This window comes from Gavia stellata, chromosome 17 (assembly GCF_030936135.1).
Source record: "Gavia stellata isolate bGavSte3 chromosome 17, bGavSte3.hap2, whole genome shotgun sequence".
Classification (NCBI taxonomy): Eukaryota; Metazoa; Chordata; class Aves; order Gaviiformes; family Gaviidae; genus Gavia; species Gavia stellata.
The window spans coordinates 20,993,139-21,065,227 of NC_082610.1; the positions used below are offsets into that span (position 1 = coordinate 20,993,139).

Here is a 72,089-nt window from a genome sequence, read left to right on the forward strand (position 1 = left end):
CCTTTCATTCTAAAAAGCACAACCAACCACACAAACATGGGGAGCCAAGGAATTCTGTTTCTGAACTGATTTTAAAGAGCATGGACTGGCAGCGCTAGGCAAAACGGACAAAAAGCAACCCGAAAAAAAACAGCCAAAAGCAGACACGAACACATACTTTGTAGAGTACCTTGGGTGCGTTTCACACGCAGTGGCCAGCAGTGTAACTGAATGAAGCCAATGCATCGTGAACAGCAGAGTAACGCTCTGAATGACTGTAAGCTTCACACAAGCTAATACCCGAGCATTCAAAGTACAGAGACAACAGCTAATGCTCAACAAATACACTGGAGGGGGGAAAAAGAAGCATTTGGAAAAACAGAAAAAAGACAGTAACAGGACATTCATGTTAATCTTGCAAAGAATCCACAGCAATTTTATCAAGTCCAAATCAAGATTCAACTTTTTCAAGTCCAAATCCCCCTGCTTGCACACTACAGCTGGAGTTAGAGAGGAGGTAGAAAAGGACATGCTTGATTAGCTCAGAGGAGGACTCATTTCAGACAATAACATCTAACAGTCACAAGCTTATTCTGTTTGCAGAAACATTGCTGCTTCTTGGCACAAGCAATTTGCCAGAATTCCCCAATGTCCAGGGAAATGTCCCTGTACATGTCACTGAATCACAGAATCACTACGGTTGGAAAAGACCTTTAAGATCATCAAGTCCAACCATCAACCCAACCCCACCATGTCCACTCAACCATGTCCCGCAGTGCCACGTCCACACGTTCCTTGAACACCTCCAGGGATGGTGACTCCACCACCTCCCTGGGCAGCCTCTGCCAGTGCTTCACCACTCTCTCAGTAAAGAAGTTTTTCCTAATATCCAGCCTGAACCTCCCCTGGCGCAACTTGAGGCCATTTCCTCTGGTCCTGTCACTTGTCACTTGGGAGAAGAGACCAACACCCACCTCACCACAACCCCCCTTTCAGGTAATTGCAGAGAGCGATGAGGTCTCCCCTCAGCCTCCTCTTCTCCAGACTGAACAACCCCAGCTCCCTCAGCCGCTCCTCATCAGACTTGTGCTCCAGACCCCTCACCAGCTCCGTCGCCCTTCTCTGGACACGCTCCAGCACCTCAATGTCCTTCTTGGAGTGAGGGGCCCAACACTGAACACAGCATTCAATGTGAAGCAGGAAAGGCTTGATTCTTACTTGGCTATTTCCAATCAAATCACTCCTCAAATAAATGTAAAATACCTTTCCATATCACTCCAAAGAGACGTGAGAAAGGTTAGATTTCTTACACAAGGCAGAGAGAAACACATTAAGTAATCATCTTTTCTGTCTCTCTGGGATCGACATGAATAGTATCTAATAGGATCGAACTGCCCAGGACGTGTTTTGCAGTGATTTTACTGTTCAGTAAATCTACGCAAGCTTCTACTTGAGCAGAGCGCTTAGGAGTGCTCCCTTTCCCATATGCTCACTGCAACGTTGTTTTTTTTAAAGAACACTCACAATTCCATAACACAGTTTTGTTTTTGTCTTACGAAGACTCCAAACCTTTGCCCCTAGCCTGTTAACTCACCACATCAGAGGTGCAAGTCAGCTACCAGCTACATATACTACCCAAATGTTCAAAATCTCATGCTAAACCTGTCCTCGACTATACGGCAGCTCAGTATGCACAGCCCATGCCGGGACACTCACAAATCTGCAGCCAACCTGCCATTTTTGTGGTGGTTGTAGCGTTTCCTTTTTAGCCTGTGTTACACGTAACACAAAAGTAGCTGACAAAGCCCGTCTCTGCTTCCTCCAGTTCTTCAACCCGCTGGAAGACGTGCTGCGGTCACCCCGGACCCACCCAGCTGCTGCATCTTTTCTCACCAGCATCTTGGGAAACAAAGAGACATAAAGGCTAGACAGGGTCCCTGACGGTCAAATCACTGTTAACGTCACGGTGCTTTGTGATCTGAATTGGACAGCAAGACAGGTTGTCCGGTTCTGATACGTGTGATGCAAACATTCATCTTCCCCTACTACTAAGGTTAGGGAAACATCATGATCTGCCAATTCACATATAAATGATGAAAAAAAAAAAAAAAAGTATTTTCTGCAGCTGGGGAAGGACGGAAGAGACCGGGGTTGTGCAACCCCTGCCTACCTGATCAACTTGGGGGGACGCATTTGATTATTTTCAAGGTGACTGTAACACCAAAAAACTGTGTGGCAGGATATAGCTATGGACCTGTCTACTCTGGAAACGACTAAAAGCTTTTGTCCCAAGTTGTCCGAGACAAGAAGGTTGTTCAATGAACAAGAATGATGCAGAGTTCCCGATGACCTAAGAGCTACTTGTACTATTTCTGCATCAAAGAAAAGCAGCTCAAAGTGGTGAAGCACTGGAAGAGGCTGCCCAGGGAGGTGGTGGAGTCACCATCCCTGGAGGTGTTCAAGGAATGTGTGGACGTGGCACTGTGGGACATGGTTGAGTGGGCATGGTGGGGTTGGGTTGATGGTTGGACTTGATGATCTTACAGGTCTTTTCCAACCTTAGTGATTCTGTGATTCTCATTAAGGGGGTGGCTGAACTATGAGTTAGTAGGAACATCTACGCCAGGAAAACAGCTTCTACCTCTAAGGGCAGGATTCTCTTGCAATTTCTTCAGCACCTGTTTCACGATCTGCTTTCATTGCTTGATGTGAGTTTAGCAAGCCATGAACTTACTCTTGAGCATACTGGTCAGTAAATACCAGCAACGGCTGGCAATGTTTACTTGCTGCATCAACCCCCTTTTCCTCAAACGCCCAGGTGAACTGTGTTTCTGCAAACCAGTCACCCCCCTCCAGAACCACCAAGACTGCCGGGGACCACTCCGTGAGAGCTTGTAAGCAGGAGCAGCGGGGAGACCCAAGAGCTGCAAGAAAAACTGGCTATGGAGCAAAGCCCAGAGCACGCCACAGTAATCACCTACCAGGCAGAAACCAGAACGCCTTGCAGATGCTCTGTTCCGCTCTTCGCATCTTTCCCCAATACAGCCACATACTTGTGGGACACATCACACAGTGAAAACATGAGCGAGTTCTTGAGGAAAGAGCTGTAGTACTGTTATTTGTCACCAACTCTTTGCTGCTAAACTTCCTACTACAAAGCAAGCCCTTAATGACACAGCTATCCTCCCTGTAACCCAACCTTTAATAACCCATTTTTATATGATACAGTACAACTAAAAATCACACAAGACAATCCACCATAGCTGACTCAGCACTCAAAAACGTCAGCATACTTACCAAAGCTTTTGTGTTCAGTCTCCTGTGAATTAAAAGCCCAAGTCCAACAGGAGAGACTGTGCAGTACATGCAGGCCTACCCATTTTTTAAAAATATATACACTCTGTACATGAGACACGGCTGGCCTTTAACAGAGACAGGACATTGTAAAAACAAAGTTACAAGTATTATGTTGAATTCTATGCTTAATTCTCTGCTAAGAATACAGAAGGGAAGCGAGATGAAGGCAGACTCCACCTGATTCGTGGCCTAACAAATTACTGAAATGCAGCTGGAAGGATTTCTTACAAAAAATTCTTCATCCCTGTGAGGGTCAGAGATGGCCAAACCATTACGATCAGCTCACATACAAATTCACCCATCTGGTTCCACTAACACCTTCACAACTGGGTAATAACGGTGGTCATGTAACTCAAGCTCTTGCTCTTCTGGGCAGAGAGGGCTGGACTCGACGTGAAAACACTGTGAAGCTAACAGTGGCTTCAACTAATCCAACAGCACAGGTTTTGTGATGTGACTTCTGTTTCTACATCCCTAGATACAAAAACTCTAAACTTAATCCACGGTTGAGTAAAAACAGCAATACCACAGAGCAAAGTGCTATACAGCCATATCCACTATGACATTTTTGACCTGTTTCAAAGAAATGGCTTACAAGTGAGCCCCATTTATACATACAAACAAGTCCGCTGTGCCCAGAAGTTTCCTAACATGCTTTTACTAAAAACCAAAGAGCCAAAGATTGCCCTGATGCTCTTCATTGTTCTAAAGCAAACTCTGAAGTATTAAGTGAACTACGTATGAGCAAAGAACTCCAACTGATGCAGAGTTTAAAACTAGGTTTACCATTTCCTATTTTATTGGCATGGATGTATTTCTAAACTTAAAAACCCTTCCGGCAAGTTATCTCAATTTCTTATGACAAAATTTCTCACAACACACAAATATTTACAACATATACATATTTTTTCAGTCTTTTACAACTGGTTCTTAAAAGACAAACAATTTATAGGTTACCACAGAACAAAAGCTGTGACTTAGTTGTTTTTAATTTCATAAAACTATCATAAGTTAAAGTGAATAGATTTTCTTTAAATTCCTTGTAGCATTTTACAAGTGCAACAGAAAAATATGAAGAACCAATTTAGGATAGCTGCAGTTCATTGGATAAATGCTGCCCGTTGTAATCACATTATTTCACAGCAAATTCTTGAAAAAATAAGCACCAATCATTCTTGCAAAGAACAATTTTATCTAAAAGTATTGAAAAGTGTTAAATACAAGGTGTTTAATTTACATAACAAGCAATAAATACACCATATCCAAACTTTTATTCTGCATACTGCTACCCTTGTACATATAATGTACTAAAAAGTCAGCAAATTGTCAACACCTTTTCATTTTTTTTTTTTCTCTTTTTTTAAAGAAATCAATTTGACTTCCAACCAACGGTTTGCTACTATAACAAAGGCCACAAACAGTACGTCTGGGACAGCATACAGTGTTAAAACTGACAAACTCCAAGGGGGAAAAAAACATCTAGCAAATAAATCGAAAAGCTGTAGATCATTGCTGGTGATATTAACATATACTAGAAAACCTTAATATGCTGCTACTATGATTTTTTTAAATTGTTTAGTCAAATACCGTAAGAGCAAACTAATGCTCTTACTGATCAAAAATAATTATGTAGCCACACTGTATTCTCATTGTCCTGCATGGAAAAATTTGATGCAATTTCATAACTTTGCTTGAGCCTTTATTTTACAACAGAGCATTACCTCTAACTCAGAATTGCACATAAGAAGGCTATTAAAAAGTACAATAAAAATCTGCACAAATCAGACTTAGGAAGAGTCAGTATGCTGTACACTTTCTACAATATTACGTTGATAGGTGAATAAACAATAAAGAAGTGCTGCCACTAAGTTTTTCAGAAAGTTCTTCAGTTGAGGAATATTCAAATGGAATTTTTGTTGGGGTTTTTTTGTTGTTGTTGTGTGGGTTTTTTTTTTTTTTTATTTTTTAAATTTTTTTTTAAAAATGACATCCAGGTCAGTTTAAGACCTATAAGCTTATGCATTGAGCCTTAAAGACTGATCTTCTCTCCTCCTGGAAGAAATATCAATATCTATTGAATCCTTGCCAACAATAAGCCTTAATCTCTTCGCTGGAGGAAGAGGAATAAAGTCATCAAACTCATCATCATAATCATCTTCCTCTTCATCGTCCTCTTCTGATGAAGATTCATCTGCTGTTTCCTCTTCGTAGTGACCATAATCATCTACTTCCATTCTTGACTCCAAAAGGGAGAGAGTTTCACTACAACACATACCATTTTCATGAAGGTCCTCAGGGTACGTCCCTCTGTTCTCTTCCTCTCGTTTTAGCTGTATTTTTAATTTTGTTGAACTATTGCCTGATCCTGAGTTAAACCCATTATTTAGCTTTGCTACATATAAATTATTATCTTTTTCATGGTCTTTACTTAATTTGATGCTTATTTTCGAAGAATTCATTCCATCACTTTCTTGGTCATTTGCCTTACTACTGCTATCATGGCGTCTACGAAGAGTCAGTTTAGGGATCCCAGAGCTATTTTCAAGGATAAGTTGTGCATCATACCTCGTGATTCGCCTTTTCTTTTTACTTTTTGCAGTTCTAAAGCTGTCTTTTGCTTTAAAATTGTCAGATGTTACAACAGAGCAGCCACCAGATCCAGGGATACAGTCTTTATAGCCAACAGGTGTGTCCACCACATTATTCCTCTCTCCCAGTTCTGAATGAGAGCTGATCAAATCTGGTACTTCATCTTTCACAGGTGTGTTGTGCGTAGTATCAGTTTCTTCTGTTTTTGCAGATGGTTTCACAAGTTTTCCTTGTCGAGATTTCTTTTTTGACATGCCTGCATCATTTTTCTGGCACCTAACCTCCCCTTTATGTGATGGTCCATGAGCCACGTCATTTTCGCTTATCACATGAGACTGCTGCTCTAAAACGTCTGATTGCGTTCCGGTCAAATTATTCTTATAGCTATCCAACATATTTGGTTCAAGCTTTATGTCAGAGGTCTCCTTCAAATTCAACCTTGTTCTCATTGACCTCCTTGTTATATATGTGCAGGGTGGTATATCACCATGCTCATGAGCACCTTTCACAGAATTCAGTTTATGTTCTCTTGCTGCATGCCTTGTTAAGCATCCACTAGAGACTGCAACTTTGACTGGTCCCTCCAATTCTTTATCCTTTTTAATGGGCAAGTTTTTATACAAAACTACTTTAGGCTCTTTGAGAACTAAATTTCCCATTTCGAGCTTTCTAGAAGCATTCTTTTGCTCTGGCCTTTTGCACTGATTTCTCAACTTTATCTTTGAAAGTAAAGGCTTTGCAGGCTTTTTCAGTCTCTTTGGTACCCTGGAATTATTTATATGAGTTAGTTTAGATGAGGTAGAATTTGATGATGCTGGAATTCTTGACATAGACTGTCTTGTTAATGTTCTATTTTTGCTGTTCTTTTTTACGCCAATTGAAGATTTTCTGTTAGCTGCAAAAGAAAAAAGTGGTTTTGTTATGATACTGCTTTATCCCGAGTTTCCCACTCCCAAATACTGCAGTTATTTCATTTATTTTAAACGCTTCATCAAAATCTGTGAAACAGGCTAGATAAGCTGTCTCGCTCCTTACTGCGTACTAACTTACAACTCAGACATGAAAGGAATTGTCAAACAAGTCAAAAGTACACCTAAATTCCAGGTACACTTCCCTCCCTGCCCCCAGTATACCAAGTTTGGTTTTTACTGAATTTCTTCTTTTACTGATTTTTAAAAAAATCCAACCCACATTATCCACAGTTTTTACCGAGTATTGTTCCAGCAAAATCTGAGGATCAGCATGCTCTAGTGTTAACTCCAGAATTTCTTCCTACAGGGGGAGGAAAAACCCCCGAACACCTTAACTACAGTAATGATTTCAGTTTCAGGTATCCAGTTGTCTGTCACCTACTGTGGTAGGCAAAGGAGTTTTGTCTGCCCAAGCAAAGCTGCAACTCTAAAGCTTTGTAATGAGAGATCATAAGGAGGTTTTGGAAAGTGTTTGGTGTTTTTTTTTTTTTTTTTTTTTTAAAAAAAGAGCAGCAGCAAACAGGAGCCAGATGGAACCATAATATTTTATGTGGCTCCAAACCTGTTTGCTAGTTAAGTCAAAGTCTACGTTATTTATATTTTGCCCATACTGAGGGTGGTGGGGGTGGGGAAAGGGGAAAGTAAATCAACTATACTCACTACTCCATGAAGATAAGTCTCTCAGGAGCACCACAAACAAAAATCCCTTCCAATTTCTTCTGAGATTACTAACTGTGCACTTTCACTTCAGAATAGCTACCTGAACTATCAGTCCTAGATGTGGAGAGGGAATAGCTGCCCAATTTAAAGGCTCTCTAAAGGAAATGACTATTTGTTTAATCATCTCTACTAAGAGTATTTATCTGAAAACTGTTTTCCTACAGAATGTAGATAACTCAAACTATGTAAGTTTTCTTTCCTAAACCATACTACTGCATGTGATAGTTTACAGTATTTTGAAATACATACATTATTGATAGAACATTAACTGACATATTTAGAAATATGACACTATTTGCTTTTGATATAAATAAAAGAAGACAAAACAAGAACATACCACCTATTGTTCTTGAAACACTTAAGGAAAACCCTGAATTTGCTATTTAAATTGCCTTCAGATTCCTGAATAAATTACAGTTCTAAAGACCAGTATCTGAGATGCATCTCAACACTACGAGAGGAATGCCATCACAGTGAAAGTTTTTCATGTTTTTATGAAACCTTTAATCCTGCACTCCAAGCTTTTCCCCTTACTTACTTGCATTAGCTTTTTCCTGAGTGGTATCTGCATCAGTGTTAGAGCTGACGGACTGGCTGTCTGAATTTTTGCTGCTGTCACCCAACTTTTTAAGCCTGTTCAATCGTTTATCTGTTTCTCTCAGTCCATATTTACTATTAATTACAGGAGTAGGTGCTGGCAATCCCACTCTTGATTTAAAAGCACCAGTTCCGCGTCTACAAAGAAAAAGAGGACACAATGTATTAATAACACAAAATAACATACTAACATGTTTCATATACAATAGTGTGAATCACAGGTACATCTGGATAAACAATACCAATAAACACTGAATTTATTAGCATTTTGTGGGCTGTTTTACTAAAATGATATAAGTGATAAATGATAAAATGATATTATTTACTAAAATGATGTAAGTATGTAGACGCGCAGAAAAAACTTCCATTTATTTCTTGCAAGAAGAAAAATTGCAAAAAGTAGGTTTCCCTTGCTTTATGTCTATTTTAGTATCATTTCATAGTTAAATTATACAGGTGAAAATGAAATATAGTAGATCAAAATACTACTTATATTAGCTTGGATAACAACTTGAAATTTTTCCTAATCATATCAGGCTAGTAAAAAAATGTCAGCTTCTGTTACAATGCTTGTTACTGCATCAACAGGAGTTAAGAAGTACAGAAAATGGAATAAAATTATCACAGTTCCGTGTTCCTTCATAACTGAAAGACTCCAGTAAGTATTTACCATGAAAATAAAATGGCTGTGCAAACCTAGACCTTTTTTTCTTTTTTCTTTTAAAGTAATCACATAAAAGGATGAAGATTAAGAATTACTGTACTTGCACTTCAACTACCACTACTAGGATTCCTTCAATACTCTCCAATAATCCAGTACGCTTGCATTTCGCAGAATTACTGAAGACAACTTCAGTTTGGATTCCAGTGTGTTGTACTGGAAGAAAATCTACAAAACTTAACCAGAAGTGCACTGAAAAGATCAGACAGGATCTCAAGCTTCACAAGGTTAATTATTATGCAGACACAATACTTGTTCTCAAATTAACTGCTATTTGTTTGACATGGAACATTCTTTCAGCATTATTTTGAATTTTGCAAATTACAGGCAGCTTAAGATACTAGACTGAATTTAGCACAAGCAACAGCCACGTCAGATCAGAAATAACAGTGCTATAAACAACCACAACTGTCTTCTGATGTGTCGTCTTTGGTGCCCAGTTGTCTCAATTAGCCAGCATGAACAGCAGGCTCACCTAAAAAGAGTATATGCACATATGTAAAGATACACAAATTTTCTTAGTGATGGTTTTTGGAGGCTTAGGGAAAAAAAAAAAAAAAAACCTGTACAGTGCCAACCTTCCCACAACTCCCAAAACATACCCCACAGATTCTTAGAAGTATAGCATTTTAACATTACAAATTAACATCCTTTACAGCATAGTCAAAATAGGGTCACTTAAAAGACGATTTTTTTTGTGGTGTACAAAGCGACAGTTGCCTCATCAGTGTTGGTAAGGACTCATTTTTCCTTGCTCAGCTCCCCTAAATCCAAAGCTCTCGTATTTGATTGCTGTAGCACAGCTTTGTGACTGAAAAGCAGACTCCTAAAGTTAGAATTACCCAAATGTTAGCTTTAAAATACAAAGATGACAAGTTAGTGAAAATGTTTGGACACGTAAAACTGGTTTGTCCTGAAAGAGGAAGTATATCCGTATTACATTAAAATCAACACTCGAAGGAACTTGAGCAAAAAGAGACATATCACCCCAAGTAACAAGGAAAGAACAATCATGGTGCCCATTTATTCAACACTAAACAGCTCCCAGGACTGAAGTACATTTTTACTAGCAGCTCTCCAGATAAAGTCTGAGACTGTACCCTTCACTTGGAATGATCTACCAACATCGTATGAGCTTGGAAGTCCGCACCAGGTGGTTTTCTCTTGAATTGCAAGAACTGTTAGTGACCAAACTAGCTAGTAAAAAAGAAGGGAGGATTATTAAACTATTTATATGTAGGTGCACTAAGCTATTTCTCAATATGCTTAATATTTTGTCCTTTATAGGTTTTTTCTCTTTACAGTTCGGTAAAACAGTAACAGAACAGTTGTTGAGTTCTGTGTAGTTCCTCTTGGAACTAGGTGAAGCTCTCACAAATGATGTTGAGTCTCCATGCTCACAGTAAGCAGAAGTTTCAACATGGCAAAAACCAACTATGAAATTCTTTCAACTGATTTTGTAAAGAAACTAGGTTGGGACAGCACAGGTGAAAAACAAATATAACAACAACTTTGCTGCTATTGTGCGATGGACAGGTGTAAGCAAAGATCTACTGTCCAAACCAGTAGATCTTTAAGAATACACAAACCCCCAAGTTCTAACAACATAGGGTGAAAACTGCTTTGCCCATTCCCAGCAGAAGAGAACTTCAGGTAAACGTAGAAAACATAAATGAAATTTGTTTTCTCTAGTGCAAAAAAGAGCAAAAGTTGGGGGTCAGTTGCTAATGGCCTTGTAGAAACTACAACTGGTTTTCTTTTCAACTCTGCTTTATTCAGTACAAATATTTTTAAGAATCTACACTTCTTTTGTGCTATCTCCAGAACAGAGAATCAAAAGAAAAACAGGGTGCAAGAGCTCTTGGGAAACATGACCATTCAGTAACAACATAAAAAAATCATTACAACAAATAGCTAGGAAGCAATTATAATGTGTCCAAAAATCTGAGTGCTCATAATCAAGGACTTTCAGTTTCACAAAATATATAATGAATATGCCCAATTCAGTTTGAAACTTATTTACACCATTGCATACCTTTCACAGGTGTAACATTCGCAGTATTCATTATTTTCTCCAAAAAACCCATCTCCATAGTAACAAGAGATTTCTTCTCCAGGTTCAATATCTCTTAGAGCTTTCACACATGCTGTATCTCTGCCCGTTGATACAAACTGGGGAAGGAGATGACAGGAAGGGAGGGGGGAAAAAAAAAAGTTAATGATTAAGGTTGAACAGTATCTGAATAAGAAAAAAAGTGAAACAGTTGGGGAGGAAAAGGTGCAGGGACAAAGGAAAAAAAAAAGTAGGGTGCTTTATTTATTTATGTTTTTGCTTACCTTACAGTTAGGTCTGCAATCTGAAAAAGGTCCAAAAGATAAAGTCAATTAACTGTTGATAAGACCTGAAACATGAATAGTTGTAGATATCTAAAGTAAGGATTCACTCTGACTTCAATAACTGTAGAATCTCAACTAAATACTGGGACTTATGTTAGTATTGCACAAAACTATACATCAAAAGACACCTATTTTGACACAGTTCGGTTTCTGAGCTCTTCCATATGCTATCACAAATGTTCAGTCTCCCTCCTCTTTAAGGTAATAGGATTTGTCTTAAATCCTATCTGCTTTTCCTTCAGCATACAAATGCAACAGAATCAGTTAAACTTCTGCGCAAAGGGTTAAAAAAGGCATAAGAAGTTCACCTAAGAAATACGTTACTGTTGACTAAGTTCACAAAGAATTCAAAGTAACCCACAATATGCTCCACTAATTTAGCTGCCAGTTCCAAAGTCTCTGTGAAGGAAGAAGGCATCACTTTCTAGAGCCTTCTGTGAGCTTCCCGGTTCACAGCCGATCAGCTCTGGTCTGGGAAAATCCCGACAGGATTTTGTCCTACAGTAATCCAGTATGCCAGATTCAGATTTTTTTCTCTAAGGTCCTGTGTTATTCAGCTCACATTAACAACACTTCTGAGTAGAACTGCTTACGTTCTTTACCATGCTTCCTACTCACCATGATTGATAAATGCAGCAGGACCAAGCCACAGTTGTGCACAGTTTTTCCGTGTGGAATACATGACACTGAAGTCATTTTCCCCATGTCTCAGCAGCATGTTTTCTTCCATTTCTGATAGTTCAGCAATACAGCCCACAAGTAATTCTATTTTATCATTTCGTTTCCTTTAGTGTGAAAAGATAAGCAGAAATAAGAATGCATATGCCAAAATTACAAAGTAATTTCACAAAAGGTAAAGTCAATAACAGGAAGTGTTTTGTAAACCATTTCTCAACCCCTATAAACCTCATGGTTTAGTTTAGTTAAAGACAGGATATTAGGCTAACTACACTTTTTATCAAACACGAAATGAATGTTTTTACGCTACTATGTAGAATCAATTACATCAATTCTGACAGACATCACCACCATCGTTTCTATGACTTCAGCTTCTACAGTTGTTAAAACCAAAAGCAGTGTTTGTCCACACTCCCTCCCCATCAGCACTTAAGACATTTTGACTTCCTCCAGCTGCTCTTGTTTGCATTTCCTATACTTTTCCCTTTAGCCAGGAAAACACAGCGTAGTGAAGATGCTTAGAACTCCAAGGCTTCTTAAAAAAGGCCCAGTATTAACTCAAAAAAAGGCCAGAATTCACGCAAGATGTTTTCCTCTCTCACAAGTAGTTCTTCAGCATAAAGCTGGTCCTTGAAATAGAGCATTGGGGGTATGGGGGCCACGACCAACATGTGCAGACAGCTAATCTGCCATCATAAACATAGCAGATCCTAGGCTGAGTATTGAGTGCCTCTGAAGAGGCGCAGTTTCCATTATCTTGCAAGGGCGTTGTTTCCACTGCTCTTTAGAGCGGCCATTCCAAACTTTGGCCAGGTTACTCTGACACAGATGAATATGGAGATACTAAACATACACGAAGGACACAAACTAGAAGCCAAGCCTTTTAAGTGCAAAATTCTCCTTTTATAGGGAGTGCCGAAAACTCTATCAGTTTTGAGTCTCAATACTTTTCCAGATATCGACAGAGTTAAGAAGCAGCCCTCCTGTCTTGCTCTCTCTCAGGTTACTCAAGATTTTGTGCATGAGAAGTTAATTCATCTTCAACACACCTAAATACAAAGTTTCCACCCCAAAGAATCAGCCAAGGGGAGAATTCAAACCGAAAAAAACCAACCCCAAAAATACCGATTATATCATGACTGCGGAACTTCCAGCTACAGTCATGAAGAGCTAGAAACTGGCCTCAACCTTCTTAAAGCTTACTCTCCCACACGTTGAGGCCGTAGCCCCACAATAACAGCACGCTTACTTGGTACACTGCCAGAGTAATGTCTAGCCACTCAATCCTAGCCCACACATAATAGCATATCATCATCTGAGATGTGCTGTTATGAGTATGTACTGCCGCAAAGCAAAACAAATAGAAATTATGGGGGAAGGAAGGGGAAAATTTATTTTAAAATCTGAATTAACCCAGGGATCTGCTGGTGCTGCCACGGACATGCTTATAATGAAATTCAGATGGGCCAAAATGAGATGGGGAAATACACTGGGGTTCCACTTTTGTGTTTCCAGGAGAGATTTATCTTGCACAATCAAAATATGCAAATAACACCCCTCAGTTTCACAAAGGTGAAAAACTCACTTCCCCCACAGTTATTTGTTGTGTAACAAATCCAGCATAATATGAGTCTTGACATGGTCGTGTTTCTCACAGGAGGCCAACAACTCAGGATTAGAGGAAAATCATTATCTGACTCAAAATAAGATAAAACACCTTGTATACTGAAAACTGTATGGCTACATCCAAATATACAGAGGAATGTCTTACAGATGCATATATTGTGTGTTAAGTACTTGGCAAAAACAGCCACCAAATTTCATTTGTAAGTAAAAATATAAAACTTTATTTCACTGGTTGCAGTTTTAGTTCTGAATCATACCTTTTAAATATCTTTTTTAGAATCTTTCAAAATAATGCACAGAAATAGAATGCAACAGTAAACTGTATTTCTTACCATTCTTTCGTTGCAACAATTTTGGCTCCATTTTGCTCAGAAGAATACCGATTACAAGGCAGTATCTCAAACCCACTGTCAGTTGCAAACATTCGTAAATAAATAAATACCTGCAATGAAAGAAAACAGTACTCTTCTGTTACAAGCAAAACAAAAGCAGTGAGGAACTTTATATAAAAATAATGAAAGTAAGTGAACCGCACAAAAAAACCACACAAAAAATGGATATTGCAATAGGATGTTGTTTGCTGAAATACACTTCTGAGTATAAATTCTAGCTATACACATTATGTTAATCTTATTTCTTCAGAGTGACTTGTGGGAATCCTCACATGGATAACATGACTATCCAAAGAGTTGAAAAAAATTAAAGATGCCTCAAATGGTACAATGAAAATGGATAATTTCTTCTTAAAGTCACTGAGTAGTTGCATTCAAGAATTCTTCTCAGATTTTTAAGAACCACTGAGACCTAACAATCTACAGGATCCAATCTTATTCTTTCCAGTTCTGAAAAAGATACTACTTCCATGACAAATCTAGGTACTGAATTCAGGGATTGCTGGATCAGTTCTTTTTAGCTAAAGTGTGGTTGTATTACTCAAAAAGCACTTTGGGAAAGCAAAATTTGCTGCCTACTTTCCTCTTCACTACCAGATTTGATGCACTTTAAAGTAGGCCAAATTCCTTTTGGTTGTATCTGAAAACAATGCACTCATTCCTGAAGGAGATTTTTTTTTAAAGTAAAAAAATATTACGATTTCCTTGCAACTTTGTGAGTCAACAACCTTTATGCTACACACAAAATGGACTGGCGTGCGGGAAGTGGAGGAAGAGGAATAACACTCCCACATAAAGCCCCTATACCCAAAACAATTGAGGTAATTTTGAGGTAGCGAGGATTCTCCCTTTTCCTTTACCTTTCTTTGTCACACAATTTGATTTGCAATAGCTGTAAGTAAAAAAAAAAAAACAAACAACAAAAAACAAACAACCAAAACAACACAAAAGAAACAAACAAGGGGGAGGGGGGAAACCCTTTCAAAGAATGAAAGAAGTCCTTGAAACTCTTGTCTCCCAGAAGTTAGTTGGTCTTCTCTCTTCTGCTTATGACTTAAGCCAACAGTAAAAGAGGCTAATACGTTTTCCTTTCTACATGTCTATTAAATAAAAGGCAATGGTAAGTTAACTTAAAAAAAAGGGGGGAGGGGAGCTAGCAGGGTTTTAAAAAACAAAGGAAGTTTCTGTTAAAAAGCAATCAAACAAACAACATATAACAGAGCAGTTGCTTACTTTCCTTTACTACTGCTACATTCCTAAGCAGTTTTTACATTTTCTTAGCCTTTCAACCATCTGAAAAAGCACATTAATTACAAATACACCTACATGTTCCTTGAACAACCTTTCCTGCATTTTGTTCTTGTTAAGAAAATAGTGCCGGGCCCAGTCACCTGACGTCAAGGACTTGAAGGCTTTTTCTAAGTGCTCATCTTTCTTAAAACGTTCAATCACCTCTTTTAGTTCTTCTTGCCTTCCTTTAATAGGTCGAAATCTGAAATAAAGAATAAAGCTATTCCAGTCCACTGTTATTAATTCTCAATTCTTCCTCACAGTTACTCGCAGCACAGAGTTCTTTTGCTAGCCATAAATATTTAACTCCTAGCATGAAGAAACTAACCATTATGTACTCAAAACACAGGCCCTCATTTCCTGAGGTAATGGTAGAGGTAAGGTAAAGCCAAGCATGTTACTTGGAACGTTAAAACTCTCCATTCTGCCAAGCAGCACAATTTATTTACAAAGCACATCTCTGATAAGATTAACCAACACAGAATAATATTTCACTGTTTTCAACACCTATCATATGGAACAAAGCAGCTAAAGAACTAGTATCATAAAAGTGTTACTGTCCTTACTTTTCTAATAAATTTACTATCATTCTAAGTGCACATGTGAAAAAATCCAGCAACTAAACTGGATGCTGCAAGTTTCCTAGTTAACACTAGTATCAAGGGATCTAGGCACAGTTCTGGCTTTTGTAGCTGGGTTGGGGTGTGCGTGTGTGATTTTGATTTTAAGTCCTCTAAAACCTCACATACTACACTAGATTTTTTTAAATAGGGAGCAAACAATTAGCGCAACTGAAAAGACTAAGAAATCTCAAAACAGAAAAAAAGGTGCAACTACCTTGAAGAGTGACTTCAAAAATACTTTCGCCCAACCCAAAGCCTTATTATATTGACAAATCCACTATATGGGTTTATGTAGATTACAAACTTAACATTTGCATTCAGATAGAACACACCTCTTAATGACTATACAAGAAGCATCTATAAACAGTAACACACAGCATAGATACTACATCTGTGGAAGACTGAAGTTCCACAAGTTAGTGCGATCGTAAGAATTTTTTCCCTAAAATATTGGCTACAGGAAACAGGTAGCTGAAAATCATGGATAGATAAAATACGAAAATAAACCCCTGTACACTAGCAGAGAATTCTGCCTTCTTACCAAAGCTTGAGATTTAAGAAAAACTATCCTTCATATCTTCAACAGGAGAAAACTGGTTACAGAAAAAACCTGTATGACTGCAAGAAGCAGGAGCTCCATTTTTGAGCTGCAAAACCATCAAGAGAAAGCAGAACTTAATTAGAAATTATGTCGAATCGCTATAAACTGCCTTTGACCGAGCACATACCCATATATGCTCAGCTTTGGGGTGGAGGCAGGGCGCGTGTACTTTTAAGTGTATGCCACGCCCCAGGGGATTCTTCACAAAGATAAAAATTTTCTAGGGTCATGAGAAACAGTTTTCTGCAGCTCCTTTTACAACTCACACCTTTTGCTTACACAGCATGTGACAAAAGTGTCAAACAAGCTAACGGCTTCTGATTAAATCCATAAGACTAAGTCCCGTTACTTGCTGCTGTGTTACCATGCTGATTTTATTTCCTCTTACTTACCAAATGAAGTCTGCATTTGATGACAAAAGTAAACAAGGGGAAATAAATTCTTGAAGTTGGTGGAAGGAAACCTCATCAACTTCCTCACTGATACCCTGTTTTTTAAATTACTGTTATCACTTGGCCTATCCTCATCTTAGAACGCTGAATGTTACAAGCAACTTCAGATGAGCAAGTAAGATTTGCTTCTTCTACGCAACTTGTATGCAGGAAACAAAATACCTTAAGTGTTACACATCCCAATTTTATTTCACCTTGTAAAATAGTGTTTAATCAGAAATAACTAATAATGAGGATTCGATCTCCTTCATTAGAAGTAAAATGCTGTATGTATGCTCCTGACACAATAAAGAAAGACCTAACAGCAGTATCCCTTCCAGCAGCACTGCAGGTTATCAGCATTCCATGCTACTGCTTTTACACATCATCTCTGCATTCTCCATCTAAAAAACTTCCTTGTAATATAATGACTAAGCAATCTTTTAGGTCTTTTTGAATATGGCAAAAATTATCAGCATAAACCTGTGAGCTTTCAGAGAAGAAGATACAGTAAGTCGTTCTGAGAAGACGTTAGGCAAGTTTTCTTGTGGCTGGGATAATATCTAACAAGATAGCACAAGTCAGACAAGAAACAGATGCCCACTTAGAATTGCAGTATGTACCGTGCCGAGAAGTTTCAAATCAAGTTCTTTTTTTAACTAATATACTTGTCCCATCTCCCCAAAAAGCTATGTGCCTAACAAGCTGCTAAGACCTCATAATGGAAGAAAACTCCCTTCAGACTACAGATGACATGTTCGTTATTATTTTTGTTCTGTAGCACAGCAAAGTCTCCCTCGACTCGCAGTCAGATACAAGAAGAATATCTCCCAGTTCTCCCAAAACCAGAAAGACTTCTCCCAGATTTGATAGTCATAACTGACAGAGCTTCCTCAGATGTTAAGGGAATTTGAAACGATAGAGCCTGAACTGAACCTGACTAGTTTCAGAATAGGACTTGCTCTCATTTTCAGTTTCAATCAGAAACAGTTTTCCCAACAAGGGCCCAACTGTACTTACATCATGAGAACTACAAAGCACACCAATATGACAAACATGACAGGTCAATATTTTGTTTACATCTTTATCTGCAAACATCACAGGAGGAAAAGCCACAGGATTTACAACTGAAATTAGTCTTCAGCTATGTCTGTTCTTGCTGGGCTAAATGAATGATTGCCCTCTCCCTTACATTTTATGTTGTATGTTGAAATGCACCATTTTTTTAGCTAAGTGACCTGCAGGAGACAGTGGAAAAACCATCACATTCAAAATTGCATTAGCACCTGAGACAGGCAATGCTTGTGCTGATAGACATAAACATACTTGTTTATCATCAAGAAGCAGCTTGGCCTAGGCTAGCTAAAGAAAGCAGTATTCCCAACTCAACCACCAGCGGGGAAATGAAAAACAAGCAAACAAAAAAGAAGAAAACCAAAACAGGGCAGATGCTAAGCTTGAAGAGTGGCTCTCAAGACCTACAGAAAAAGAATCAACACCCTACATTTTCTAGGAAATAGAAGCACATCTTATAGCTAGCTCCAAAGTGATGCTCATATTGCAGGTCTTTCACAACATACCATTTTCAGAGCCTGACTAGATGTCTACCTGACTAGCTACCTAAGGTAGCTCAGAATCTGGCCCCAACCCTTTAAAAGTCACCTGCATACCTCCATGGATCACACACTCAGCAGGCATTTCTACAGGTTCTTGTCTCGGGCATTCCACACTGCTGGTGGAATTCCTTTAAACCTCTAGCAGAAACTCATGTAACATCACTCCTGAGAAGCAAATTAGTTAGTGTACACCCAAGTCTTGAAAAGGCCAAAAAGAAGGCTGGAAACAGGAAGGGGGTGAAGAGATTGTAAAAACCCCAAAACATTAGAAAGTCAGATGACTGTTATACTGCATGCCAGGCACTTGAAACAGGAACTGGGTTTTTCAAAAAACACAACTCTGGGCACCCAAGGGTTCAAAAATTAATACCAAGGACCTCCTGCAGCACCTCTATCAAAATGTACTGATTTTTTTTTACATGGTGACAAGTCAGAGATAATGAGAAAAGATAAACAGGAATCTAAACAAGCAAGAAGTGTACATAGAAAGTGTACATAGAAAGATGCTGGAAACCAACATCATGACGTACAGCATTTCACTTTAAGGGTTCCCAAATCAATGAAACAGAATGACACTTTGCACCCTCACCCTGAGTTAGTGAGTTGTTCACAGCTCAACAGTATATGTAAACTGCACTGAGAGCGCATAAAGTTTATGAGCTAATCCAGAATACTACATCCCAGACTCCTCATGAAAGCTTCAGCACTTTCACAGGTGTATCTCCATATATACTTTAAAAGGTACCTTCTGATTTGAGACACTGAAGAAGCCAATATGCCAAGAAAGCCTAAAAGTCAAGTGTTCCTTAAGAATTTGAGGGTCTGCTGATAGATACTTCGCTTCTCCCAGGCCTATCATGAAATAGCAGTTTATTCATTAGTCCTTCCCAGCACAACCTACCAAAAAGCCAATCAGTTTTGAGAAGCAATCTGAAAAACTATCATTTTGGTATCACAGAGCTTCCTCATTTACACATGACATTAAAAAAAAAAAACAAACAAAACCTACACACCTGCTGGAAGAGTCTGCATGACTGTTTTTGAGCACCACCATGAAGAGATCCTGAAAAGACCCCACAGCTAAATGTGTGTGTATATATAGGTATATATAAATGTATATATGTATAAACTGAGCCAAAGAAACTGGCTTCTAAGTGTCAGCAAAATAGGAGACTAGTTCAAAGAAGAGAAATAGAGAGATAGAAAGAGCACAAGAAAACCAACAAACCAAACCAGCCTACCCAGTCTCTAAACAGAGAGTCAATTAAAATGAGAATTGTTTATCCAGACTTCTAGCTTGCTCCTATGAACAGTACCTTTATTAGATTCCAGCACAGAAACTGAACAAGACACTCTGGTGTTTGAATCTGCTCACAGGCACAGACTCCTTGAGCCACGCTACAAACAGCTTCAGGGGTCAGGTCTCACAGAACATGGAGTTTGCCACAAAACACGGAGTCTGTTGTTAAAAGTAAGCTAAGAATGAAAAACTCAGCTGTCACAGTATCTTTAAAGAAATAACAATAGCCCTTCTTCCTGAGAAGCTGCAGAATAGAAACTTTTCACACTTCCCTAGGAAATATTTATTTTTCCCTAGTCAACCAGATCCAAAAAAGCTATGGCTATTGCAATTTCAAAATCAGCTAGAAGATGATCTTATCCCAGTTAAGGGCAAACTGAGGTGCTCTCAATAAGGAAGAGGTAGGAAAATGGCTTGGGGAAGCAAAGCTCTTTCTCTCTCTCAAGTTTCTCTTACCTCGGGAATACTTAAAGAATCTTGAAACTCCAAGGTATAAAGCCAAAGGTCAGTGAGATGCTTGCCTATAAAGGAAGTTAAAGGAGAGTTTCTGGTAAGTTCAGAAGCACAGTACCTTGCTCAGTCTCAGTCACTGAGAGCAGTGAGTTTGAACAAAAAGGATAAACTGATCCTGCAAGAGATCCAGTATGGAACTCCGCATAGTGTACCAGTGCACAATAAAGAGTTATACTTCTAAACCTATTTCTTAACTTCTGACTAGGGAACATCAAGAAGAGTGAATTCATCAAAACATAGCACTCCATTAGCCTCTTAACAACAGGCACTTCCGTCTGGACGGTATTTTTTATTTAAGTGGCTATGGAAAGACAGCAAGTTACTGTTCATCTAATACCAGAGATTCAGCACAAAAGCTAAAACTGCAAGGCTGCTAAGCATTCAAGACAAAAGTTGAAAAATCATCTACTCATTATAAGAGGAAACAATTGATTTAGTTAACATACGTCTTGGCTTTCCCCCTGCCCAACCCTGAGTATCTTAATTAAAAGCTACTATATAAAAATCAACTCATTCTGTGTTTCATCTCCAGTATTGGTATCTGGGAAAAAACCCCACATTCTTTGAAGGCCAAAGTTCAAACCGGCATTTTTAATGAAGAAAGTAATCCACATAACTTAAGCTTCTTGAACTGAAACTATACACGCACTAGTGTGATCAAAACTCCAATACAGCCTAGACTAGAAGTAAAGAAATTTCTAACAGCCACATAATTTCACTCTCCTTAATATGGTCAGCAGATAAATGCTTTTTAAAAATAAATATGGGGGACAAAAAAACCCCAACACTTTCCTTCATTTCAATTCTGACACTCCACATGGTAAATTTAATTCAGCAGTTACCATGACTACTGGATGCAAGCCACTCCATCTTTTGGAGATATAACACTTCTTATTGAAGTTAAAGGTGCACTAGGAAAACTGCGTAAGAGTAAGGTGGTGGGTATTGGTTTGGGGGGGGTGGTGTTCGTTGTTTGGGGGACGGTTTCTTTCGTTGTGATTTTTTTTTTTAAATCCAAAACATTCAGCAGCAGCAAAACAGTTAGTTCCAGTGTAACCACTGCGTGTGATTACACACAGTGAAGGAATACAACCAGGAGCAAGCTAAAGGACTTTACTGAATTAGGTTATCAGCAGAAGTAAAAAAAAAATGGAGAAAGCAGATTTTACACAAAAGTCAAACAAAATAATTTTGTAAAGTACACAGACACTGAGGTCTGAAGAATGTAAAAGCTTCATTTTGAAACAGGGTGTCACTACATAAGAGTTGTGGACCTCTGATCCAGTATCTCCATAGTGCTACAACACTGAAGTTGCGCTATACGACCACATAACCTTATTTAGCAGAAGCCACATGACTTGTTCTACCTCCAAACCCCGTTCAAGATGAATACCGAGCCCTTTAATTATTACACTGAAATGAGCTAAGGAGCGCAGAAGAGATTCAGCACAGACCCACGAATGCAAGTCATACGGAACTGCTTTGCCTTTTTTGTCTTTCTTGCTCAATGGCGACTTTAAGGGAGAAACAGTGACATACCCTCTCAAATTCAGGAACGACTGACGGTTTACACCAAGGCCAGCTATTGCTCTTCGTGCAGTGTTGAGAGAAAGCAGCTTCCCATACATCACCCCCAAACACTTCATGTTTGCTATGAAAAACATGGAAATTCTTAAAGCTTGGTCCTTTAGTCTCATGTTATCAGACAAAACCACCCGCACCACACACCAGTTTGTAGCCCCACTGACAGCAGCAATACAGAGTTAGGAAATAGCCCTAAATTCTCCTAAAACAGACTACAATGTGTTTGACTTCCTAAACCACTTGCAAACTTAGAAAGACATTGGAACTGCTCTCAGTATTCCCTAGCATGATGCCAGTGCTTTAGGGAACTGGGAAACAACAGTGACTGGTAACATCAGTTACCAGGAGTCTGGCTTAAGATTTAAATACTAACACATTTGTATGCAAGATAGTAAAGAGTGGATTAGCCATTAAGGCATGCAAATTCAAGATTCAGCGCCCAGCCTAGGGAAGAGCATCTGAAAAGAAGAGATGGTTAAGATAAGCAAGAATCCACTTGGCTTTTTGAAAGTGTCAGTTCTAATCCCTACTGTTAGACAGCCTTCAACCCAGGAAGTAATAGCTTGCAAAATCAGTTTTGTTTTTACAGAAAGGACAGGCAAGTCTAAGTAAATCTTACAGCCAGGATAGCCTTTGTCACAAAAAAGGGGTCTGATATAAAAGGATTTGTACAAGCAGCAACAAAACCTCTTAAACCAGCTATACTTGACAATATTATACTTCCTAACATACAGGATTTTTTTTTTTATTAACTGCTAACCTGCTATTTTGTCAAGATGACAGCTACCAATTTGATGAAAGAATGACCACAGGGCCTGTAAAAGAGGGCCAGAAGCTCTGACAACAACCGGCTTTCTCTTGGAAATCCAAGAGGATGAAAAAAGTTACTTTTGGATAAAACCACTGAAGACATTTCCAGAGCTACGTTTTACGCTGTCCATCAAATCCCTGGTGACAAGAAGGTATTTCAGAGGAACACTGGGCAAACTTATTGGGGGATCTGATCGTAATCTTTTGAGAACTAGTCTTCAGCTCTTGCAGACATTACTGACTTGACAGCTTACAGAGCTAATAGCCCAATTCCCAAGACGGAGGGCATTCAGGAATTGCAGGACTTCATTTTTATGGCCCCCAGAAAAAAAAAAAGAAAAATAATGATCATGTTCTTGTCACCGCTCTACCATAAGATCATTAATTCAGTATAAAGAAGATGGAAAATAAAGACGTTCCAACAATAATCTAGATATTTTACTAGAATGTTACGAGTTTTTTTCCTCTAATGAATATACTTTAGGCAAAAGAAGCGATCTTTACAAACTCTTCAACTAAAGGAATGAAGTACAGAAAGTGCTTATATAGAAGACACACATACAAAAGCACAGACTTGGCTTCCAGAGGTAAGGTAAAGTACAACTTCAGTTAAGTGGTCATCAACTTACACTGGGCTGCTAAGTTGCAAAAACACAAACCTCTTACGTGTTTACAACAGCAAAGCAGAATGCTGGCACAGTCACTTCCACAGTATGTCTTCAAACAAATCAGAACAAGGGAACAGGAAATATTTGCTTGCCATCATAAACAGCTGTTTTATTTTAAGCGCACCTCAATACACAAACTATGTAACAGTGTGATGACTTCATCACACTGAAGCAGAAGATGCCAAAACATAGAAATGAAGATTTACAGCTTATGACAATCATGTATTTGGGTACTGGCACCTGGTATTTTGAAAACAGTCTAGTCTCTTCCTATTTGCTTTCCCCCTGCCTTCCCTCAAAGCCATACACCAACAATAAATCTCAGGAGCTCTGGAAAGACTAGAGCTTACTAGATGGAAGGAAGATGATTTAAGCATCACAGCTTCAATAACAAGCAGATACCATCACTGTATCAAAAAGAGAAACAAGAACTATGCTGATGCCTTTATTTTAATTCACTGCAACAGCAGAAGCTCTCTCAATAGGACATTTTCAAAGAGGCAATAAGATGTGTTTCTGGTAGAAGTTGTAAGCCTCACCTAAGTATTTCCCATAGGCCTCCAAGATTATTAACTATTGTCCTTGAAGACTGCCTGTAACTGTTCTCCAAGTCTGAGAAGGGAGAAATACATGATGATAGCCTTTGTGTAGTCTTTTGATTCAAATTAGTAATTAAAAAAGTATTTTCGGTGTTGAAAACACATCAGCAGAAAGGAACATTTACGAAAAGTAGCTTCTCCAACTATTAAACAATGAATACATTATTTCCTTAGCAAAAAAGCGTAAGAATTAACTACCTGTGCATAGACTACCATTCTTGCAACAAAACAAAAAAGTCTTTTGAGCATATCTATTTAGCTCATTTTAACTGCTGGAAATACAAAGACACTTCGAACTGAACTGTAAGAGCATTTACCTAGACACTGTTTTGGGCACCATGTGCTATCGTAACCAATAGCATGGAAGGAACAGGAAGAACTCAAGCATTCCTCTGAAAGATGGATGTTGCATCTCTCTGGATAAAGTCTTTACGGTTATTAGGACCACACTGTTACAATTTCATGTGCAACACGTGCTGTCAGGTTATACCAGCAACCGTTTGTGTCATGTGACAACACCAATCGATCTAGAAATCAGTTTTGAAGCAATCAGCTTTTTACATACATACAAAGATCTACTTAACTGATACCCTGGTTATGTGACCGTGCTGCACACAAACTGTTGCAATGCAGATCTTGTATGCAAATGAAAGCTTAATAGAGATCTATAGAACATACTTATAATCAATGGTATGTTTGTAAAACAGGAAGAAGCATGCAACAACTAAGCCCTAAGACCACGCTGAATTTAGACCAGAATTATTCAGGCAGGTGCATAACAGTGCAAAAGTATGTGCAATTCTGGCAAGCAAGTTCCCAGTGTGCACAGTCATTTATCTCACACATACAGACATGTCTGAGTAGCGTTCCTTCAGCAGGGGTCTGCAAGAACTCTTAAGATCAAGTGGCACCAACACTCAAGTGCTCAGGAACAGTATCTTTCTTGTGATGTTGTAACAGTAGGGAGGAGGAAAAAAGGAAAAAAGCACACCCAGGCACATGAAATAAACAGAAAAGTCCCCAAACACTAACTTCTGTCTTTGAAATATTTCAAATGACTAATGGTTTAAAACTTATGATTAGTTAACTGTTTAAGCTACAAAACAGTGTCTATTAACAACCTGTTCTACAGCACAAACACACGAGGGCTAACAGAAAGACCTATGATAGCGTTACAAATGCACGCTGCTACAGAGCTCTGAGTTCCAGTCTTACATGTAACACCATTTTAAAGGCCGAAGCTACTCACAAACTGCCATTTTTTCAGACTTCCGTAAACATGCAAGGAATTCCACAGTTTTGCTCTGATTACATCGACTAAGAAGATCAATTCTTTTCTAGAAAAATAAAGACAAGTTACCTAGTATTCATTTTGTGTGTCTGAAAACCTAAATAGGGATCAAGAACCAAACTAGTTGCTAGGTCATCGTTTTCACACAGTTCCTTGGCAGACATTCCAGAGGAAGGCACATAACGACTTTGACCCTCAAATCCTGAAGCACCGCTACCTGCAAATAAGAGAGCATAAATTAGGTATCATTTAAGGAATGTTATAAAGCCCAGCTATGCCCGGGGACAGTCAGCCACAGGTTGGAGACAAAAAAGATAGAACAATTAAGGAAGATGATAAACTATGTGAAGAAGCAGGAGCACAGTTGATTTTTCACTCTTGCTTTTGTTCATTTATGTAGCAGCCAAGGGAGAAAGTATTTTAGAATATATTTTACGGGTGTCTTTAATGGATTTTGGTTTCCTTCTCTCTTCCTCTCCCCAACTACAAGCATCTTTCCAGACTACACAGTTCAGTCATGCCTGCCTCTAAAATTTCTCACCTATAAACGTGATGAAGCCATGAAAATTTCATACCTGGTTTTCCCAAAATCTGAATAAAGGACTTACTCTGAATTTGTATTTAGCCCTTCATCCCAGACCAACAGCAAAAATAAAAATCCATGTTCCTTAAAACTGCTTCATAATGACTATTGATATATGTGACTTCATTCAAAACTGGGTTTACTTCTACATGTGCATTCACTAAAAGTTGGGCTAGTAATTCAAATTATGTGTTATCCACTTCCAACCATGCTAGTTCTCACTTAGTGTCAATCATGTATTTTATACTTATACCAGTTCAAAATTAATTTACATCCAGTTATTCTCACTTAACTTTTAAACTGCTCTGAAGAGATGTATATTCCCGAAGTGAGTTAACACATCCAACAAATACAAACATAATTAATACTTCTGATGATAACTACATGCTGAATGCAGACCTCCTTCATGAATCAAGACAAGACAGAAGCCTGACTTGCAAATTGATAGATGAATCACATACAGCACTAAGCCACATAAACATGTACATACATCTGCTTGATCTTCTCTCAACTCCGTTTTTGCCCGTCTTCGGATTCTCCTTTCCTGCATGCTGCAATTTGGTCTGCGCATGGTCATTAGACGACTTGCTTCCACTTCTCCTGCCATTCACCACCATGTTCTTGGATTCTCCCAGCCACTTCATTCCCACAGACAATCTGACTCAGTTGCATTTAGTCACTTTTCAAAAGGCTTGGAGAAGTGGATGAATAATTTCAGTTCCAGTTCCTACTGGAAGCAAAACATAAACATGATTAGAACTTAATGGGAAACTGTTTCCAAGACACAGGTTTTAACAACAAGGAAAAAAAAAGGGGGGTGGGGTGGGTGGGGGGGTGGGCATGGAGGAAAGGCAGTGATCTGCATTTGCATTAGGAAGAAAGAAAAGTAGTTCATTAGCACTAGTACAGGGAACTGTTGCAAATAGAGATATCCACAGGTGAAGTATTGTCCTGCAACTTACAACCACATCCGGAAGCAAAGACGGAATTCTAAAGCTGATAAATTGCTAAGGACAATTCAATTTTAAGAGCTGGACTATACACACATATACATCTATGTATTTATATAGGCATGGATAAATACACACATAGCTACCTGACTCCAGAAATGGAGTATTTTCAAATACACACCCTATTAACATTATACTTCCTAATAAATAAAATCTGTAACGTGTTCGGAACTCTACAGCAAAGAATGACAATGTACAAACATCCTCCAAAAACTAAAGACTAACACAGTTAAAAAAACAACGAAAAAAAATCCCAACCAGAAAACTGACAACATTTTTGGAATGGGGGTGAAGGAAAGATGTTAAATCTTTATTTAAAAACCAGAGTTAAAAAAACCCTCGATGACGTTCTAGAGGACCCAGGCTACTATTTTTACTGTTCCATGTAATGAAAAAACAGTCACAACACATCTGGCTCAATGGGCCAGTAGTAAGTGGGGCCATAAGTAGAGCTGAAACTTTACAGTACATAAATGGCCAGCAAAGAACATGCTAATTTTTGTCTGCAGTCTCAAAGCCTTTTGCATAAATAATTATAAGAAAGCTACTAACGCTTTTGTACACAGTTGTGTCTCATGCTGTATAACTTGCGGGAAAAAATCCAACACTGATTTACACAACTATTTTACAATTACCTTTATGCATTAGTAATCCATTTACTTGGTTTTAATTCATCCTCCTCCCTACTGCTTCCTCAAAGAAATAAAGTGTGCCTTTTCTTTTTACTGTTATTAAAAAAAAAGAGCATTAATGCTCTGCTCACAGCAGATAACAAGCATCGTGTAACAGGCATTTCAAGCCGGTGGAAGAAATTCGCAACAAACTAACTAACAGCTGTTTTGAAATAGTGTCTTTTGTAGAAATTCTGGTTTCAATCAGTTAAGAGTAGCAAAATACTGGATTTCTGTTAGACACCTATGGGATGCAGCTACCTAAAGCTACAGAAATATTTATGGCCAGATGATTAGTAACTAAGTTACATAAAAAGATTCAGAAGATTGAGGTATTAGAGAAAACCTGTACAGACAAGTGACTTAACAGATGTATCAGCTCAAACATCTTCCTAGACCTATCACCCAGAAACCTACAGATTCTAGAACCTTTTACAAATTGTCACAGAAGGACAGTAAGATTATCGACAAAGCGTAACAGAATCACACTGAGGAAAAGCTGGCTGAACTACTGCATCAATATGAAGAGAATGAATTGAGATAATTTCAGTGGACAAGGGATCTTCTTGCTGCCAGTGATAGAAGGGATTGGTTTTGACCTCAAGATTAAAAAAAAAAGGTTTAAATGTCTGTTTTACTGGACCAGCAAGCTTTAACAGAGCTGGAACCAAACAGTTTGACTACCAGAATGCAAAAGTCACTCCGTATACTGACAAAATTCTTTAGAAAGTTGCCACATACAGCCTTCAGAAAACAAACCAGACTTAAGATCTGCTAGGGAAGACCCTATTCATTGCATATAGCTATCTGTAGAACCAGACATTTTTACATAGTGCCTCCAAAAAAACGCTTGGAAATCTTGCAGCTAAACCTGTACTAGACAACACTAGGCTTTTTTTTTTTTAAACCTTCACAGAGCTTGCCTGATAACATACATTTAAAAAGGAAAAAAAAAAACCTCCAAAACTTTGTTGTTAAGCATCCGACCTGAACCTCTTTCAGAAGACAGCTACCCTGTGAAGATCTGCACTGACCCTCAAGTAAACACTTAATGACAAACTCCTTCTCAAACTTCCCTCTTTTTGCTTCTCAATCAATTCATTTTACAGCTCTATATAGCCTAATTACGCCATTCCCCATTTCTCTAACAGTGGTACTAAAGGGCATTAAAACAGAAACTACATTAAAGACTTCCACTAATTGGTCTCTCTGTAACCCAGGACTGAGCTATACTCTGTGGTGTGCTACAGTTCAAGAGCCATACAGGTAAATGAAGTCTACCAGGAAGTCCAACTGTAGATGAACACCGGTACGCAACAATCTGCAGGGAGAACATTTAATACGGAAGCGTTTCTGCCAGCCAACGGGTACGGTAGCTACACTTTCAGCTGGAAAAAGGCGTATTCTGCACAAAGAAGGAAACTGATCCTTTGTAAGTGCAGTTTGGGGAGGGTGAGTACTATCTGCGCTAAGACACTTCTGCCTAACAAGTACAGTAATGACAGGGAAAGTACAACAGCAAAGGTAAGAAGGAACGTGGCCACGGAAGACCACTCAAACCGTACTACGCATTAGGAAAAATGCTTGCTTTTGCTGCAAAATATATGAATATAGATAACAACAGAAGTCCTCCCCAAGCAAAATCAAAAGTCATTTAGTGAAGCCAAGCAAACATTCTTGTGAAAAATCATTATTTATTTGAGCCTAGCAGCCTAATGAGCAAGAAAACCTTTGTCTCCATTACTGCTGCCTTTGATTTTCTAATACCAGCCGAACGACAAACTTGAAGGAAGACTGCAAGTGTGCTTCTTCAGCCTCTACTCCTTCTCCCACTACACAAACGCTGCTCTCCAGAGACAGCATCGAAAGCCAGAACCAACAGACAGGATTCCTTTCCCAGGGAATATCTCAACTCCTAATGCCAACAGATAACCTGGAAGAGAGCAAGAGATGGCCCACTCATCACCACCATGTGATCTTTAACACATCTTCAGATGCAATTTGCTCTCAGTACTTCTTACATCAGACTCATGCTGACAAGTCCTTTAGGAAGGCAGGGAGAAGAGATGAACACCATCCTCCTATTCAAGAAAAAACTGGAATATACTTACACCTCCACATACTTCGAAATTCCCGCTAAAGGGCTCCGCCATCAAATAATGTAACACTGCACAAGCATCACTTACAACTTTGGGTTTATCTGTACTGTTAAGTTTACCAGCAGAATTACAGCTTCCAAGGGACCTTTTTTATTTCAATATAAATGCCCACATTGCTGGTTTAACCCTTTATTAATTATAATGTTACTCTCTGTAATTATACTGCCTTTTATAATTCCATTACGGTAGTTTTACAGGCACGTTTCCTCAAATGTCAAAATATAGTTCAATCGCATTCAGCGCCTCTCATTGAGGAATTTAGCATTTCATTGCAACAGTACTCTCAAAAATGAAAACTCAAATTTCATTTAGCTGGTTCTAAATTTATTAAACCTATTAACAGACTTTCTAACCATTATTTGCATTTCAGTAACATTTGGAAGCACCAATCAACAACTGAAGCACATACACGATTAATGCTGTCATCGCGTAATATACTCACAAAGCCAGATTCATCCTCAAGTGTTTACCAGACACCATTCAGATTTATATCATATATGAAAAGACTTAGTCCTTTTATACTGGAAAATGTAGTAAATCCCTGCAAATTCGCGTAAAGAAATTCCATGGCTGTTAAAATGGATCTCAAAAGCTGTCAGAGCCTCCCAGGTTTTGGGCTCTCATCTGTGAAATCTATCAATTAAGAAAAGTCTTGTTATGAGGGAGGAAAAAAAGCTGCACAAAACCAAATCAATAAAACCCTAAACCATACCAACACATACATCAGTAACCATAAGAAATTAAAGTATCATTTATTTTAGTCTTTCATAACACAGCTTTTGCATATAAATATTTATTACTTAAAGGACAGGGACAGCTCCTAAACAGAGGCAGTGGATTTCACAGAATCACTAAGGTTGGAAAAGACCTGTAAGATCATCACCCCAACCCCACCATGCCCACTCAACCATGTCCCGCAGTGTCACGTCCACACGTTCCTTGAACACCTCCAGGGATGGTGACTCCACCACTTCCCTGGGCAGCCTCTTCCAATGCTTGACCACCCTCTCAGTGAAGATGTTTTTCCTAATATCCAGCCTAAACCTCCCCTGGCACCCCACTCCACAACACAGGCAAAGACATTAGGACCAGGAGGTTTCCTAACAGGCAGGGTCATCCTCCCCCTGCCCATGGTCTCCAGTACACGGGCAGTCAAAGGACCGCCTTCTAAAATACAGTTCCTTGATTTTTATTTTTTTTTTAAAGAACTCAAACATCTAAACCAGTTTTGGTTGGGTTTTTGTTCTGTTTTGTTTTTAAATTAACTATAGCTACAAAAAGTCTTCCTCAACAAGACAGCAGCCGAAAGCAAATATAGGACACAAAACCGAAAGACCCAACGACGACAGCCTCAGGTCTTCTGGACAAATCAATAGTAGTAAGTGAAAAGATCTATGTTTCGTTACTGATAACTCTAAAAAAAAGCAATAGACCTTTGAATCTGGGAAGCAGAGCAAAACTATGCCGCCAGTTTTTCTATAGGATCACCAGGCTGTAGACAATTTCACTACAGCCACCCCACCAGGGTAACAAAAATCCCCACCCACTCCTAAAAAGTGTTCAAGTTTCTAAGAATACGAAAGACTCTGAGCAAAATCAAAGCTGAATGAAAACCTGCAGAGTTTTAAGGAGTTATTCAAAACTGCCTCAATTCTTATTTCAGTTAGTGTTTCTGACAGCTCAGACATGTCGCATTAAGCCAGAGAGGAAAGGGAGGCACAGAATGCTCCTGGCTCACAAAGGGCGTGAAACCAATGCACAGTGTCACTTTAAACAGAACCTCATGTTATATGTTACACTACAAATTATTACTGATGATATGAAAACACAGCAAAACCAGGCACTGAACAGAGGTCTTTGCAACCAGAGAAGGTGACAAAAAAAGAAGATATCTGGGAGTTTACTTTCCCATCATCTCTGCAGTCAAAGTTATATCTTAAAGAAAGGTCAGGTGGTCCCACAGGACTTCAAAGATTCTGGAGTCAAGGCTGCAATTCCTCAGCAGGATAACCAACAACCTAGGAGGGGCTAGTTCAGTCCCAACCCTGCAGATGCTTGGTTTAGCCACCTGATTTCACACCCACTTTTGACTTTCTTTGCCCCTGGGAGGAACTGGTCCGGTAAATTAAACCGCCAGGAAAAAAAAAAGGAAAAAAAACCTTGGGTTTTTTTGAGTGTTTCTTTTCAGCCTGCTAGTTCTGAGAATAAGCTCAGTGCAGAACTGGACATGGATTAATAGTGGCCCGTGGGTGGCTGTAAGTTGGCGTCAAAACTGACTCAGGTCAGTTCAAACTGCTGCAGAACTGCAGCCCTAGGATGCAGGTTTGTGAGAGCACACACAGATCCAAAACTGACCCAAGGCCAGGCTTCAATCCCCCACCGACAGCTCAGTCTGCACATTCCCACTTTCTCTTGTGCCAGTCCTTTTGCAGCCACGTGATTTTTGTGTGTCAATCTGGATACTATTCCAAGCACAACGCAGGCACAGAAGCAACAGCGTACCAGTACAAACGAGTGGCAGAGAAGGAATGCACATTCAGAAGTGCTTCGGCAGCTCCTCTCCCCCACCCCAGGCACCCTCTCAGGGCGAAGCTGAATAACCGACTGAGCTGCGCAATCCCCCCAACTCACTGCAGCAACTCCAGCATTCAACAGACTTTCAGAGAGGCAATCCAAAAATCCAAAAGCTCCCTGCTTCCAGGAGAGGGAGAACCTCCCTCATCCCCTTGCCAATTCACACAAACACTTCCACCAATTCTAGAGCTCAGTGGACCTCCCCATAACTCAATTTAATCTCCTTAACCCAACATGGGGGAGAGCAGGTAATTTTCCGCTGGTTTGATGTGCTGAGCAGGTTTAGCAAAGGATCCAGTGGGCACCAGAGCAGGAGAGGATGCCGCGCTGGAGGAGCAGCAGCAGGACCACTGAAGGTGGAAGGAAAAGCGTCAGCTGTTGTAACACTTTAGCTACGTGACTTACGCAGGTTCAGCTGGAGCTAGCAGTTCCGGGCAGCCCCGCCACGGCCGGCACAAGCAGCGCTACAGTCCAAAGAAGGCTTCAAACCAGCGTTAACACGAAAAGCAGCCCCGCTGCCCCCTCGCCCGCTTGTGCCCACTTCCATGCCACCCTCCCTCTGTGCCAGCCGAACAACCGCAGAGCCAGGCGGTGACGGCGGCGGGGGAGTCACCAGGGAAGGCTGAACCTTGCCGGCTTAAACCGCGGTACAAGAGGATGTTACGGGAGGGTGGGGGGACAAGGTCAGGGCAGTGGCCAAGAGCACTTAAGCTGGGTCTGCTCCCAAATGCTTGGCATTCTCAAACCACAGCTCCGGATTCACTGCTTAGCACAGAAGTATCTTACCTTACTCTTACTATGTTAATTTGGGCAACTCTGTTGCATTAAAGCCCAATGCTGTTCGAAGTGAAAAGAATACTGGGAATTGTAGTCCTGCAATAGGATAGTGCTAAGAGAGCAAAACAAGTATTCAAGAGCCCTTCTTCAGTCCTGCTACTGAGCATACAAGGATACATCATCCCACTTATTCATTTACTATGCAATGCAATAAGCAATTGCTGTAAGTAAGTCTTATTTTCCAGTTTGCAAACTCAAACTGGTATAAAGCAGTTTTCAATCAAGTCAGTCCCGATTTCCTCATACAGTGTCACTTGCAAAGAAGGTGGCTTAAAGAATTCAAGGCAAAAGTTCATTTTTAATGAAAACAGAAGAGGATGCATCCACAGCGATAGTGACCGGATTACGGAAACAGGATGTGACTCTGTGTGAACTTATTCTATAATACATTTTGACCTCACTGATTAAATCCTCCCACTGTATATTTAGGGTTACACTATTAAACACTCTGATCAGATTGCCCTCTCGTATGTGTCACCCTACGCTGAATTCAACCCACCAGAAAACTGCGCCAAGTTGTACGCTGAAGATTCTCATAGTGCCTGTGATAGAACTCAACACGACACCACGCGCTCTCTCTCTCTCACCCCCCGTCTTTGCTTTTTCAGAGAGTAACACGTTGAAGGTAATTTGACTTTGAAGTTTCGCATATAGATGCTGGACAAAGATGTGCTTCACCCCTTCGTTAAAAGCGTATAATTCCTAATGAAAAAAATCACAAAACAACCCAGGACGTCAGGCGTTTCGATCTAATTGCAGCAAGCTCTGAGCAGGGAACGGTCACTCAAAACAGACCTTAATACACCCCAAGCAGGACAAACACGGGTTAGAGCGCCTACAGAGGAAAGCCACGCCGCCGGCACCACCGGCCATTTAACACCAGAAGTGCAGGTAGCTACTACCAGCCTCCTCACGCCCCACACGCCTCCCGAGGCTGAAACCACTCGCACAAAAGCCAGCGACGAGGCAAGGGGGAAGCGGGCGGCGGAAGGGGAGCGGGGCCGGGCCGGGCCGGGCCGGGTGGCGGCCCCGCCCCCCAGCCCCGTGCTGCCCCCTAGGGCTCACCGCCCGCCGGCGCCGCCATCGCGCCCCGGCCCCGCCGCGGGCCCCCACCTCCCCCGGCCCCCAGGTGCGGCGGGGAGGCGGCACCGCCTGCAGCCGCCCCTCTCTGCCAGCGGCCCCGCGGGCCTCCCCCCACCCCCCCACCCCGCTCCAGCCGCCCCGCAGCGCGGGGTCCGCCTGCCAGCGGCGCTGAAAGCCGCCCTCACCCTGCCCGAGGCGGCGGGGGCCGCCGGCCGCCCCCTCAGGGGGGCAGCCCCCGGGCCGCGGGGCAGGACGGCGGGCACGGCTCCTCGCGCCGCCTCGCTCCCTCCCGCGCCCCGGTTCTGCGCCCCCCCCACGCCCCGAGCTGAGGGGCACAGCCCCAGGCGCCCTCGCCTCACCGCCCGCTGACAGGCCGCCCCTCCCGGGCGTGGGGGCACCCCGCTCAGGCGGCCCACGGGAGCGGCGACCCCCGTACAAAGGCGCGCAGACACTCACCTCCCGGCCGCCCTCCGCGCTGGGTCCCTCGCCGCCGCCGGCGCTGCCCCAGCCGCCACTGGGGGAAAAATGAATCATCAAAGGGAAGGGAGCAGGGGGAAAAAAGGAGAGGAAGGTGGGGGGGGAAGCGAAGACTGAGCGAGGGAGGGGCGGAGGGGGGAGGAAAACTCAGGAGGGGGGAAAAAAAGCGGCGATAGTGATAAAAAATAATTCCGAGTGGGGGGAGGAAAAAAAATGGCGGATTAAAATCCAAGATGGCGGCGCCGAGGGGCGAGCGGTGCAGGGGGGAGGCGGCGAGAGGAGCCGCCTAGAGATCCCTCCGCCGAGCCCCGCGAGAAAGAGTCCCCCGGGCTCCCTCGTAGAGACCCCGCGGGGCGGCGGCGAGGGCCGGCCGCCGTCGCCGCCGCTTCCTCCTCCTTTTCCTTCTTCTCTGCGGGGAGCCCTCTTTCCGCCGGCCTGCCAAGCCGGGCGGGCCGCTGCGCCGGCCACCGCGCTCCGAAGTTTCTTCTTTCTCCCGGCGAAGCCCGCGACCTCCTCGCCCCGTCCGGGGAGACGCCGCCTGCCCCTGCGCTCCCGGCGGCGGAGGGACACCGCGGACAGGCGCTGCCTTACGCCCGCCGCCGCGGAAGGATACACCACCCCAAAGAAACGCAGCCCGGCCACCGCCCCCCCCCAACCTGCGCCGCTCCCTGCCTCCTCCGCCCGCTGCCGCCTCACGCCGGTCGGCAGAGCAGCGGCAGCGCGCCGGTCCGCGCACCTCCGCGCCTCGCCCGCGGAGGAGGGACAGCGCGGGCCGCAGCTCCCATGACCGCTCAGCGCGGCGCTACGCCGCGGCGGAGGGATTTGGCGGTGAGAAAAGAACGCTCGGCAAAAAAGAACGCTCGGGCCACCCCGCGGCTCGGGCCGCCCGGCCGTGTGTGCCGGGAAGAAGTTCCGGCCGGTTCACGCGGTGGAGGGATCCCTCCGCCCGGAGCTGCCCTTTAAATGCGAGGGACTCCCCGCCGCGGGGGCGCGCGGCGGGCGGTTGTCGTTCTCCCTCAGGGGCTCGGCGGGGGTTTTAGGGGCCCCTTCCACCGCGGCCTCGGGAGCTGTGAGGCGACAGTGTACCCCGCCCCGCCTGAGGGAGCGGGACCGCAACTTCGGCGCCTCAGGGAGCTCCCGGGCTCCGGCACCTGCTCCCCCCCCCCCCCCGCCGCTGCCTGACAGAGGCATTTAAAAATGGCCCCCGCGGCCTGGAGGGGCTGGGACGGCACCTCCCGCCCCGGCCCGCCGGTTCTCCACCCCTCACAGCCACCCCTGCCACGCGTGTTCGTGGCCGGACGTGGGTGCGAGAGCCCCGGTAAAGGAGGGGTGCTGCGCAGGCCGCCCGCCTCGGTAGAGCCCCCTTGAAACAAAAGGTGCTGGTAGAGAGTGCGAGAGCGGGCAGAAACCGGCTGAATTAAACGCGTTTGGGGAAAATAAACCTGTTAATTCAGTAACTGCCGAACGTTTCGACGTTCGCAGGAGTTGGAATACCGGAAGGCAAACGTTTTTCTGCTCAAAAGTTCGGAAGTTTTACTGAGTACTTAATATTTCACGTTGCCCTTTATGTTTCTTGGCAGGCGATGCGCTGATGGCGGTACAGACTTTGCTCAAACGCAAGTTTTATTTTCGTGAGTTCACTAGAAGCTTTTAAATTATTTGCGTTCATTTGAAGGTAACCATAAACGTTCGTGGAAGAGGGAAAGATTTGCCATGTTACATCTCTCCTCTCCACAGCTACTCACCAGGAATACCAAATCTTCGGTTTTATTCACAGCAGAATGCTGAAGTTTTCTAATAAAAGATAAGTTTGCATGGAACTGGGTTTAATTTTGCTTTAATTCTACAAATGCAATGATACCTGGAAATGGCATGTATCCCAACAAACCAAATTGCTATCTAAATTGATTTTACTATAATCCAATAACAAGAAATTGCCTCCGAAGCTGAGATTTTTGCATGTCCCGTTGCTAAACCAGATTAACACAGACTTTTACAGTTACATTATAAACCTTTGAAAGATTTCCTTCAAACCAGAATGGACTGTTAATAGCATCGCAAGCAGCGACGCTGATAAGATCAGTAACAACATTTGTATATAGTTCTATAGATGCTCTGTGTATTTGTGGGAATGGCTACAGTCATCTCAGAAGTTCAGGTCTTGCTAGACTAGAAGCGGCTTCAGTCCTAACAGCAACAGGAATTTTCCATAGCTCCAACAACACGTGGTGAGTCCTTAATGAGGTTGAAGCACTGCACCCAAAAAACCCTATTTACATCCCCACCACAGACTCCAGCAGGTGATCTGGTGACAAAACCCTGGCTACGTCTGAAAGGATGTTATTTTTTTTTCAGAATACATTCCTCTAAAACGTATTTCCTCTACTATTCCGGTAACAATTATAAAAGTTAAAGAAAAAAATAAGCACTGTTTCCAGTTTGATTACAGTTGGGTTTCTTATTTCTTCTACATTATAGCATCTTTCATTCAATTAACCAAAATACTCTCTTTGCAAATAAGAAAGTTGGGTGGTCAAACCATGGTCAAATCCTGATAGGGTGCTTCAGGAATAAATTTAATACGTTAAATAATTTTGAGCGCCCGTGTTTTTTCTGGAAACCAGCAGATGCATGGTGACTATCTCCAACTAAATGTAATTTCAGAAATTTATTATATTTTGTGTTGTGAAAGACCCATAGATAGTTTCAACATCGGCTTCACTTCCTTAATTAATACTACCATATCAGGCTTAACCCTCACCAGAGCATGAAAGGTCTCAGCTAATAAACTTATTGTTTTCTAATTATTTGTCAAAGGATGGTGATGATGGCTTTATTTTTTAAAGGCGTAAACATTTCATTCAGTCACGTTACTCAATATAATCTGTGGCGATTTTGTGACTTCTGTTGGTGAATTTTTTTCTGATACCGTAAGACCAAAAGATTTCGAGCATGCGCCAGGCAATGGATGAGTTTATTTCAGTGTGTGCTGGCATGAATCAGTACTCTTTAATTCCCAAAGTAGTATTCCTAAATTGTTACAAAACTTTGCTTTTTGCTGGTTTTGTAGACGTTTCCGCTTTGGGAATAGTAGCTTTTACATTTTCAACATCCCATATATATTATGACAATACAGTCCTAATATCGCGAACATTTTTGGCCATCCAGTTTTCACTGAAAAATTGTAATTATTAAAATATTTATGTGATGAGTGGTTTTGTGAAAAACATATCTTCTAAGAAGCAAAGCTTGAACTTTAGACTTGAGTTACGTGTAGAAGCTGCTGCTGCACTGCAATCTCTGGGGCTTTGTATGGGTCCAGACCTCTGCCCACAGCTGCAGGGTCAGAATCCAGCCCTCAGCCCTAAGCCTCCCTATTCAAAACCACCCTGTAACAAAACCTTTCCAGCGATATGAAGCCAAATCCAGCTTAAGCGGAAAAGGATACCGCTCTAGCCGGGCAAATGGTGTTTTGTCCCTGTATGCCATTCTTACTTTATTTGCAAATCTGACTTAAATGCTGTGGCAATGGGTAATTTGGAGGACTACAAACACATAACCGCAGCTGAAAACTCCATCTCTCGCTTGACAGTTTTGCTCAGCCACGCAGGCATTTGGGGTTTTTTTGCTTACTTTTATTCTGCAGTACTTTTATGCAGACCCAGCGTAAGCATTTCTGAAACGGACATCTGGGAGTGTTTATGTGCCAATAACAAAGCCGAGTTGTCATATATGTTCTGGCTCTTTAGCAGGCCTGCCAGGCTATAAGGCACCTTCATGCCGTGAAAGTTTTAAAGCACCCCGTGTCTTGTGCTATAACTTACGTGTAACTTAAGTTGGCATGTTAAACTGGGAATCCTGTGCCCAAATCCCTACCGACAGTTGTGCCGATTTTAAGAGCCCAGCAATATCACCCCGTGAAGTAGAAGCAGGAGGAAACAGAAAGGAATACAAGGAAGGAGCCAAAGTAAAACGTCAGGTGTAATGAGCCTGATCTTTCATTTATGGTAATATTTTATCTCCTGTTTACAGCACGCGGATGCTCTATAGCCGTTGTTTTTACTATTGGGATGAAATGATGTTGTGCAAAGGGCTAACAGGTTTCACCTTGCAAACGACACTTTTCTGTCGGCATGAGCATACAGAGAATTTGTTTCCTTTGTATGCTGAGTGAGTAAATATCTTCCTGTGACATCTTTGAGAGGATCAATCCCTTCCATCTGTGCAGGAGCGTGGCCTTAAGCACTAGCTACAGTGCCTAACTAAACTTGCTGTGAGGCGTACTGTTGCAATCAATGTGTTATCACCTCTGGCTGATGTCACAAGTCAGTTTTCACTGACGATTACAAACCCAAAGTTGAACATCGCAAATGAATGTACGTAGGAATAAAATTAAAGACGGTTTCTATCAAAATCTTATTGATTTACCAAAAATGTACATATTCTTAGTAACAGATGGTCAATAATAGATGATAGATGGCCTCCTCTGTGTAAATTAATGGCTGTAATTCACTTGAGGGGATCTGCTGATGTCATAAGCTGCCAGAGTGCAGCTTGAGTGATTTATTAACAGCTGCAGAAATCCTAGAGAGAATTACATCCTTGTATTCACTTAGGGTCTGCAGATTGTTATTTATAAAATACGGAGGTTTGTATTTCTTCATTATTATAGGGATCTTTTCTGTGACTCTAATACAGGGGCATGGTGCAGAAATGATGAGTATAAAACCTCAGCTCCCTGCCTGCAGTGAAGGCAGATTTTCTCCACTAATGCCTATCAACAGCAAACCTTTCCTTTATTTTTAAAATAAGCTAATCGATATCTGCAGAAGTCCTGTTTTGGTGTGTCGTGTCCGTGTCCCGTCCCCCCCGTCCCGTCCCCCCCCCCCGCCATCAAATACAAATAATGTCAGTATCTTCTGATCCAGGAACCTCTGTCACACAATGGTGTAGTCACTGCCTCTGTGCACATTAGGCTATGTCCAAAACAAAAAGATAAAGAGGGCTGGGTGCTAAACAGGAATAAGTGCTAGCTCTAATAATAACTGGATTTTTCTGTTTAGGAGGAGGGCAACAGATACAGAAGGCTAGAAAAGGCACCTGGAAATCAAAATTATTTGTGTACAGGGAAGAGACTGTCCCATTTCCTAACACTATCCCTGTTCGGGGAGAAGACCCTTCCTTTCCTCCAAAAAATTCCTGCATGGTGAAAGGGAAAATTTTCTCACTATGGATCCCAGGTTTATCACACCCTTCTAGCACATGAGCATATGCAAGCAAATGAAATAATATTCATTTCCATTCCTTTTTCTCCCTCCCCCCAAAAATAGGAGGCGATTGAGATGATATTAAATGCTGTTTCTCAAACAAGGGATACATTTCCAAAAAGTAATGCAAGTCGTAGAGGGAGAGGAAAAGGGAGATGAGAATAAATGATGAAGGGTTGCATGGCAGGAAGGAACAGTCAGAATTCATTTGCAAATAACTCTGCATATTATTTTTGCTAAAGATGCAGAATTTCCCGACAGAACTCACGACGAGTGTTTAGACACCAGCTAGATTCCAGCAAAAACCCTTCCAGCCTTCTCTTTTCTCTGAGATTAGTTTTGTTTGTTGATAGTTACATTTTACCAGTCCTTGGGAGAGTGCTGCAGTTATTGTCCTCAGCAAGGAATACTGCTCTACTCCTGCTTTCCTTCACCAACGTCTGTCTGTCTGCATGACCTGTCTCTACATAAGAGGTACGAATAGAAGGCAGGCGATATTTGTACAGAAAACAAAGGTTAGAATTGGAAGAAAAACAGGCTCCAGAAATTGTTCACTGCCTTGAGGCAAAGCCCTTTGAAGTCATTATGAGTTTATTAATTTCAGTAAGCCTGTTATTGCTCCTACAGTGTCATGGACAAAGCCCCATCACGTCAAGATCCCACTATGTTAGATATTATACAAATGCACAGAAAGGTATCAAGAAACAGAAAAAAATAGCCATTTTTTCCCTCCCTTTTTTCTGCTTTCTGGAATTAAATGCTGTCCTTTGGATGCTTTTAAAATTGCTGATGGATTCATAGTAGCATATATCCAAAAGCTTGACTCTCCTTACTTACCCTTAACTGTCTAGGAACTATACATAGAGCAGATGACCAGCTGGACCACAGTCTGCCCATGATTTGCAACTTCCAGGTCAGTTCTGAAGTAGGGAATAGGAGTAGGGAGGTGATCGTGCCCCTGTACTCGGCGCTGGTGAGGCCGCACCTCGAATGCTGTGTTCAGTTTTGGGCCCCTCACTCCAAGAAGGACATTGAGGTGCTGGAGCGTGTCCAGAGAAGGGCGACGGAGCTGGTGAGGGGTCTGGAGCACAAGTGTGATGAGGAGCGGCTGAGGGAGCTGGGGTTGTTCAGTCTGGAGAAGAGGAGGCTGAGGGGAGACCTCATCGCTCTCTGCAACTGCCTGAAAGGGGGTTGTGGTGAGGTGGGTGTTGGTCTCTTCTCCCAAGTGATGAGTGAAAGGACAAGAGGAAGTGGCCTCAAGTTGTGCCAGGGGAGGTTTAGATTAGGTATTAGGAAAAAATTCTTCACTGAAAGGGTTATCAAGCATTGCAACAGGCTGCCCAGGGAGGTAGTGGAGTCACCATCCCTGGAGGTGTTCAAGGAACGTGTGGACGTGGCACTGCAGGACATGGTTGAGTGGACATGGTGGTGTTGGGTTGATGGTTGGACTTGATGATCTTACAGGTCTTTTCCAACCTTAATGATTCTGTGATTCTGTGAAACAGGCTCCTTCATTTCCTCCTAAATTGTATCTGAGTCTATCTCTTTCCTTTTCAAACTGAAGTTAGCTTGGTTGGGGTTTTTTTGCTTGTTTCTATGTGTCTACTTGCTTATGTCAGACCCACTTTATATGAAGGATGCTGTGCAAAATAATCAAGGCCTTGGCAAGTATCGCCCTTAAGTTGTATTGATATCCATTGTTTTCATGCTTTGGAGGGAGGAGTTGTTACTGTCTTCCCAAAGCTTCATTGTCATTCAGAGATTCATTATATTGGCAGGGATTTTTCACTTTCTTTTGTCATACCAACAAGGAAGGCTACTACTTCTGTATGAGTGCTATGCTTCAACACCTCTCACTTGTCTCCCTTTTATAGCCAGGCTTTTCCTCCCCGTACAGACTGGCAAATCAGTGTGAGACAGTGGGGTCCCAAGCAGTTATGATGTACAGTATTTCTCCCTGTTCCTGCATTATTTCTGCAAGTTCTGAGACAATTTGCTCCATAAACAACAGCGAGCTGCCTAATGGACTCAATTCCTCTAAATGGCAAAATAGAGGTAGTTGTTACAGCTGATCTAATCCTGAATGGCTACCGAAAGAAACAATGTACTATTTATTATCTATAGATTTATGGTAAATAGCAGTGGACCAGGTTCTGCTCTGCACTCTCTTTGGGTTGCCTAGACTGCAGCTATTATAAGGGAGGAAGGAATTTTCATTCATCCACTACAGACTTCTAAATCCAAAACTTGCAGTTCTGTCACTGAACAGAGTCTCCAGCCATGTGAACAGCAATGGGATGCTTTGTTTCAAGTGGTAGAACAAAAAACCCCATAGTTTCTCACCTTGCAAGTTTTGTTATTGTAAAAGTTTTTGGGTTTTGTTTTTTTTTTTTAAAAGTACAGGATCATGGAAAATTTCTGATGGGTACTGATCTGATTCCAACAGAGCATGCTGATCGAGGCGTTATTTGTCCGTATGTATTACCTGTATTAATTATCTCACACCTGGAAAAAATAGTGTCTGTTTCTAAAATGATCCAAAGGGCAGAAAAAGGTCAAAAAAGGACCCAAAAATGTGATTGTTTCATATTTTTCTTTGCAGATTTTCATGCACTGACACTGTTCTGCTCATTATCCGATTATAGAACCTAATAGTAATTTCTTCTCATCCCTGCCTTTGGTTATCTGGAGGTACGTGGATATTCATCTTTCTCCCTCTCCCACCAGAGTCTGGCAGGCCTTTGATTTTCTCCTGATGGAGAGTGGTTCTCAGGTGCATTTTTTTTTAAATTCATGGGGTGCTCACTCCTTTTATGCTCCATCAGTACTAAAGAGTTACATCACAGTGAACATTGGATCCACATGCGAATCCTGTATCCCTTCTGACATGAACCACAGAGGCACTTTGCCAAGAGTAAATCCCATGAGAAGGGCATTAAATCAAGCATGATGTTCTGTTTTCCCTGTGGATACCTCAAGCTCCAGCTATTATTTCCAGAGAGGCTGCTTTACCCAGCAATGGCACAGTGAGGAGAATAATTTGTGTGCTTGTAATTTTAACTTCATGTCCCAGGGCTGGCATAAGAATTTTTCCTCTCCTGGAAAAAAAAAAAAAAAAATTAAAAATTAGAAAAATGGAGCATTTCTGTCAAGTGACAGAAAGTAAGTTGAGTGCATCTCTGCAGCGTTCCCATCAAGCAAAATGGAGTTTACTGTGTTCATGACTTTCTTGGAAAGGGAAAAGGTCATCTTCCACCATGTGATTACACATTTTGGAAGCATGCAAGAGGTTAATTTAAGGGAGGGAAGGATGAGGAATTAAACAAATTCTGCCCTTGTCTGCTTCATCCATCTGTTTTTGGGAAGAGTAAAAAGTATGAGCTGAAGTAAGTTTGGACTAGATGATATATCAACACCTGCAACAAAGGAAAATGGCTCGCGATTTAATATATGCAACCTTCAAGCATTTTTTTTTCTTGCATCTCTGTTACGATGGAGGCTAGCATGTTACAGAGGTAGCTTTGAGACCAGGTTGGAAGGAAGCCAGAAAAAATTCTCTTTAAAAGCCAGCCAATTTTTGTTAGGCAATTGGATGCAGTACCAGCTATCAGTTATGTGGGCAAAACCACTTTGATTTTATTTGAGGTTGAAAGTCGTACACCAATCTTGGCGTTTCTCTGGTGATCCAACTCTACGGGTGCAAAGTATCTGCTTTGCTGTACCACCCTTGCAATTCTGCAGATGGGAGCGTCACACAATTTTACAGGACGTTGGCCCTAAAAGAGTACTTTCTCAGCCTCAGGACAGGTTCATGAAGGTCCAAGGCAAATTCACTCAGTAGAGGTGGAATTTTCTGTGACTTTCCCTTTGTTTTTTCCAATCGCTAGCCATTTAAGGTGCCAAGCTTAGGCTGATTGAGAGAGGTTGTTACTCTCCTCTTTCTGAAATTAGAGATCGCTATAAAATATCACCAAGTGGGCACTCTGTCTCTAGCTGCTTTTGAAAATTTTGGTCATGATGGCCAGTTGGCTATTTTGTTTGTGCAATCGTGGGTTCTGCTAGAGTCTCTGGGATATGTAATGAGTTACTTTGGTTCCTCAGAGTGGAAAGAAAACTAGATCATTTCTCTATGCTTACTTTTGAGGCTTTCACACAGTATGCCTCTGATAAGAATGTATATCTCAGTGCAATGGAATTACAGCTTTGATAACATCCCTTCCTTAAATACGATAGAAAGTCTCACTGGCCTCCAAAGAGCAATGCAATAAATCTGCCTCAGTTATTATTACTTCAGGAGCTGTCATAATTGACCTGCTTCTTTGAGGCTGTGAACCACATTGAAATATGTCACTGGAAATGGCCTTTTCACTCTCCTTTCAGCTCTGTCTAGAACTGAAGTTTGGAAAAAAACATCTGGCTACTGTCATGGATGTGTATGGAGGTGGCCTGATGTCTCTGTTCTAAGCTTTGGAAAGACTGTGTTATTCATCGAGGCTGAATGGAAGGCAAGAGATGGAAATTTTGGCTGTATGCATTTTTTCGTACAGGCAAGTGAGAAACTACCAACCCATCTGGTCTGGGCTTTGCCTTGGCAACAAGGATTTTTTGGCTTGAAAGGGGTTTTTAGCTCCTTTGTGGGCTCCATCCTGATGACTTTGGCCTTTGTGTGAAACTGCAAAATGGCAGATGTCAGAGGCAGGATTGGAAGCTCTGAACTTGGTGAGCAGGGCTAATACTTTTAATGACAGAAGGATAGGATCAGACAAACTCAAAAAATCGGGATATAATGTGTTCAAGGTGTGCCTGCCTATTCTTCTGACTTTGTTGTTCTGCAGAAGACACCTTCCTCTTGGTCAATCTCAAAAGCTGTCTGTCTGCTTTTCCACTTAGTTTTAACACTTTGCTAGCAGTTTACAGAGGAATCATTATGAAAACACAAAATCCTTCTGCTGAAAATGGTGCCATTAGAGGTTAGGGAAGGACGGGGATGACAGATTCCTCAGTGCAGTTCTGGTTTCGCATGCGAAACATTTCACTCATCTCCTGTCTCCCTCTGTTAGTTCATTGTCTTTCTAATCCTCTTTTTTTATACCTATCAGTAAGTTAATGAAATTGTCCCTAAAGGTTTGCTGTGTGACTTCGGAGTGTTTAAAAAGTGCATTGCAATGAAGTAAAAGGTCCACCTGAAATTCAGCCTTTCACATTCTCCTCCTCTCCCTTTATTTAGAGGAAGAATGAACTTGCATTCAGCTTTCTAGCTGAGCTGGGAAAAAAGTTCTTTAGTATTATTAGAAGACAAAAATCGTAATTCTTGTTCAGACCATCTAGAAGGAAAAGTATCAAAGCTATAGTCCAGAGACTATTGCTCCTCAATTGCAAATGCAGATCGTACCCACATATGTTTTTCGATTTACTGTGACTTTCTGACATTCCTTCTCAGGCTTCTGACAGAAGTAACCGTGGCGGTAGCAGTGCAGATGATAGGTCTTGCAAGACGAAGGCTGATTTGGCAATTTCATCTTTGTTGAAATCGCTGCGGGTTCTGAAGACCTGGATCAGGTTTATAGGAGGGTATAATTTTACCGGCAGGAGAAAGGAGGCCCCAGTGTGCAGGTACTGCGTTTGTGAAGTGTTGAGAAAGAAGCAGCCTGTGCTCCAGGACTGAGTGCAGGTCTGGCTTACGTGATTCAGGGCTCTGAGTCTGTAGCTGAAGGCCAGCCACTTAAATGCCAAACCCATTTACTTCTTTGAAGAACTCCAAGATGCCTCTGAGGGGAGGTGGAGAGGAACAGAGAAACTTCTTCAGTGATCCACTAGGATAAACAAGGAGTTTCCATGTTCAGGGTTACTGAGAACATGGATGGAGAGATCAGAGTAGATGCTTGCACACATGTCTACATACAGAAAGCAAACAAATCTTGCTTCTCCTTTCTATGCTTTGCTGTCCTTCCTCATTCCTGTAACCTGAATGCAAAAGAACACCTGACAATAGGGGAAACTTTCCTTGAAAATTCTGAATATTGGTGGGAAGCCCCTTTTTCTTTTAAGGAGATCCTGGCTTTTCTAGTCAGTGGTTTTTCACGTGAAGAGGAACTTTGTAGTTCTTCTGCTTTCAGAAGTGCATTGTACCATCCTGTCAGAAAGCTGCTTCTCCAACAGATGTCTGCCAACATGAAAGGTCATATCGTCCTGACCTGCCACGAGCAGAGAGTGACTGTTCTCTCTCCGTGAGTCAGAGCCCAGTTCATCAATGCAGCCTTCTTCACATCCCAATTACCCTGGAAAAAATAACTACTTGCTGGCTGCCAGGTGGCTGATAGATGCTTAGACCCAAGAAAAGGCTACCAGGTTCAAATCTGTAGGTGACACGGCAGGGGAATTGGCAGGCAAGAACTGTCTTGGTGGTTGCAGGGCGCACACAGCTTGTGATTTTTTAGGGAAAGTTGAAGGCAGTGGGAAGGCCCTGGTTTCACTGAGAACCTTGAGGGTAAGAGTAATGCCTTATTAAATGTCTAATTAGGCTGATAGACTCTGCCTTATGTACCCACAACAGAATTCCAGGCTCAAGATCGGGCATTAAGGACTGCCTTGTGTTCCTGTGCATAAAGGGTACTGTGTGTAAGCCCCAGCTGCCAAAGATGTTGCTGCATGTGCAGTGTTGTCCTGAATGCAGAGGGATTAGTGTACCTTGACAGCAAACCATGAAGGTTTTCCTCAGCTGCCTCAAGAAATACAGCGAGTTTATTCTTCACTTTGAAACAGCTTCTGTGCTGAAACTGGAAAGCACAGAAGAATAAGCATACTTTTCCCAGTCCAGCTTTGGTTTTGGTAGTGTGTTTGTCTCCACAAGAAAGCAGAAGAGCTGGTATGTAAGAGCAACCCCTTTAAAGGACTGCACGACTGAAACCAGAACTTGTTCTTTATTATAGCTCCCTGATAGGTCTGGGCCTTCTTTCCGTTATGGTCAAATAATACAAATTTGCTTTAATTTTTTCATAGTAACACCTAATATCTGATATAGGTATGCTCTTGGCTTCTGCCATCCTTTTTTGTCCAGACAGTATAGATACACAGAACAGATCGATGATTTCAGTTAAAATATAGACGCTTGGGGGAAAAAAAAAAAAGGTTAAGACCTGCTTAAAGTGATATTTGGATTGCAAATGAAGCTTAATGCTAAACTCCAAAATTCTAGCTCACAAGATCCTATCCTGCTCCTTTGTAAGGCTACAGTCTGTATATGGTCCCCCGTCTGCCAGACCTGTTGCACCCCATAATAACCGCTAACCTGTTCTCTAGGCTTTTTTGCTTTTCATCCAGTGTCCCTTAGGTGTAGCAGGCAGGGCGAGCAGGACAGGGCTGGCCAGTCTCGCACATCCTGGCCCCAAAGTGGCATCACTTCACCCTGATGCCCTCTCCCTCCAGCCATTGTCTTGTCAGAGCTGCTCTCACCATCTGGTGCTCCCTCAGGTTGGGCGATGCTCATAAGGCTGTCGCATCTTTGAACCTAAGCTCCGTGTGTGGATTTCAGGCCAAATTTCAGGCTTCTACATTCCCATAGAAATGCAGATAATTTTTTTGCGTTCTTCTTCCAGTTGCTTTGTGTTGGGAATGGAACTTTAGATGACAACCAGATTTGACAAGCAAGCAGCAGTGGTCTAGTTCCAGTCCCTGTAAGCTTTTAAAAGCCGAATAGCCCCTCCTGACTGAGAAGTCATCAGTCCAGAAGGAATCTATTTATTACTTAAACTTGCCATAAAAAAGGAAAAAAAAGAACAAACTTCTCTCAGCTGTTCATTTTTTCCTCAAACATTTGTTTACTCGAGGCAGAAAAACGTGTTTGGTTAAAGTACCAGTAAGCGGTATTTGCGGGACTAGCAGGGGTGGTTCTACTTTTGGTGTATTTTTCAGCAGCATTTTGTAGCTAGTGTCTAAGTGCCATACTACTGAGTTGTTCTGCTAGAGCATGTTTTAGCCAATATTCCTCTCTGCTGTGTTAGGGAACGGAAACTCCACGGGTCGTAAGCCAGTAATTTAGTGATTCATGGTATCAGACAGATACTATATAGCAAACATTTTGCAAAATCCTGCTGCCTTTGTCTAGCTGTTCATCTACCTGTGTCTTGACTTGAAAAGTTTTGCCGTATCTTGTGGGTAAGGTGATTTGGTTTTTATTTGAATTTTCAGTTTCTTTGGAAGCAAAAGGTTTTCTGAAGGGGAGTTTTGCAGAAGGAATCTATTAATGGATTGCGTGTGTCTCTGTAACCTCTTGTGGTGAGACAGTAGGTACACAGGACAGACTGACAGTGCCCTTTTTTTGGGGGGGCAGCACAGAGTCAAGCTTGTTTTCAAACAAGGGATTACTGGATCCTTGTTTGCTCTCTTGCTGTTTGCAATCTTATTTATGATTCTACTCTTAGTCCTCCTATTTTAGGAGGCAATTGTGAAGAAAGATGATTCATCCCTCACGATGCCCGACACCCTCTGATGCTCTGGAGCCTGGACAGTTTGTGTACCCTGTACAAAGTTGGGTGCCTGCATTAGTTTTGTGGCTGCCTGTTGTCAACACTGATCCTTTTGGGTGATGTCTCTCTGATTCTCTTGACTGTGGAAGTACTGACATGCTTAGACATCATGGCAGGGACGTACATGTTCTTTAATGGCTTTATTCTTTACTTTTTTCCAAAAGATACTAGTAAACTTTGCTTACCTGTTTTGACTCTGTCATCTTCCTCTACTATCTCAAAGTGAATTGAGAATTGTAAGTTTTTCTGTCAGCCCCTCCTCAGCGCTGGAGCCATTTCAAGGTAACCGTGAGGCCACGCAGATTGTGCTGTCTCCAACACGTTGAAGGCAGCCATATTTCTTGGTTTGGGTTGTTTGGTCAGTTATGCAGTATCCTGCTAGCAGCAGGGCCAGGACACAGATAAGATGGCCACAGCTGTCAGCAATGAAGTTAGGTTAGGAATTTGGAAAAAACGATGGAGCAGCAGTCCGTGCTTGTGCCACCCGAAGGATGTCACATGAACTGTGTGTTCTTCATATGACTGTGCCTTAGGACTAGCCATGAGCTTCAACTGATATGATTGCCTGTTGACTGCAGAGCCTTTTCCTCAGGAAACAACTATTTGTGCTGTGCAATCTCTGCTGGTTTCTGGATTGTCAGATGGAATGTGATGCATGATGTCCTAAACGGGTTGATTCCTGATTACCTGAAGGACAGAGACTGATACTGCTGCTTGCAAGACTGTCCGAGGTATCTGGGCTAATAGACTCTTCAATCACAAGAAGGTTGCCAAAGAAGGATCTAGGACTTTTCTTGAAAATGAATTTCTGATGAAATGTGTTTCCCCCATCAGGTTGGTACAACCCTGATTTATTGACTTCCAGTTCATATTTTGACTCTAAACTTGTTTTCCTGAACCCTTAAAAATAGAAATGCCTGTGTGCATGCATTTGCCCAAAGTTTCCTAATGCTCTGAACAGCGGGGATTTGGACATGCTGTCTTCTGTGGAAAGCTGGTTCTTGTAATATGTTCAATAATGTATTCTGTAACTGCTTAATATTCACCAATATTTAATAGGAACATGCTGTTATCCACCACAATCTATGAACTTAGAAAACTGAGAAATAGAGACCAGGGACTGTCCCGATATTGACCTTCTGAATACCTATTTCTTCTTGCTCACTGCCCCAAATTCTCTCTTTTCTATAGCAGGACAACATGACCATCTTACTTGTCCTCTTCATTTTTATAAATATGAAAAATTATCAGGATATTTTTAATTAGCTGTTAATAAAACACTCTTTCTGATTTCTTGCAGGCTCCTTTGGAAAGTTAAGCCTCCCATAAGAGCCTCTAGCAGTGATTTGGAAATTTAATGATGTTTTTGCTTCAGAGGTTATAAAAAAAAATTTCTTTGTGAGGGAGGGAGAAGGGGAAGGGAAACTGAACTTTTGAAATCAGTCTCCTGCATTGAGGAAGGCCAGCTAGAGCTAGGTTCATGAATAAAACTTGGTTTTAAGGAGCAAAGTTTCTAAGTAAAGGAAAAGACAAACTGTAATTGAGAGCTACTGTGGTGACTGTGACAGTTTTTTGGGGATGACGATGCACAGACAGGACATTACCCTCATCTTTATCTAAACCCATGAAAATCCCTCACCGCAGAGTATTCACATGGAGGAGCTCCTGATACTGCTTTCAGAAGGAAGGATAAGTGTTAGGGCTTTGATCTGACAGCTTTAAGACCAGATCTTTGCCCTTTTCACCCCTTCTATGCCATTCAGTTAGTGTCTTTTAAAAGCTTTATGCTAGCCTTACATATTTACCTACAGCCATGCATCAAAATCAATACCTTCTCTTTAAAATTCATTCGATGCGTTACAGTGCTGGAGAGAATTTCCAGTGGGAACACTGGGAAATTGGAGATTAGTTTGCAAGTAAATATCCGAGGTCTGGTGCCAGAAGGCTATTCTAGTTTCATAAGGACAACTTCATCATTTTTGCTTTTATGTATGTCAAAACCGTAACTGAATGATTCTTCCTTGTGATTCTAAAGAAATATGACTGGGATACTTTTCTTTCTTTCAGTGGCAGCTTCTGGACTGTTAACACAGTTGGGGACAAACCTAGTCTAATCAGGCTACGCAAGACCAAATGCATCCTCCATCTTGGTCCCCTGGGTCATACAGAGCTCTTCTCTGCATTGTTCCTTCTGATGCTTAATCTAACCTGCTGTGCAAAAGAGGCTGCTCTAATTGTGTTTGCTCGCTAGACAAATTTGTGCAGCAAACAAAGATTTTGCCATACTTTTCTTTACGCTAGAAATCTTATCAAAACACTTTCTCAACTAATGGCTTTTTCTCCCACAACAATTTGGGTCCAGCTGTTCATTTAACAAATAACGGTGTTGCTCTTTTCTTTTAGCACCCTCTAATAAACCAAGAGTAAATTACTGGCTGACCTACTTACTGGGATTGCTTAAATAATCCTCAATATGGCAGTACAATTTGATGCCTTAAAATACAGGGCATACAAGTTGCAAGTTAAAAGAAGAAATATTGAATATTAGTGAAAACACAATTGGGTAACATAATAGCCTGAGGGATATTCTGTTTCATATCTAACGCTCCCCTCCCTTTTTTTTTTCCCTTCATCTGCAGCATTTTGTTCTCCCCTCCTGTAGATGAACTAATTCCTGAATCTCCGAATGAACTGGGCAAAATACTAATGATCTGGAGCTAAAATAAGAAGTTTACAAAAAAGATAGATGTGTTTTCTATCTTTAATACGTAGCATGTTTTAAAGGGAGGGTGAAGTGCATGCTTGCATTACACTGTTTCTTGCTTTGTGCATCCCTTGTGCATCTCTGTGCAATTCCCAGTGACGGCCTCATTTAAAGAAGAAGAAAAGTATTTCAGGAGTAGGGGAAGACAATAAGATACTACGTTTTCTTTTTTAAAAGGCAATGGAAATGCTTCGAAGTCAACAGTCTGGGCAATGGTCTTCCAGATTTAGCAAAGCAGTTTAGTAAATTCTACCTAATAAGCATTTTGTGTTACAGATTCATGTTATAGCACTGAATCCGAATTTCTCTAGATCAGGAATGACACAAGTCTGTATTCATATTTGTCTGTTTGGGACAATTTCTTTCAGTAACGAGTAAGATATGAGAGAGAAATTCTATCCTGTCAAAATTCTCTGCTGATTTTTCTTTCTAGTTGCTACCTTCTTCCTATTATGTTGATTTGAGTCCCCATATTATAAAACATTAACATGTAGTGCACACTACTGCTTACCTACATAAATGTCAGCTAACTCTAAGCTTCTTATATGACAGAGTTGCACTTCAAATCTTGACAAGGATGAATCTATTTTTTATTATTTCTGCATACACATGCCAAGCTCCCAGTGGTCTCTAACTGAGAGACCTTCAAGGTGATTGTATTCTTCATGACTCACCCTGTTTTATAATAGAGATTGACCTGAAGTTCCTGAGCATGGCTGAATTTCAGAGATGCTAAGTGTACATCCTGGTCAACACTTTGAATATGTTACTTCATCACAAATCCATGAGCAACGAGATTTCTAATTTCCAGTTAGTTGTTTAAGCAACCTCTTAGGATTTGGGGCTTGGTGTATATGCCGCTGAAGACTTCCAGAGAATGCGGAGTTACTGGTAAACTAAACAACATTGCAGCTTCAGCTCTGTAGAAGCCTCTGCTCATACCTACAACCTTGTCTTAAACAAGGACCATTTGTTACACAGCTAGGAATTCTCTCTACCTGGGTTTGTTGGATTTCTGATCTAACAAGTGTCAGTCATCTTAAAAAAAATGAATGCCTGATCCAGCACGCTTTATTCAGTCAGAGGAAGGGCTCTATTGAATGAGAAAGACCTAGACAGAAAACTGAGTGAAAACATGAGAGCAACTTGGAGTGGTAAGAAAAATGCCTCAAATCTGCCTTAGCAAATTTCGACAAAGAACTGGGAGCATCTGGATTAAATTGAAAGGCTTGGTCGCTTCAGTGGCTGTGGAACAAGACTAAAAATTACCTAGTGACAGCACTGTGAACTCTCAGCTTCTGATTCTAACCAGGAGTCACATTTACATTCAAACAAGACAATGAGAAAAAAGGACTAGATGATAAAGAAGAACTTGGCTATACTACAGAGGTTTGATAACTATCTGGTGGTAGTTGAAAAATGCAAAGAGAAAAGTTGCGGAGCCAGGTTCGTTCACAGGATGTCTTTACAGAGGAATAAGAATACAGCTTCTCTTGCTTAATTTTAGGACCTATGTACTGCTGTCATGTTGTCTAGGAGATTGTTGAATTGTCTCACGAAGAAAGTGATGAAAGCTTTGTTATGAGTCCTGTAAGACTGGGCTGATAAAGCGCTAGAAGATGTTACCGAAGCAGCTGGGTATTGGCCCTAAATGGGGAAGGACTCAGTGGACTCGGCAATCTTTCTTTCAATTGTGGAGACTAGGAGAGAAGAGGAAAGGAGAAACGAGTAAAATGCGTATGATGCCACTTAGCTGCATTCCTCCATCTGCTCAGGATCACAAGTGTTTAGTTAGCATTACTGCCATAGGCTTACTGTAACACCTAGCTTCTTGTTCAGCGAGAGGCACTAGAACACAGTTGTTAAAGTGCCAAAACTATGCAAAAATCAGAGAGAAGATTAAAATCCAAACCTCCTTTGCCTTAACAAACACTTCTTGCCTGCTCTTTCCAAACGGTTTATTCTGGAATAATGATCACAGAAAGATCTTGGTTCGATGTCCTTATAGTAAACACTACGAGGTCTGTTAAGTTTTTGGCATTCTTCCTCTTAGTGTTTGTCTTCAGTGAAAGTCCACGGAGATACCTGACCTAACTGCAGAGTAGCAGGTGTAAATTAGCCTGTATGAATCTTCATGCTGCTTATGCTTTATGGCTTTCAGGATCTGAGCTAGCTATTTTAATACTCCATGCTATGATGACATTGGAAGCCCACGAGTCTTCAGTCTCCATTTTGCTGTAAGTGCGGTTTTTCCTACAGCATGGCCAGTTTGAGCTGAGTTGTTCCCAGTTTTTCTGTGTTTTATGGCAAATGTGTGTTACTGGTTTTAGCACCATGAAGTTCTGGAAAGAGATAGCAGAAATCTTTCATTGCATCACCCCTTCTTATGCAGCAGGGTGTCTGTAACAGACAAATGTCAAATGAGAAGTGTTTCTTCAATTTGGGAAGAAGGGTTGAAGGAAGAGAGGAGGAGGAGAGGATTTTCTCAGCAGTAGCAGGAACAGGGTTTCTCACAATACTTGCGTGGTCTACTGAGACAGGTTCCTTCTTAATTTCCATGCCAGAGGTCAACAGGTGGAAGATCACGTCTCTCAGTGGGAAAACCTGCTCTGAGACACTCCTTCCAAGTGGTTTGAAAGGGTGTGGTTGTATGTTCAAGTCCCAGCAAGTGTAAGTTGCACTTCTTTACTTGACTGGGCACCCTCTTGAAGTCTTCAGGAGCAGGACAATGCCCTGCCTGAGAGGAAGTAAGCAGAGAAGACAGTATTTAGATTTTCTTCAGGTCTGTGGACAAGGTAAATTAGTGCACTGGGAAGCAGAAAGGAATGCAAGGGGAAAAGAAACACAAATGAAGTAGTCAAGAGACTACGGTTCCATGTTTAGGCTGGCAACTTGCTAGGATGTCCTATGGGCTTACTATGGCTACGGACTCCAGTGGTGTTTCCCATCATATCACACTAGAGCCTATTCAAATGGATAGTGTATGTAATCCCCAGGACACTTTAAGGGACCTAAACCTGTGCTTTGTCCGTCTTTTGTTTTTCCTTAGAGCAGCTGTGTCCTAGGCTTCGTGAATATATTGTGAGAAGAGACGTCTCCTTCTGAGACACTTGTTTTGTACTTGCGAGAGAAGGTAGCCTCCTTTGCTACTCCACAAAGGACTGTTCTGCAGTGAAGTGTGTGTCTTGACAAAGAAGAAATAAAACATGCTGTGGCAAGGAATTCCTTCTGCGAGATGGGTGTAGTGGCCCATAAAAAATACATGTATTGTGAAGAAAATCCCATCGCCACATGGACCTAGGGGCATAATTGCAGCTAAAGTCAATGGCTACATAAGGCAGGACATTTGAATGAGCAACACCTCCCAGGTGAACATAGGAATCTGGCTCAAGAAAGCTTGAGCTGTGCAAAGTAGACCTCATTTTGTCCAACAGGTGAAGCCCTAAAATGTTATTGGAGCATCTGGAAAAGGATGATGGTCTCTAAACCAGGAGAGTTAAAAGTTTTTTCCTGACCCACATCAAAGCTAAAGGTTTTCTCTGACCCACGCTTGTCTTCCTAAAGTGGCCAGTCTGAAACCTTGTGCACATAGCTTCTAAAAGCACTGGAAACTTGGTGTTTGCTAGTTTGAGGAGAAGAAACAGCGCACTGATTTGGTAGCCCTTAAGAGCCTGGCATGGTGTGAAAGATGATCCTCAGTGTGTTATGAGGGAAAATTTGTATTTGTTGTGATCGAATCTCTTGTGCTCAACAGTCCAGTGATTTCACTTAACAGTTGAGAGGAAATGAAGAATGTTTGGTCTTGGATCCAAGAAGATATTGAACATAAGAATTGGGAGGGCAAGCTGCAGGGGCCAAAGATGTTGTGTATGGGTTTAGTCTGTTCCAGTTTTCAAAAGGACATAATTTTACATCTTGACAGTTTGAGATTTTTTAATCCCCTCCAAAGATCCTTGCTACAGTATTGTATCTATTTGTACCTTTTGAATGTTCCCTGTTGTCATTTCAAATGAGTAGAAAAATGGTCTGTGCAGAAAGTAGAAGCAGCTGGACGTGGAACACTATTAAATATAGAGTGTAGCAGAAGTTGGGCACTCTCCACTTATTTTCAGTGCTGCTGCTATTCATTTGAGACCATGTACTTAGCTGAGCCTGGAAATCTGTTTGCTGTGGGCTGCACAAGCCCCAGGCTCCTGCTCTGAATGGCTAGCAGGCTTTCTGTCTAAACACAAAGTTGGAGAGAAACGGGGAGGGAAGGGACTAGTTCCAGAGAGCTGCAGAGCTGGGCAAGTCTGATCCTTACCCAGTGCTTTGCCGACTTGGCCATGCTGCTTCCTCAAAAGATCCAGGGAGCTGGGCAGTCCCAGCCTCTGCCAGGGTACGATGCAGTTGCATGCAGAAGTGCAACAAGTCAGGCCGCAGGCAGGATGCAGTGTGAAAACAGCATTGCTTAATTTGAACTGACAGCATTTGATGCAACACATCAGAAGCTGTGAGGGCCAGGAGGCATTTTTTAGCCGGACTGCTGATGTCAACTTGGATAGCAGATGCTGCAGCTAGATTTCAGAGGCAGGATAGAAAAGGTCTTGCTTTCTCACGATACCTACTTGCTTATTTTACTGTTTTCCCCTAGCCTTCTCAGCTTTCTCTTACATGACACTGAGACCTCTGCGATTTTCATATGGAAAAAATGAAAACCTGTGCAATCCTAGTTCTGCATCGCTTCTCTTACAGAGAGGCAGGATGGGCAGGAAAATGGAGATTAAATATTTGCACTTTTTCGCTTTCCATTTATTTCAGGAATTGGCATACACCTGCACGCATGCACATGTTGAAATCCAAAGCTGGATGTCCAGTACTCAGGATTCATACCATACTTTAATTGTGCCTTGTGCGGTCAGATTGTATTCAATGAGATGATGCATGAAATGGCAGACAGAAGCATTCTGTGGGGACCGTCACTTAGCAGTGGCAATCCTATCGAACCATTGGCAGGAATGCACGGTTTGCAGCCCTGCCTAAACCCTGAGTCTCACTGGAATCTAAATCTGACCTGCACGGAGTAAGGAATTGCTACTGAGGTAACTGGAGAAAGCTGAACTGCTGATCTTCCTCTGTTTTGGACCCCCGCTGCTGTATTCCGAGCTTGCCAATTAATACATCTTCATGCTGCTTATTGAATGAGACAACACCCTGGCTAGTAGATCTCCTGCTTGCTGATAGGTTTGATGTTGTTGCTGTGACTGTTAAACAAAATATGTAATTTTTACTTTCCTTTTACTTTGGTCTCTTGGAAGTTGTTTTAGTATGTTCAAGTTGCTTTTGGTATCACGGCTTGGCTAATCTCTGTACGTTACTATTATTACAGTACAGCCTGGAGAAAAACTCATGGTTAGGGTGCCACAGTGAAAGGCACTGAATGTACATATTAACTGCTTCTCTGCAGTGCTTTGGTCTTGCAAACTTGCTTTTGCAAAGACACAACACAAAGAACGACAGAAGAAAGTGAGATGGAAAAGTCACTTGCCCTAATGGCCCAGACAGCCATCAGCAGAGCCAGGCCCAGAGCCCAGCTCCTAGACCCTGACCTTAGCTCCTTGGCTGGGAGGCCACTGGGTGCCAATAAATGACATGTGGTCATCCCGCAGGTCTGTCCGGGCTTGTGGCTTTGAATTAGTTGTCAGGTATGGCGTAGGAGATGGATAAGGGGAATGTTTGGTGGTCATGATGTGATTCAGCAGCAGAGGGAAATTCCTTGTGTCCCCTCCCAAATACCTTGGGAACTCCAACAAAGAGAGGAGACACTTTTTCCTTGTCCCATCCTATCCAAAAAAACCCTTGCTGACTTGCTTTCAGCCTATGGTTTGTTGGTGAATAAACAAACCGAGGTGTGGAAATTAGTTACCCATCAACTGGGCTTTTATTCCTGTTCTTGGTGTCTTGGATGGCTGCTGGTTTTTTTAATCCGGGAAGACTGTAGTAAAAGAGTAAGAGGCAATTCCTTTGTTTGTATACTCTTTGCATCGGTATGCGGCTATTGGTATGAAAAGCAGCCATGCCCTGAGCATCCCGACTAAACAAAAACCTTTAGAGCAAAGTGCTTGGAAAGAGCAAACTGGAATGCAGACTTGGGGGGTGGTGGGGGGGGGGGGTGGGGGTGAACACTGGTTTTTAATTTACACTGATATTTCTTCCACCACCTAGGAAAGAGATAAATGCCAGAATCTCCCAATCCTCTTTTCACCTCCCAAGGTTGTGCCTTGGAATAAGAAAGGCTTCCCTGCAACACCACCTTCTCCAAAACCCAGACCATTTACCTTTAAAAAAAAAAAAAAAATCACAAAAAGGCTTATTTAACGTATTCTCAGGAGTCTGTGATGGTGCTTCTGCTTAGCTATCACAGTGCTTTTTGTTCAACCTTACTGAGAAGAGGGGACCCCAAAGCCAGCGCTTTCTGGAAACCTCACGGTCAGACCCCTCCTGCTTCTAGTTTTCACCCCTTTTCTCACTGCCTGTCCCCCCAAGAGTGAGAAAAGGTTTGGTGGTGCTAGCTGGGGAGGTCCCATGGGGAAAGCCCAGCTAATAACGGCTTGGCCCAGGAGGAACAAGGCAGTCAGTGGACATCCTTGTCCAGTTCCCACAGAAATGAGGTTGAACAGATGCAGCTCCAGTGTCGCAGTGAGCCCTCTCCTTCATGAAAATTTCAGTACAAATAATTTTGAAAATTAGACCCTTTCATATACCTGCCCCGGCATCTTCTGAGATTTCATTTTGGGCAAGGGTGGGGTCTAGGAGTTATATTTAAGATGCCGAACACTTTCCCAGGGCAGCCCCCTCCTTTTCAATCACAAAAGAATGTCTCAAGCTTTGAACTTCTTGAGATAAAGCATGCTTAGGTTGAGGCTAACAACTTCATACACTTTCAGGCTAATTTGGAGAACCATTTTAGCTGGGAAAATGTAGGTAGTTAATGCCAATGTTAACATTTATTTAAAAAAAAAAAAAAAAGAAGTATCAGTACCTTAGGGGTTTGGCACAGGACTTTGAGGTTTGGCAAGGAAATATTCCTGGAGTCAAAGAGGTGTTTTTTGCCATCCCTGCAAAAATCCTGCCCGATTTGGTTGTGTTATAAGGCTCTGAAAGTTACTATTCCTGCATGTGCAGTAGAACTTGCTAGCAGCCCTGCTCTGCTGCTGTGTGAATACTCTGCCCTCAATGGATTATATTCCCACACCCCACTGAACCCTGAACATCATTCTGTAGGCTAGAGACTGAAAATATGGTCATTGAGTTTTGAACAGCACTGATTTGGTTTTGGAGCTCTGGCGTGAGCATCCCAGAAGAGGACCAGCGTTGCCTCCCCCCATACTTTGGCTAGCTCACCTTCTTTCTTCTTCAGTGCCGGAGATCCCAGGCCCAGGGTCATGTGGGAGATCTGGCACATGTCACTTGATGGTAATGTCAGTGCCGGGTGACGGGGAGGGCAGTGGGAGGCTCTATTAGCCTGCAGGAAGATCTGGAGAATTTCTCTGGCAGCACCCAGACTCTGCCAGAGAGCATTTCAGCCCAGGGACCCCATGTCTGGAAGAAGATCCATCAAGCCAGACTCAATACGCAGTCACTTGCACTCAGTACAAGAAAGACACAGACCTGTCGGAGTGGGTCCAGAGGAGGCCACAAAAATGATCAGAGGAATGGAACACCGCTCCTATGAGGACGGGCTGAGAGAATTGGGGTTGTTCAGCCTGGAGAAGAGAAGGCTCAGGGAAGACCTTATTGCAGTCTTTCAATACTTAAAGGGGGATTATAAGAAAGGTGGGGACGGGCTTTTTAGTAGGGCCTGTAGCCATATGACAAGGGGTAATGGTTTTAAACTGAAAGAGGGGAGATTCAGACTAGATACAAGGAAGAAATTTTTACGGTGAGGGTGGTGAAACAGTGGAACAGGTTGCCCAGAGAGGTTTTAGATCCCTGGAAACACTCAAGATCAGGTTGGACAGGGCTCTGAGCAACCTGATCTAGTTGAAGATGTCCCTACTCATTGCAGGGGGCTTGGACTAGATGACCTTTAAAGGTCCCTTCCAACCCAAACTATTCTATGATTCTATGATTCTATGTCTGTACATGCTCTTTCTCTTACACATGGGGAGCACCCCCTTCTGTTACCGAAAATCGTAACCAAGAAAACTCTCCAAACCAAATGATAGTTTAGAAAGCCGACATTGGTTTATTGCAGCGCTGGGTGCATGGGGGATCTTTCCTCCTAGCATGCGCACCCAGTTGAAATCATGACAGGTATTTAAACAGTTAACAAAGTTAGTTACGCCTACTGGTCCCACCCTTTAGCTAACTATTGGTTAGGATCTTTCTTACTTCATCTTAAAGATACAGTTCTCTTTTAATTCACTACACATGCCCAGAGAGTAGGGGGTTTATTTGGGTTGGGGGCTTTTCTAGCTAGGAGGTGTGGTTTTTAGCATTATAATGAGGTAGGTCAGCCTTAGGGCGCCCATTTGGGGCATTTCACTGACTTTGCTGTTTGGCCAAGTCTCAAGTTTGCATATCAGCCATTATCAGGAGACCCAGAGGCTGTATCAGGTGCTAGATCTCAGTATACTTTTGTCTCCAGGTAGACAACATTAACATAACCCAATAGAGCTAATCGCCACAGCCAGTCACAGCCAGCCTGTTTCCAGGAAAACTAATGCATATTTCAGTTTGTGTGATGCAGTTATCGTCTTAACTCATCTGTACAAAGTTTGCACAAAGGGGTCTGCTTTTGTCTGCTAACTAATTTGTTTAAGTCTTTGGTATCACTTCCATCACTTTGCCCGCCTGTGTGTGCACAGAAGTTTGATGGACTTTCCAGTGGAGCTGTTCTGGAGGAGCTAGAGCGGGCGTCAACGTCCCTGGACTCTTGCAGATGGGATGGCACATAAGATTTTGTAAAACAAATTGGCCCTTAGGACATTCAGAATTTGCATCCTCTTCAGTGGGTTTCTTTCATGGAAGAAACATACTTTGACTGTTGTTACCAGCAGCTGTGTGTGACTGTAGGTGTGTGATTTCTCACCTCCTTTACCTTCATTGGGGACTATTCACAAAAGGACAGGCTCTCCCAAATCAGAGAGAGTATTTCCCCAGCAACCAGCACGGAGGCCAGCAAGGACTAAGCACCACTGCAAGACTCTCCACAAAGAGCAAAGCTTGCTGCTTTACCCTGACACAAAGAGCAGCATGTACAGGAAGAAAACAAAACCACTTCTTCCCTTCAAAAAACCATGACAGAACCCCCTACAACAGACGTGAAAGCACCTGCGTGATAGAAGACACTCTACTGCACATACTTCTTGAAAAGAAGATGAGGGAATGTTTAGCATGTGGTGGACATTAATCATTTCATTAAATGCAGTGCTGGAGGCACTCGGATACATCAGCAACCAAGCAAAGCTAGGAACTGAAGTAGAATTACGTTACGTGTAGTATATAAAATGCGTTACACAATTTGGCATTCAGCAAATATCAGCATAGATGATAAAGAACTGAAAGCTATGGCCTCTCCTAAACCACAGAGACATACAGAAAATATCAATAAAATCTTATGCTTGGCTTACACTCTGTTATTGTAAGGTGTTAAAGGACACTTAGCCTAGAATTAGGAAGGAGGGGGGAGCATCTTAGATGCCACAGTCTATCCAGTATCCAATTTCCCACTAATTTCTTTGATTTCAAATCGTATTTCCTCCTGTTGTTGTGTAGAAGGGGACACACGGGGAAGGCGGGTGGCTGGAAATGGCCACTCAGGCTGATCACAGTGCCCAGAGAAACACGCTAATCAGAAGCCCCCTCTGAATTCCACAGTCCTTAAGAACAAACTTGTTGTTTCCTCCTTTTTCTCTGCCAGAACTTCCTCCTTTCCTTCTCTTGCCTTCTCATTTCCCTCCTTGTCCATTGGCTTTCCCTTTGGGTACCAGTAGCCTGGAGCAGAGTGGTTCTGAAATGCATCAGAGCTTTAGGAGCTTGTACCTGACCTGCTTCTAAATTATCAGCTTGTGGAGAAGACAATCACTTCTTTGACCTCATTCATCACAGTGAATTGTCTGTCCATCCTGTGACATGTATTTATGTCAGAGTCCTTTAGTTTTGTAAGCTTTGCTTGATAATGCAATCATCTTCTGCATTGCCAGTAGTTTGCTTTCCTCTTCCCTTGGAATTCAGCTTTTAAGTGTCTGTGGCAAAACCCCAGCCATTGCTTTCTTGAAAGCACTCCCAGGCACTCTGTGATTCTGCTTCCATGTGCATTCCTAAGCAACAGCCACCACCACTGTCAGCTCTGCCATGAAGATCATCCTGTCTTCCCACTACTTCTTCTTTTATAAGCTCTGCTGCTTTCAGAGATCGGTGTGATTGTTCCCATGGAGCTAATGCAGAAAGGCAGAGTCACAAACTTAAATCAGAAAGGATCACTATTATTGCTTAGCTCCATCCTTCCCATGTAACAGAAGGCACGAGGCTTCTTTCTGTAAGTCTTGAATCGCGTCTTGTAACTTGTGGCTGAAGTAGAGACTTGCCGAGATACCTATCTCCACCAACCAAGAGAGGACAGCAGAGCAAATTCTGGATCAGAGCAGCAGTTTGTTTACCCTGGAATCATATTTTCTTAGGTGCTAAAATACTTAACACTTTAATTCAGACAAAAACTGTAAATGATGTAACATTGTAATTGCAAAATTGTAGGCAGGGTACTGACCCTAATACTTTTAGAGTCTGACATTAGCTATCTCCTGACAAGAAACAGGAATGGTACTGCGTAAAGTAAGATGTCAGTATAGAAATCTGGATATTGCACGTGTCCATCATGCCAGCATACACATTATTATCTTTCCTTTCTTTGTGCAGACTCATCCACAACATCTGGCCTAAGTAGTGACCCCTCACTCTCTTGAAAGGTGCGAGTAGGATGTTTTTGTCCATTTTCATATCTAGGGTATTCTGCATCTGGACCTCCATAGCTTTCAGCATGACCAGGGACGTGCACGGCAGCCTGCACTATACTTGTCACGTAACAAAGGCTCCTCCTCACCCCTTGGCCCTGTGTTGGGGATAAGTTCTGAGTTTTTATTTTAAGATTTGAACTGGAAAAGCATTATTCTTTCAAGAATCTCAAAGCATGCTCTGAACATCAGCAATTCTAAACTCTACTTAGGACTTCTTATGACATATAATTTGATTGCAGTGTAGTCTTTTGCAGTGTAATTCAGAGGTGCATGCAAGATCAAATTCTTCCCAAGTAGAAGCATGTGCAGTCTTGCTTGGCATGAGGAGTATTTGCCATGCCTGCAGGGCAAATTACTGAACCGAATTTGGCCCAGAGGCATAAATCAGCCTTCTGCTTCCTATGCATAGTATCAGAAATATAATCATATAGCTGTGTTCCTAGAAGACTCCTAGACAACACAAGCTCTGCCGATAGGATCCCAGTTTTAACTGAACTGTGAAGCCAAAGAGCTGTTGACTGACACAGAGGGTGGTGATAGTACTAGACCCTTGTAGAAAGCTTATTGACTTTTTTCTGCATAATTTTATTTTCTATTACACAGTCAATCTAATCTGGAAAACCTTTGTAGGAAAATAGTCTCTTTGTTGACAAAATCAAAGCTTTGAATAACATAATTTAATTTTTTTATGGCTAGCAATAAACTTCTCCATTTAACAGCGGGTTTAGTTTTGCCTTGTGAAAACCAGCTGTGCTGGCCCCTTGCTTTTCACAGGAGCTCGACTCAGCATGACCCAAAGCTTGAGCCTCCTTTATGGAAGAAAAATAAAATAAGCTTTTTTCTTTAAGAGGGAAAAGAACAGTATTTTTTTGTGACTGCTCAAAGTCATGTCACATCATCTTGCAAAGCATGATGGAAAGGGATGTGTGACTCACTCTCTTTTTTAGGGCCCTCAGACACAAAATATTCAGTTTATGTTATAATGCCCTTTGCAAAGAGGTGTTCCTTATTAAGAAGACAGGGGGAAAGCTGATAATGTAACCTCCCCTTACACGTCATGACTCCTGAGAATGTACCAAAGCTCAGGGACTTCAGTGAGCTTTGGGTTGAGCTGGGAAACATGTGCTTTCTTCAGCGCTCATTGAAATGCAGCCCATCTCTGTAGCGGCAAGAAGTCGTAGAGGACTGGGTGGGCCCTGGAAAGTGAGCTACCCCTTGCCAGGCAGTGTACACGTCACAACGGATGCTTACAGTTGCCCTCATGGACGGAGAGTGGAGGGGACCGTGAACCCTCACAGCTTGAATAACAGCTTCTGCCAGGGCCGGGAGGGATGCTGACAAGCTGGTCTCAAGAGGTTTATATTGCACTGTGCCATCATCCAAGATGTGACTGGGGTTTCTGCTCAGGTTCAGGGGAGATGGCATGAGCTCTCCCTCCACGCAGTAGCAGTGATCCTTCCTGAGCTGACAAGTGGTTGGGTTTGCATGGCAGTCTAAGGCAGTCTCAGATTTCCACTCAAACCTAGCCTTAAAAAAGTTTGAATTTGAAGCCATGGATTCGCTCTGTCCCTTCACATCGTTAACAGGAAGAGAGATGAATCACAGACTCATTTTCCCTAGCCCAGAAGGCTGCCAAAAAAAGTCTCTCAGGGAACGGGGGACAACCTGAATGACAGCACTTGTTGGCCACAGAGTCTGAATTTCCAGCCGGCGAGCAGGAAGCCAAGGTGAAAAAGCAGATTGGTATAGTTTGACCCCTTTTTGCTCTCAAGTGAGGAGAGTGCCCTAACAAGAGCGATTAGTGTGTGCTTTGGGCTCCATGTTACACCAACAATCTCCACCAGCAACACAAACCTTACCATTAGGTATGTGTATCTCATCGCCCCACCTCCCCGTTCTGCTGCTGGTGGTGGCTGAGTCTTCCTTGGTTAATGAAGCCTTTACATTTTTGAAATTTTGTCTCCAAAACTAAATTCCATCCAGAAGGACTACAGCAGATTTGGTTCTATGGTAGCCCCATCGCACTTTTATGACTGTCTTGCTGGCTGGGGGACTGGGTGATTTGCACTTGTTTCTGCCAAGCTGTTAAATTTCTTAACAACATTCTTAAACTAAGACCTAATTCATTTTGCACATGGTATCTAAGGGAAAGGCATTTGGGGCACTTCCAAATATTAAGACTGTAAATTTTACCCCTGAGCACACTAACATGGGGGAAGGGAGAGAATGAAGACAGGGCAGCTGCTCTGTTGCTTTTTTTGGTGGCTTCATTTGGACACAACCACCACCACGTGGTTAAGTCTTTGCGTTGAGCTGTGAATGAGGAGTGGCATGTATTGGTACGCCCGGCAGCATATGCCCAGTTTAGAGATAAGGAAACTGTGGCAGAGGGGTGCAGAGCAACTTGTCTTAAGCCACACAGCTGGTCAGTGCAAAAGTCCAGCTGTCTAGTTTCCCACTGTGATACTTTTCTGATACCAGAGAGGATAGTAATCCTGCCTGGTGAAAATGAGCCCTGCCCTGAAGGATATCTGTTGGGGGTGCTAACGGATCACAGTACAATCTGGCATCCAGAAACACCTGGCTATCAGAGTAGCTCCAGGGTCTAATCTGGGCCCATCGTAGAGGTCCCACGTGAGGTTCTGACTCATGTTTGCCTGCACAGGTTTAAGATGGCACTAAGTCTGGATGGGACTGCCCATGGCCCAAAATGCACGCAAAGGAGTATACGCCAGCCCCTCGTTCATGGTCCAACATTTCCGCTTCAGTTGCTGGTAAAGGGGAGGTTGAACCGAGGTATTAGTCTGTGAACCGGAGCACCCAGTAATTTCTCCCTTTCTGCCAACTGTGCTGCAAGGTGTGCTCCTGCCGCAGCAGGGCTAGCAAAAACCTAAGGACGGTGGTATCTTAAGCTGCCCCAGGAAAAATTTGTGAAGTTTGCCCATCTGAGTCCATAAACTCACCTCTATGAAATTGCTACAGTGACTTTAATCATTCAGTTTCAACGAATACCTACAAATTAGGCTGGGGACGCTCATTCTTGTAGATGCAGCTCACGCCTCTATGTTCTGCTGCATGTTAGAAAGGGGAAGATGCTCCTTTATCTTGTCTCAGAAGGACTTTCTTATTACTGTGAGATAGTCTGAAGATGAAAGTAGCTATATAAATGAGAGGGTATGGACCTTTGCATTTGTATATGGGCACATACATATGTGTATGTATATATGCAGGGTTACATTTACATCTTATTTGCCACAGACTGATTTATAAGTTCTTTGCAAACTAGAAGTGCTCCACCCCCCTTCCTCCTACACACGTACTTAAACATGCCTCAGCACCGGCGTTCTTTGGACCCTCGGTGTTATACGCAGGTTTGTAAATGGAGAACTGAAACAGTCAGAGCAGGTGAGACAACAGGAAGCAGAAGCCGTCATCTAGAGCAGGACCGATCACGCCCCAGAGCTAACCTTCTCCCCTGGGAAGGGTGGCATCAGATCTCTAGTAGCCCCACATCGTCCAGCTCAGCTCGGCCAAAAGATTGCCCTCAGTGTTGTTTAACTTGGTGGTATTTGGGTTGAAACCACATCATGGAGCGGGAAGTTCACAGGGAATGGAAACACGGTCTGAGCCCAAAAAATAACCAGTTGCCACAAAACCCCTCTGGCCCCTCAGCAGTTGAGTTCCGTGTAAGCTAGCACCCTACCTGACCTTCCTGAGGTTACAGGATGCTGTGCGACAGGATCGCAGGCAGCAGTAGCACGGCTGCAGGCCAGGAGCAAGGGAAGGAAGGCTAGTTCTTCAGGTCTGAGTTTTGTTGACACTGGCTGGTCTTTATCCATGATTGGTGTTTGGATGCTAACACGCTAAAGGAGAAGCAGAGCTGGTTTGACAGATCCATGCTTGTGTTACGATGAAATTCCCGGAGCAGTGAAAATTTTCAGCCATGCAGAAATCTTTTGATGTTGTAAACTGTGTTCAGGACCGCAGCAATTCTTCCCAGAGCCCTTAGCCATGAGCATGTAGATATTGACTTTAAGCAGAGGGGAGGATGGCACTGGATGAAGGTTTTATTTATGGAATCCTCTGCCACACGCAAGTATTTGATACAACAAAGGTAGAGAAAAGGCCCAAAGCTGAACTCATTTTTTTCTTCTCTCTTGTCTATAAGGGGTCCGTAGTCTATGAACGTGTCACTGAGAGAATGCAGATGTTTCAATAAGATGAACTGGCCGAGCACAATATTGCAAAGGCCAGTCCAGATAATCAGTCTGAAAAGGTAGGATCACAGTCATTTAATAGTAACGGTTTCTTGCCCTGTGAACATGTCAGCTTAGAAATTCATTATCAAATATTGCTGAAAAATGTATATGGTTATGTTTGGTTATACAGCAATCTGGAGCTACATGAGGAGAGCAGAATTAAGGTGGCATATACATTATGAACTTTCAAATGTTATCCCATTAATGGAAATCCTGAATGTCACATTAATTTGGATTACTGTGCTTTAAATAATTCATTCAGGAAAGAGTTAAAAAAAAAAAAAAAGTCTTAAATCCTTTCAGATTCAGCTTAGAGTTGAGCTTTTGGGGTCAAATTGTGGGTGAACCCAAGCAAGACTTCCAAACTTTTCATGACTTCCACCTGAAGTCACTCCACTCCGGTCAAGCCTCATCCAAAAGCTTCTGAAAGTGAGCAGGTTTCAGCGACCGTGGGTTTGCACTGAAACCTCAAACTTAATGAGATGCACGCGTTTGATAAAATGTTGTGCAGAGATGCAGTTGTGGCATATGGGCAGGCTTCAAGAAGTGTTGGGTGCAGTTTGTCTCTCAGTACGCCAGGCTGCTAAATGTCAAACAAAAGAGCACAGGGACAGTGGATGGTGACAGCCTACATGTAGGGAAGAGCAGATTTTTTTTAAAAAAAACTTATTCCATGCATAATTTTCGTTTGTCATGAAGGTTTTATCTTGAAACCTGTCTTGCTCATCAAGAAAACAGCAGTACAAAATGTGAGAGACCTGGAAAGAGAAGTAATACTGAAAGCTGCTACGGAGCCTGTGCAGCCTAGAGAATCAGAGGACATGCTAAAGACACCTGGAAAAGCATCAAATGGAAATTAAGAGTTACTGGGACAATTAAACTGGAGGAGGAGAAAAGACTGCTCAACAGCACAGACCCAGAAGCGTGCGGCAAGGCCACCGTGCTGCGTGAAGGCAGCGGCGGGGTAAGGCAGGGCATTGTGTGGAAATTCTGGAAGTGCCAGAGGATCATGTGTTCTTGCAAAAAATGTCATTTACCAGGGAAGGGCTCAAGGTGACAGCATGGAACAAAGGGAAAACAGAACAGAGCTTTGTCCAGGGCTAAGAGGTTATTTCTATTAATGAGGGACATTAAAAAGTTTACTGACCAGATGGTCACAAAGCACAGAAATAAAAAAGTTCATAAACAGGTACGTTGGTGAGTCTGACACTGGGAATACACTAAGTCATAAGATCAAATGCAAATACAAGTCCAAGATAAAGGTGCTGAAAAGATCACTCAGTGCACATAGCTGTATTGGTTAGGAAAAAGTTAACAGAATGAAATTTGGTGGAGGGCAGAAAAATGGAAAGCAGAAAACAATACCAGTGGTGTGGCAATCAGCACAAATGACGGAAAAAATATGTAGAACTTATAACAGACCCAGGCCACTGTTAAAACATTTACAAAATGCAGGAAAATGTGCATGGTGAGTGAGGAACAGGATTCCTCATGTGATGATGAAGAGATGTTTTTAGGACTGTAACACAATGCAGCAAACTGAAAAGGATTTTCCAATTAAGAGTCGCAAACCGCCCCTCACTGGCAATAGCACAGTCAGCGTAAGGCGCGTGTCAAAATGGAAGAGTTAAAAACGTATCTGCAAAAAGAGCTGCTGTTTGGAAGAACAGTGCTGGGAGAACACATCCTGACATTCGAATACAAAGGGAAAATGTGAGAAGGTTAAGATGTAAGTCATCCAGCGTGGAGTTAACTATGTACGTCTGATCAAGAGGCTACGTGCATGCCGCTGTGTTTCAGAAGGACAATCTGGAGCCACACACATGGGGGTGAAACACTCACGGGCTACAGGGGCAGTTCCCCGCAGCATCCAAGAGCAGATCCAGGCGTGCTGCATGACAATTTCTGCAAGTTTTAAACAAGAGGCTAGAAGGAAAGTTGCACAACACGATGAAGAAGAAAAGAACCAACGGACTGGATTGACTCCATAGTGATCACTGAAAGAGCACACAGAGGACTTTGTGTGAACTCACAGGAGCTAAACAAAAACAAATGAAAGGGAATGTTTCCACTTGTCCATAAGAAATAAAATCCATTCTGAGATGGCATGAGCCAAATTCTTAAGTAAATCAAATGCAATGGCAGGATTTAACAGATCTCCTTGAACACAACGGGCTCCAAGATCCACAGTTTGAGAGCAGCATTTGGCAGATCCTGCATTCTGAAATGACCTTTTTGAATATATTCAGCACAGTTCTTCTGGCTGCAGTGTAATGGGCCCAAGCGCTATGTCTAGCAGAGAAGAAAATCTACGGCGATGGCCTAACAGACTGGGCAGCAGGGACCCCAGCCTCAAGAACAGTAGAGGACAGGACTGGAGACTGTAGGAGTTTAGTAAACATAAACCAAACAAGGCTGAGTATCAATTTCAAAGAATGAAATCACTTCATTTGGAGGGTGAGACTGTTCTCAAAGGGAAATTTGGTTGAGGATGCAAAGGCTCAAGCAATATTGAAGGTACAATCTGAAACACACAGTCTGAAAAAAAATCTGAAACTGTTCAGTTACGTCAGTAAATTCATACACTGATGATCGTACAATTCAAAGGGCTTCTCCTTCACCATGTCACCCAACGGGTTGCCACAGGAACTGAAAGATGTCAAGGATGTTCTGACACGAACATCACTTCTGGAATTTTTTTGACCCACAGGAAGACACAAAACTGTCCGTGGAGGCTGTCCACCAATACCAAAAGAAGGACAAAGAAAAGTACAGTTGTAGTGCCATGGAACAGGTTGTCAGTCTCACATGTGCAGTAGCTGTAGACAAGATAAGCAAACAAGTTGAAGAAGAGATGCAAAGTCTGGCATATGGATGTGGAATTCTTCACAACTTTTCTGTATGACCTTATTTTCAAAACAGAGACATACGAAAGAGAGGAAAACAGAACAGTGGACTTCAGGGCACAAAAAAGGTCTTGGAGAAGTACGGCCAAAGATACACACAAACCCAATAAATACTTTGTGATCCCAGAGATGCAATGCGGGTGCTGCTTGGTAATGATAAATATGCATGACAGTATGTGCTCCATCTGTCAATACATGGTCTGATGGACTGGATCAGACACTTCACACCTGTAATAAGGCCACTGTTTCTCCAAGCGTATGGGTCTGGAGTGTGAAGCAGGTAGTAAAAAAAAAGGCTGCAAGTTTGCTATGGGTTAAGGAAGGAGACAGAGCTTCACCACTTCATCCTCCGTTTTTCTACTGTAAAAATGAGCTCTTACTGGAGGGCTTTTGACAGGTGCAGAAACCCTCATTGCCAACGGGGAAGGCAAAGGGGCACTGGCCATGCTTTCCCCATTCATTTTAATAGCCTGTTCCTGTGGCTAATTGTTGGGATAGAGCACAACACTAAACTGGCAGCCAAAATATCCTGTGACAGCCCTGATTCCTTTGATCACACGATGAGAAATTACTGGACTGAACAGCAGAAGAGCAATGACTATATCCAGAAGGAAGAGATGGAGAAGTTGCATTTTGGACATAGATCAATGAAGCCACAACAGAAATGCAAGAAAAGCAAGCAAGCACAGACCAGTCCAGAAGACCAGAGATTGTTGGGAGAAAGGACTGGGAGTGCTCTGTGAACAATTTTCAATTTCATGGGAGAAGTTAGAATTCAAGTATTTGGTGAGGATGTGACCAACCTGTGACTGTACCATGAGACTGGCCTGGGTGGAGGGTGCTGGGCTGTCTGAATACTTGACTGATGGAGGAGATGAGCCAGTGGGAGATGCTGAGACAGCTATCACCAGGTCAGCCAGGAGTAGGCTTGTAAGAACATATCTTCCTGAGCCGTGCTGAGTTGCCATATGTGCCCAGCCCATCCCCATCAGTCGCATCCAATATTGAAAATGATAGATACCATTGGCAGACTTAAATGGCTATCAGCTGGCTGATGTGGCTCCTTGCCTCTTGCTCACAGTCATAGAAGAAGGTGAAAAAATGAACTTTACGCGTCTGAGTGCATGCCCAGGACAAGGAAAATGAGAACAGATTCAGAAGCTGAAAATAATTCACAGAATTATCTTGTTATCAGTTCTGAAGCTGAACAATCTGTTGCTAGTATGGACTTACCTAAAAAAGTCGCATAACACCGCAGATTAGTAAGATTGGCTGAAAATCCCTAGGAGACTGACCGTGCCATACTTACCATTATTTTCAAGCAATGTGAAGGCTTATGGTGTTTTATCTGTTACGGGTTGCTATCTTTACAGGTTCTTAAATAAGAAAGTCTCAGTCTTGAGAAGAGGAGGCTGAGGGGAGACCTTATCGCTCTCTACAACTACCTGAAAGGGGGTTGTGGTGAGGTGGGTGTTGGTCTCTTCTCCCAAGTGACAAGCAACAGGACAAGAGGAAATGGCCTCAAGTTGCACCAGGGGAGGTTTAGGCTGGATATGCGGAAAAATTTCTTTCCTGAGAGAGTGGTGAAGCATTGGCAGAGGCTGCCCAGGGAGGTGGTGGAGTCACCATCCCTGGAGGTGTTCAAGGAATGTGTAGATGTGGCACTGCGGGACTTGGTTGAGTGTGCATGGTGGTGTTGGGTTCGTGTTTGGACTTGATGATCTTACAGGTCTTTTCCAACCTTAATGATTCTGTGATTCTGTGAAATTTGAAATGGGTTCTAAAAAGTGGTATGGTTTGATATAGAACAGCCGTTGTTCATCTGTGGTCTATGAGACACCAGAAGGTGGGCTGCAAAGCATTTTCAATTTATTTTCTTTAAAACCCATGCACACATATTCCACGCATTCAGATTGGGAAAATTACCTAAAATTTAGTAGCATCCTACAATATATCTCAGGAGCGCGTTTATTTCAGAAGAAAGTACTGTACCTATAATAGCCCATTCAACTATTTTTGTAACAATTACACCCACTGCACTTAAAATTACTTCGTTTTCATGTGACCTGGCACAACGGGGAAAACCAATGACACATGAGCACAATGGCAAATGCTTGTCCCAAGTACCTCAAGTATTGTGTTATACACTTAAGCGGTGGCTGGGGAATCTGATTCAAGGGGGGAGTTTTGCACAGGACAGTGCGGGATTTAAAATCTGGTAAACCCTGCTTGCTGGCAAGGGAAGACAGGGAGAGGTACAGAAAACGTTTCAGGTTTTAAGTACAAAATTGGTGGAAGTCTGTGTTCATTTATTTTGCACATAATTTCCATTTTTGGTTAAAGGTTCATCTGGATGTCAGTCTTGCCTGTCAAGCAAATACCAGTTGTCACATTTCAACATCGCAATGTCGGGGTCTGTGCACTATGAAATACAGCACTAATGGCTTAAAAAGAGCGTGGCAGGACACGTTTGGCTCTCTGTGGTGAAACCATCTGCATTGTTTTGTGCTCTGCCTGGCAAGCTATCCCACTGAGGACTTGCATGCTGTCAGATTTCCTGTATAGGAATTTACCTTTGCAAAGCTTTATGTCATTATGGCCACGACAAAGCAAGCTGTAGAAAA

The 72,089-nt window shown here is 42.2% G+C and overlaps 1 protein-coding gene across 1 annotated transcript; it reads right to left on the minus strand.

The window, feature by feature from the left end:
• Positions 1-4,155: 4,155 nt before the first annotated feature.
• KMT5B (lysine methyltransferase 5B) lies at positions 4,156-26,654 on the minus strand. Its single transcript, XM_009820878.2, has 9 exons — positions 26,427-26,654; positions 25,423-25,570; positions 15,354-15,519; positions 13,968-14,077; positions 11,950-12,116; positions 11,272-11,291; positions 10,970-11,106; positions 8,155-8,351; positions 4,156-6,820 (listed from the first exon to the last, which is right to left on the minus strand). The coding sequence occupies exons 1-9, from the start codon at positions 26,578-26,580 to the stop codon at positions 5,352-5,354; spliced, it is 2,568 nt and encodes an 855-aa protein (XP_009819180.2). The 5' UTR covers positions 26,581-26,654; the 3' UTR covers positions 4,156-5,351.
• Positions 26,655-72,089: the final 45,435 nt, after the last annotated feature.

Excerpts from the sequence above, each read along its gene's own strand:
- KMT5B (XM_009820878.2), bottom strand. The coding sequence starts at position 26,580 with ATGAAGTGGCTGGGAGAATCCAAGAACATGGTGGTGAATGGCAGGAGA. Across the intron at positions 12,117-13,967 it reads ATTGTTGCAACGAAAGAATG|GAAACGAAATGATAAAATAG; the intron begins GTAAGAAATACA and ends TTCACACTAAAG. Across the intron at positions 6,821-8,154 it reads TCAGGAAAAAGCTAATGCAA|CTAACAGAAAATCTTCAATT; the intron begins GTAAGTAAGGGG and ends TTTCTTTTGCAG.